General features: G+C 33.6%; 3 protein-coding genes across 11 annotated transcripts; 2 read left to right on the forward strand and 1 right to left on the reverse strand.

The window, feature by feature from the left end:
* Nucleotides 1-6,108: 6,108 nt before the first annotated feature.
* Nucleotides 6,109-13,389, forward strand: LOC107911571 (serine/threonine-protein kinase BLUS1). Of its 9 annotated transcripts, none has more exons than XM_016839420.2 (21): nucleotides 6,109-6,522; nucleotides 7,582-7,836; nucleotides 7,930-8,054; nucleotides 8,192-8,236; nucleotides 8,684-8,765; nucleotides 8,876-8,944; nucleotides 9,090-9,260; nucleotides 9,353-9,418; nucleotides 9,567-9,635; nucleotides 9,764-9,835; nucleotides 10,000-10,319; nucleotides 11,061-11,194; nucleotides 11,316-11,410; nucleotides 11,479-11,517; nucleotides 11,617-11,676; nucleotides 12,173-12,274; nucleotides 12,373-12,424; nucleotides 12,523-12,575; nucleotides 12,662-12,732; nucleotides 12,837-12,888; nucleotides 13,049-13,389. In XM_016839420.2, the coding sequence occupies exons 1-21, from the start codon at nucleotides 6,352-6,354 to the stop codon at nucleotides 13,106-13,108; spliced, it is 2,163 nt and encodes a 720-aa protein (XP_016694909.1). In that variant the 5' UTR covers nucleotides 6,109-6,351; the 3' UTR covers nucleotides 13,109-13,389. The 9 variants fall into 9 exon arrangements, 2 of the variants coding, with proteins under 2 accessions (XP_016694909.1, XP_016694944.1); XR_001687924.2 differs by having other exon boundaries at nucleotides 6,134-6,522; nucleotides 12,373-12,414; nucleotides 13,049-13,127; XR_001687926.2 differs by lacking the exon at nucleotides 12,373-12,424 and having other exon boundaries at nucleotides 6,135-6,522; nucleotides 13,049-13,127.
* Nucleotides 13,390-18,162: 4,773 nt separating this feature from the next.
* LOC107911564 (molybdate-anion transporter) lies at nucleotides 18,163-21,111 on the forward strand. Its single transcript, XM_016839408.2, has 9 exons — nucleotides 18,163-18,285; nucleotides 18,402-18,585; nucleotides 18,858-19,002; nucleotides 19,077-19,245; nucleotides 19,386-19,656; nucleotides 19,789-20,054; nucleotides 20,130-20,345; nucleotides 20,559-20,667; nucleotides 20,768-21,111. The coding sequence occupies exons 2-9, from the start codon at nucleotides 18,435-18,437 to the stop codon at nucleotides 20,827-20,829; spliced, it is 1,389 nt and encodes a 462-aa protein (XP_016694897.1). The 5' UTR covers nucleotides 18,163-18,285; nucleotides 18,402-18,434; the 3' UTR covers nucleotides 20,830-21,111.
* LOC107911554 (oligopeptide transporter 7) lies at nucleotides 21,061-24,967 on the reverse strand. Its single transcript, XM_016839396.2, has 7 exons — nucleotides 24,647-24,967; nucleotides 24,036-24,559; nucleotides 23,842-23,939; nucleotides 22,616-23,185; nucleotides 22,280-22,535; nucleotides 21,994-22,176; nucleotides 21,061-21,908 (listed from the first exon to the last, which is right to left on the reverse strand). The coding sequence occupies exons 1-7, from the start codon at nucleotides 24,681-24,683 to the stop codon at nucleotides 21,297-21,299; spliced, it is 2,280 nt and encodes a 759-aa protein (XP_016694885.1). The 5' UTR covers nucleotides 24,684-24,967; the 3' UTR covers nucleotides 21,061-21,296.
* Between the last annotated feature and the right edge of the window lie 30,542 nt (nucleotides 24,968-55,509).

A 55,509-nucleotide genomic window follows, 5' to 3' on the forward strand; every position in this document is an offset into this window, starting at 1 on the left:
TTTGTTTTATTTAATTCTTTCAAAAACCAACAAATACATTTAGATTTGTTCTGACCTAATTCGAAGGCCTGTTCGAAAAGTGAAGAGATTTGAGCAAAAATATAGGCTCGAAAAATTGACTTTAACAAAAAAAATAATGCCCGTTTTCTAAATTAGTCGGGTCTCGGGTAAGTTCTTATAAGCCCAACTCGATCCGAATTTGTAAAAAACAAAAGTGCTGCTGTTTTTTCATTGTTTTGTTATCATTTCGTTATTATATTGCTACTATTTTGTTGTTATTATTTGGATATTATATAACTCTTATTTATTATTAATTTTTCTATTCTTTTAGAAGTATTTGCTTGCTAAGTTGCTTATTTAAGTATATATATTTTTTATTTTTTTTCATTTATTGAGAATGTTTTTAGTGTATTTGATGTTTTATATTTTTAAATTTATTTTTATATAAAAAATAATATAAAAATTTAATACGGGCGGGCCGAATCAGGCTCAAATTTTAACATTTTTATCCGAACCGGTCTAGGATAAAATTTTAGGCCCATTTTTGAGCCAAACCTAGAAAATGGGCCTAATTTTTTATTTGACCCGACTCGAACCCGGTCTGACCGACCCATGGACAACTCTAGATACATTGCTTTTAAACCCATATTGAAAGTGTGTTATTATTATTATTATTATGTGAAGATACTTGAAATAAACATGATTTGTCTGTATGTTCTTTGATTTTGTGATGTTATTATTCTTTTGACTATTGGTTGAATTCTTTATTCTTTTGACTATTACTATTCGAATGTTGTCATGTTTTTTGCTTTTTTATCTCATTAATACAAAAAAAAAATTTAATAACTTAAATGGTATGCCCACTAAATTATTTATCAAAATGGTATGGAGTAAACAGTAACCACAGGTGGTGCCTGACAAGGTAGTGGCACCACCAATTTTTTATCCACCATCATCATACAATCATTATGCCATAACCGGTTTGAAAAAGAAAACTAATATTTTATTGGTCCTGCCACACTATACGATGGCACCAGTATGTATAACTTATACCGAGTAAAATACGAGGCATTATATGGGTTAGAGGAGTTTGAAAAAAATTATTTTTAATGGTTGGAAATGGAGTGTCAAGCGACACCACTATTTGTAAAAAAATAGGAACCCATTTTTAAAAAATATACCTTGAAACCCTAATTTGTGGTTGCCTTCTCTCCTTCCAACACCACAAAACCTTCTTTTTATTTTTCTCCCTAAACTCTTGTTTCCTTTTTTTTTATTACACAAACCGCTTGCCTTGGCTGAAGGGACCAACCTAGTTTTTATAATGGGTAAAAACTGGTTATAAAATTTACCCATGAATGCTTAACAGAATGAGGTATGAAGGATGAAATGCTGAAAAATTCGAGCCTGAAAAAGAAAAAAAATGGGGGACCCCGTATTTTTTTAGAAATAGTGGTTCTTATTTTTTTTTACAATCAGTGGTGCCATCTGACACTCCCCCTTTAACCATTAAAAATTAATTTTTTTCAAACCCCACATATCCCGTATACTACCCCGTATTTTACCCGATATAAGTTATCCATACCGGTACTGCCGTATAGGGTGGCGGGACCATTAAAATATTTTTTTCCCAAACCTATTATGGCCTAATGATGGTTTGATGATAGTGGAGAAAAAATATGTGGTGCCTGTAACACCCCTAACTTGTCTTCATCATCGAATTAGAGTTACGAAGCATTACTATACAACCGAAACATTTAAACATTATATCATTCAATAATTTAATCACATCATAAACCATTCATACACATGCATATTGTCCCTAAATCGAGCCCTCGGGGCCCTAAAAATAACTTAGAAACAATTCGGGACCAATTTGAAACAGTTTGGAAAGTTTAGGAAAAAGATGCAAAATTTGCAAAACATGGGTCACACGTGTGACATAGCTCTAGGCCGTGTAAATTTTGAACTAGGGACACACAGCCGTATCCTAGCTCGTGTCCTCACCCGTGTAACTTTTTGAGTAGGGTCACACGACTGTGTCATACGACCGTATGCCAGGCCGTGTAACTCTCTGAGTTGCCCCACACGCTAGTGTGTCAGGTCATGTGTTAGGCCGTGTAACTCACTAACTTGAACCTTAAGAAATTCTCAGACGACACACGGCTGAGTCACACGCCTGTGTCTCAGGACGTGTGAACCCAAAATGTACCTAAAATCAAACCATTTCAAAACCATTTCATGCATAACTATATAAGCCATTTGTGCACACAATCAAGGGGTTCAAACACCATTCAAACTTGCATAAACATACTATTTCAAGCATCCTAATTTACCTAACCAATATGCCATTCAAAGGCACCATCAACATACCAAAACATTATATGCCAACACAAGTCAACATTACCTTATTTCAAGCATCATAATCTAACTCAATTACTTACCAAAACATACCTTAAATTGACCATTCTCAACTATTACAAGCCTACCAAAAGACCATACTTTTCAATAACTAAATGTGGTTATTTAACAAGCATTACAAGTCCATCATGTAACATAAACTTTAAAAACACAAGTACACTAAATCAACCATTAATACATCCATAAGTCATCAATACAATAGACCTATACATGATAATATTGTCATTTCCATACATGATAACCTAGCTCATATATGAACTACAAGATGTCTCAAGTAATCATTTCCAAGTCATCATCAACATGCCAAGATAACCTTAAAAACAAACACTTTAAAGTAACCAAAATCACATAACTTGGTAAGCAATAAAAAATGCATCAAACCAACCTAGCTTTCCAAAGCTTATACATGCCAAAACACTATTAACACATACACCATAATACCATTACAATTCATCCTATACAAGCAATTATAAACCTTGACCAAAATACTCAAAAACTACCAAATTGCTTGTTGGATAGTGTGATAGGTCTCCTACAAGTTTCCAACCAAATTGAGCTTTCGATAATCTATAAAATAATGTAAGGAAAAAATGTAAGCAATGAATGTTTAGTAAGCTCGTATAAACTTAAAATGTAACTTACCATTTCAATAATAAAGTTTATATAATAAGTATAAACCTTACCAATCCATAAGCTTAATAAAAGCCTATATAACACCATCAAACTCACAAGTTAGTATACTTGTTCATGATATATATGAAATCAACTATGTATAAACATAACATTTAATTTATCATCGTTACTATACGATCATGATTCATTCCATTTGCTTATTTACTAATTCCAATATTACAATTCAAAGTTAAACATAAACCATTACCAATACCAAGAGTATAGTATAAGCCTGTTCAAGCATCATCGAACTCATATGTTAATAGGCTCATCAACAACACATATAAACTCATTTACATCATAAGTAGAATTTCATAAGGTAAATTACATAAGCATCAACCCTTTCATATAGTTATGAACCTTTCCATTAAGTCACTTACCGTTCCATTCCTTTTCTTACCCGTTGAACCATTTAGAATTACATCAGATACTCGGGAAAGCTCACACGAAGTGTGCTTTTACAAATAATCATAACATTTCCTTTACATTAGTGCTCACAAGATTTGTAAAATGGGTCTGCTCACACAAGCTGTGGGTCGGAATGTAAGTTACACAATGCTGCTCACACGAGCTGTGGAGAATCCGCAAAAAATGTAGCACCTCATCCATCGGTAAGACATTCAAGACCAGCACCCAAAACATGAAATCCCTAATGACATGTCATTTGTATCCTAAGAATTCCTAAGGTTCAACTAGGACTCGATATCTGTCAATTCATCATAGCTTTGATACATTTATATTATAATTCATTTACATCAAGCAACATAATAAACATTCAATTTAAACAATATTTAAGTGATTACAGTTCATACGAACTTACCAGACTAAATTGCAGTAACGACTAAGTACAGGGGCTATTTGGTAATTTTTTTCTCCTTGATTTTCTATTCGTATAAAGTAGAGATCTACTTCTAATCACTATTAGAATATAAAGTACATCAAAACTTATATTGATATTGATGGACATCCACTTAATAAGATATTCATAACAACAACAATATAAAATGACTAAAAAATAACAAAGTTGTTTTGACTTATACACTACAATAGCCGAGACAAATTTTTAACACTCCTCCTTGCTTCAGTTGATACAAATTATGAGCTTTTCTTTGAAAAATTCAAATTTGCTTCTTGGCAAAGTTTTAGTACAAATATCTACCAATTAAAAGATTAATATTGTAGTACTTTTATCCAGCTGATCATTCGTTTTGCGAATTTTTGAGAAAGAATAATTTGATATTGAAATGTTTGGTCTTCCCATGAAAATGGGATTAATTGAGATATCAATAGCTACTTGGTTATCTACAAACACCTCTGTGCATTCTTTATAAGAGGGCAACATCCATACAAATCCCAATATGATTCAAAGTTGTTTTGAAGGAGAAGACTCGATGGCTTTAGACCGGATCCTAGTGTTTTGGACAACAAGCAATATGATTTTTTTAAGCTTTGGAAGATGCTTTCATGATATTTAAGAACACGAAAACAACAAGTAATGTGAATGATAATCAAGATGAAGATTTGATTGTAGTGGTAAATTTGAGGTTTTATATATGTTGATGGCGTGGTTTAAATCTTATCATTTGCAATTTTTATTGATTTTATTTACAAAGTAAAAAAGACTAAAATATCTTCATAATAATATATCTTATTCTAAATATGGAGGTAGCTTGTAATTTTTTCAATCAAATTGGTGTCTAATTGACTTGTAACACCAACTTAATTAAAAATTTAAATAATAGTATGATGAGTGAATCATTCATTAAGTTTAAGTACTGTATTTAAGACAATAACAACATCCACTACGATGTAATTTATTCATTATTGAATATCATTAATTTAAATATATTTTTAATAAAATTAATACATACTATTTGATACATAAATTTAGCTTTAATATTAAATTTGGTACTTAAATTTTTATACATTATTATAAAAATTAAAATAAAATTACTTTATATTATTTAATTGCAGCCGAATTGACCCAATGAACTAATCCGAATCTAAAAAGCTAGTGGTAGAATAATTTAGTGGGACGGCTCTAGAGTTCTTGCCATTTTAAGTATGTCTAGAGCAAATAGTAATTTTATATTTTTTTTCATTCTTCTAATCATTTCTTATTTTTTAAAATTCTATCTAATTTTTTGTTTAATTAATCATAAGGTGATATTGTTTAAAATTGTTTGTTATACTGAAGTTTAAAGTGACAGTAACATAGAGATAAAATGAAAAATGACACAACATGTGGGGTGGCATGTATGTATTTATGCATTAATAGACTCTCATTGATGTCAAGGTTCTCGGGTAATGACGGTTGAGACTAAATGTGATGCATTTGAGAGTTTTGATAAACAATGTTGGGATGCTTTTGATTTATTAACAAAGTTGAACTTAATTAAGCATGTCGTCGACAATATCAACATCATTGTTTATTATGATTTTAATCTTATAAATTTAATTTTTTTTATATCCCAAATTTTCTGATAACTTAATATAGTTTTATGAGTTTATTAAAAAAATCATGTTATAATACTTAGTAAATTTGAGCCTAAATTTTACCGCTAAATAACTGGAGCGAGCTTTTCTTATAATAAAACAATTTTAATTAAATAATTATAATGCAATTTTATAAAAAAATTACTTATTCTAATTTTTAAAATAAGTAATAATAATTGGTAACATATTAGCTAGAATTTTTTAAAAGATTTTATACATAACATTATTTTTATAATTTTTAAAATTTTAAATATTTATCCAATGATAAAAATTAATACTATATGATATATAATATTTTTATGGTATTAAAATATAATATTTAAATAACATATATATAAAGTATTTTATAATATTTTTAGAAAATATTATTTTATAATATTATTATATTTAATAGAATAAAAACTAGTTTTATTTAAGAATACAAACAATTAATCCAATCTGATGCTAGTAAACCCCACTGTATCGCTAATTGGAGTAACCATCTAATCCACGTGTCAAAAACTCATTCATCTAAGCATCAAACAGCGACGTCAGCATCCACCGGATTTCCTCTCTTTCCTTCACACCAGACGCCTTCTCTCTATATCGCAGCTAATGGCGTCAACGGATCAAATAAACACTTGACCAAACAATCAATCAATAATTAGAGAAGAAAAGACAAGAGCGGCCGTTTTACTTCAATTCTTCTGCCGGCGACTTTGAGTGACGATTTCTAGGCGGCTATTGGTTTTATCTTCCAAGTGCGGTTTAAGGCTTCAGTGCATGCGGAGAATGGGAGGGAGTCGAGGTCTTTCGGCGAATCCTAGCGACTACAAGCTTCTAGAAGAGATTGGTTATGGCGCCAGTGCTACTGTTTATAGAGCGATCTATCTTCCTTTTAACGACGTTGTAGCTATCAAGTGTTTGGATCTCGATCGTTGCAACAGTAATCTGGTTCGGCTTTTTCCTCCTTAATTGATTTTCAGTTTTCGATTTTTTTTTCTTTATCTTTTACTGTTTCTAGTCAAATAAATGACTGTAACTTAATTTGATTTTAGTTAGTTATGATTATAGATGTTGTCTTACTAAAATTGGAAATGATTGTCGGTTTCTCTGATTGAATTTCGTTTCTTTGAATTCGGAGTATATTAGGTCTTGAATTATGATTAAATTGAAGTTCTTTCTCTTGCTATTTGTTCCTTTTCGAAAATTTCTAAATTGAAAGTTGTTCCTTCCATTGCTTATGAGGAAGCTAGAAAAACCAACTTAATTTGTTATTCGAATCATACAATTTAAATATGACCTTCCTTTTGTAGCATCCGTTCTATTTATTTAGCTGAGGCATTTCAATGCTGAATTGACATTTGCTACTGCGCGTAATAGTGTGTCCACATTCCATCATCACTTAAATCTAGGTATCTTCCATCGGGGAACACTTCACAACGCTGCCACCACTGAATATTTGGGATTTTTCTTTTTCGTTTTTTTATGAAAGTTTCTGTGAGTTTGTAATATGCACATAGAGGAATTGAATTATTGTGGAGTTGATATGTCAAGGCGATGATTATGTTCTCACAGAATTTTTGCTACACAATTTGAGAAAAAACTGAGAGATTAGAGTTTAAATTTGTCACTTGTTTGTGGTGGGATTAAAATCCTGTTCTGCTAAACTGTTTTCTAAACAAAGGAGACAGTTCTACTCTCTTTACGTTTCTTCTCCTTTCCTTAGTTTCCTCTTAATCCAAACAAAGCCTTAGTTCTGATTCATGCATATTCAACTTCTGGAATGTTTGTTGTTTTGTATATAGGTCATCAATCACTCTACTGAAAAGGTTATAAATTTGATAATAATATAATCACTCAATATGTCTGCATGCCACAATTTACTTTGGCTATTTGAATTTTATTTATCATGAGAGATACAGTTTAGGTCTGTATTCCTACTCTTCATGTTAGTGGATGCATCCTCTGTTTATGATATACTGACTCTTGATGGCTAATGCTCTTTTGTAGGATGACATACGTAGGGAAGCTCAAACAATGAGTTTGATTGATCACCCAAATGTTATACGGGCATATTGTTCATTTGTAGTTGACCGTAACCTGTGGGTAGTCATGCCATTCATGTCGGAGGGTTCTTGTTTGCACCTCATGAAGATAGCTTACCCTGATGGACTTGAAGAGCCTGCCATTGGTTCTATTCTGAAAGAAGCGCTTAAAGCTTTAGATTATCTTCATCGGCAAGGACATATTCATCGAGATGTTAAGGTCATTGCATGATTGACATTATTTTATCCAAATGATTTTATCATTCCTGTGCTTTGATTTTTTATTTTTTGTTTTTTGTTTTTGACATTATAGGCTGGGAACATACTGCTTGATAACAATGGCACAGTAAAGCTTGCTGACTTTGGTGTTTCAGCTTGCATGTTTGATGCAGGAGATAGACAACGTTCTAGAAATACCTTTGTTGGGACTCCTTGCTGGTGAGCTATCTTTGTCAAACTGGTCAAAGGATTGGCTGTATCCTCTGCTCATCTCCAGTCAGATGCTTTTGACAGAGTTCAATTTTTTTCTTTTCTTTTTTAATTATTTGATATCCCGATATATCCTTTCTTTGCAGGATGGCACCAGAGGTCTTGCAGCCAGGAAGTGGATATAATTCCAAGTGAGTTTTAATATGTGTTTATGATTTTAAAAATGATTTTAGGTCTTAGAATTTTGCCCAAATACATTAGGGGACATAGGTATTTTCCTCTTCTTGGTAGCAAGGTTTGGTTGTGATTTTAACCTAAAAGTTGTCCTGATTTGATCCGGGCAAGTTATTTGTTCCAAAACCTCAAATTTCATTTTATCAATTCATCATAGCTTTCTGTTGAAGTACCTATGTACCTCAAAGCCATCAGCTTTTCATATTCATTGCAATGCATATTAAAATATTAAAATGGTATTATGGCAATCTGGTTGCATTTCGTATAGCTATTAGGTTTGGATTGCATTTAATATGACTTTGGTGCTTATAGAGTCGATGTAACTTGGTATATTTAGAGAAATGATCCATTTTGTTTTCCACCGTAATTTTGTAATTTTATTAATTGGTTGCATTATTGCACAGGGCTGATATATGGTCATTTGGGATAACAGCATTGGAGTTGGCTCATGGTCATGCACCTTTTTCAAAATATCCACCAATGAAGGTATCTAATCCCATTTGAAAAAATATTAAATGGTGAGCAATGAGGGTTTGATATATGAGTTCTTAGTCAACATTTTATGTCTTAAAACTTTGCCTTCTAACAATAAACAGGTTCTCTTGATGACCATACAAAATGCTCCCCCGGGACTTGATTATGATCGTGATAAGAAGTTCTCTAAGGTACTGCTATTCTTTCTGGATACAGTGACATGCATTTTATTTGTCAATACGTACACATAATGTTGATTGAGGTGTTTAATTGTGTTTTGCAATTGCTTATTTGTCATAGCAAATTTCTAATTAAAGGACTTCCAGTTGTAATCAGTCTTTTAAAGAAATGGTTGCCATGTGCCTGGTGAAAGATCAAACAAAGAGGCCTACTGCAGAGAAATTATTAAAGCACTCCTTTTTCAAGCATGCAAAGCCTCCTGAGCTTTCCTTGAAGAAATTATTTTCTGATCTGCCACCACTTTGGAATCGTGTGAAAGCTCTTCAGGTTGCTGATCTCACTGCCACAGCTCACAATGCAGGTGTTTTGTACATTTTTCCACAATGTTTGTTTAATGTAATCCTTCTTCTTTTCTGCAGCTTAAAGATGCTGCACAACTAGCTCTAAAGAAAATGCCTTCAGCAGAACAAGAAGCTTTATCACAGGTTAGGAGTCATCAATCAGAAGTTATCTTTATCTTAAATTGTATTTGCCTTTGCTTCAAATAACATATCTGTGAAAGTTTTAGCTGTTGAGTTGGGTGCAGTTGTATTTTCTTACTGCTGGGGGTGTTATCTTGTCTTTGTTTGTCAGAGTGAGTATCAAAGAGGAGTAAGTGCCTGGAATTTTGATCTTGACGATTTGAAAGCACAAGCATCTTTGGTAGGACATATTTTTAGCTTTACCTTTAATAATAAATATTTTAATATAGAGACATAGTATGCAATTTAATTTCTTTGCTGGTTATATCAATTAGTGTATACTAATTTTTTTCACTTTAACATTCTAAGGTCTGTGATGATGATGACATTCATGAGTGCAAAGATGATGATGAAAGCATGAAATCAAGCCTTGGTCATAAGGTCAGCAGTTGTATTATTTTTTTGCCTCAGAAATCTGTGATACATCTTTGGACTAGGTTGAAATACTACCTTCTGTACTTATGTAACTTGAAATTGTATTTTTGCCAAGTTTTTCCTTTATAACAAACTACATAATTGGTTCTTGTTATTGGCTGACATGACAGGCTACAGCTTACTGTGAACCTAGTTTGGGAAAGTTAAGTTTAAATAGGGAAGTATCTCAGGCTGAATGTAGAGGTCCAGGGAGTATCGAGTTATTACAAATTGATTGCTTGAATGGAAAGGGAAAGAATCTGGAATGCGATATAGTTGAAGCTGGTTGCCAGGAGATTCTCGGTTTGAAGAAAAATGGATCAATCATTGATGTTATGGGATCAACTTCAGAAAAGGATGTGGTCTTAACCAGGGCTAATACAGTGAAACCTAGGGAAACCCAAACCGGGCCACTCACACCTGGTGTTGTTCTTAGTCGTTCATCTGAAAGGTGAGCTGTATTTCATGCTTAGGTTTGCTTGGGTGTTTCATATGACTTCTCTCTATGGGCTTTTAAACTGATATGAACCTGTTTTTATTCACGTGATCTTTTTTTTTTTGGCATAAGCATGAACACATTTGATTCTAATTTTAGTCTAAATTGAAGCTTATAACATGGGAACAGGACTCAATCTGCTATATGACGGCTGTAAGCCATGATTAGCATTTTAACTTCAAACATGAATGTAGGTCTTTCTTTTTGGACTGTTCTATTGCCTGTGGTTGTGAGAATAGATGCATTCTATAAATTGGGCTAGTTAATTCACTCACATGTTTTTACTCTGCTGCTGAATTATGTGTTATTAAACATGGTTTAAAAGTTGAGCTAGTAAAAATATACTGCTGTTTTGGGTTATTTTTTAGCTCTCTCCACCCCCCCCCCCAAAAAAAAAGAGAAAAAAAAAAAAAAAACCAAAACAGAAGGGAAACTCAAGTCTTGATTCCAATGTTCTTTGGGTTGATTCAACCAAACATTGATAATGATGGATCGTTTTAAAGTTACTTATATATTATAGTTTCCTGTGTTATTTGTTATTGCTTTGGCCTTGTTATGGTTTAGAAATTGAAGGATAGGAAAGTGATTTAGCTCATTTGGTTTCATATGTGATTAATATCTTGTCTATTTTAGCCTAAGAAAATAAAGTGGAAGAGAAAATTGTAGATATTAAGCCTATGGTCTGCTGATGATTAGGTTTGAGAATGAAAGTTTACTTGCAAATGAGAGAGTTCGTCAAGTTCGTAAAGCACCAAGCTTTAGTGGTCCATTGATGCTTCCTAATCGAGCATCTGGGAACAGCTTATCAGCTCCAATTAAACCATCAGGAGGTAACAAATTCATAGCATTTAGGATCATTATTGTTTTTTTATCACCTGGGTCACCACCAGTGCTACTATTATAGCTGCTAGGATATATATATATATTATAGCAAATTTTCTCCTACAACAGGGTTTAGGGATTGTCTGGATGAGAAGTCAAAGGCTAGTCTGGTGCAAATTAAAGGTCGATTTTCAGTAACATCAGAAAATTTAGATCTTGTAAAGGTAAGACTCAATTTTAATACTATATTTGTTCTCCCATGCAACTTCACTAACCAAATATTAATTTCTAGGATATTCCTTTAGGTACAGTTTCACGCCGATCTTTGCAGGTGGGCTATTGGTCTTTGGCTCTTTGCTTAAATATTATTATATTAACAATATTAATTGTCCACTTCTTATTGGTTGCTCTGTTTCTTCTTGAGTTTCAGACTTCACCTATCAGAAAGTCTGCTAGCGTAGGGGATTGGATACTTGAATCAAAACAAGTGGTTTGTGATCTATATCTTTCCTTCAACGTGGTTGATTATGAATTTTTGTACTGTTTCATTTATTGCAACATTTTGCATCTTGAAGCTTAAGGATCTCTTATTAACAGAGGAACTGGTATTAAGGTGTGTGCCCAGGTAATAAGGTGAGGCAGAAATCATGGACAGTTCCTCTCTTCCTTCTGGTGGGAGACACCTTTATTGAGGCACATGCCATTGAAAAGGCACTGAAAGACTTTCCTCACTCAACCAACTTTTTTCTGTTTGTTTATAATACAACGGGCTGATAGTAGCAAAAAGAATTAACTTGTTATTTTGCTTCAATAAAGGAAAGGTGCTAACATCCATGTATTAACAACTTGATAACCACACTTCATAGAAATCAAGTCTATATTCATCTCATCTTTTATGTAGCCCTATTTATCTGCTAATGGAAGCTTTCCAGTATGTTGCTGCACTAAATAAATAAGTTGTTTTCTTATGGACCATTTCTTTTCAGGCTATCAATCATGCCCCTAAGGATTTGACCAATGGTAGTGTGTCCACATCGATTCTTACAACTCACCTTCAAAATCTTTTCCAGCGAACCTCACTGCAGCAGGTAAAGACTTTGAGTTGAGACAGTATCTTATTTTGTTTATAGAGTGCCTGCCTTAAAGATGAATGATGTTCTCACTGGAAATTTCTTCGGCATGCTAGGATCTTATCGTGAATTTGTTGAATAGCTTGCAGCCAGCTGAGGTTGTAGATGGTCAGTGAAAGCTGATCTTCCTATTACTTTGGCATGATTAAACTAGGAAATACAGTGTTTAGCAGTGTAGTAATCATTTTTCTATTTTGTTTTTCCAGCCTCACAAAATGGAAAGTTGCCTGTTCTACCTCGTTCCGAGAGCAATGGGAATGTGAGAGCCTTGTCATTGTTTAGTGTTAAGTAATTTCAAGCGGTTTCTTCTTTTGTCCCTCTCTGATCTTCGTGTTGTTTGAATAGGTTGAACTTGAAACAGCAGCTTCTGAGAGGGAGCGTCTACTGCTCGGCAAGATCTTAGAGCTACAATCTAGGTCGGTTGTCATGAATTCTATACCAAGTAATTTTGTACCTTGGTTTCCCACTACACATCCAACTTTCTCCTGATAGTCTCTTTGTTGAACACTTATTGTGGCAGAATGATGAATTTGAGGGATGAATTGAATGCTGAAAAGTGGAGATATGAAGAGGTGAGTTTCTTACAGAGTTTTTATATAAATGAGAATAGCAGCTTCTACTTTATTCTACGATTGCGGTGTCACTGATTAGAAAAAAAGAAAAAAGAAGCACATGATATATGGAGTAATGATGGGTTAGTAGGGGGTGATGATTTGAACAATGAAAATGCAGTTGCAACAAGAACTAAGGCTCATGGCTGGTGCGGAAGAGAATGGGGATGATGCTGCGTGAAAAAGAATGGGGGCGTCGTTAACAACGTTAGAAACAGAATACGGCAGGGAGCTCTTTTAATTACTGAATAAGCAAATGTTATGCGTACATGACGAGGATGTTTTCTTCCATATTTCCATGTAAATATAATTTATATCCCAGAGTGCAGTGCAGAGGCAAAGCCCATTTATTATTTATTTATTATGGAACGTAACCTATAAGCTTTGGCTTTCTGTAAAGAACATCTTCTGTATATTATTATTGAAAATTGTATATACATACATATACGAAAGTTATTGAAATTTGCAAACAAACCATTTAAGATCTTATTATTTCAACTCCTTTGAACTTGTATTTATATTACCTTGAATTGTTTTATCCTTATAAAATCGGACTATTTTAGTATTAAAAACAATCTTCGTTTTCTTCCATGCTTTCCTCTCGCATATATCCCAAGCTCTTTCACCTGTCACTACCTTTCAAAGTCCCTCCATTAAAAGGTTACATAATTTATGCTTCTTGGGATAACGTTTTATGTTTGTCCCAAAAGTATTTAGTTTCTGCTTAATTTTTTTTATATCTAGTTAGTATTTGACTTTGTATTCTTTCATTCAAGTTGATATCTTTGCATCATGGTCTGCTTATGCAACACTGATAACCAATTTAAAGATGACATGTGGCAACTTTTTAACATGCCAAGTGGTAAACATAATTAAAAAAATAAAAAAAAACTTTAAAAATATGTACATTAATAAAAAAATATAATTTCTTTTGACATCAAGACCTAAACAAAAGTTTTTGAATGGACACCTATCTTATCTAGATTCATTCTAGATACGTTTTTTTAATGAGTTTATATTTTTAAATTTTTTTATAAAAAATTAATTTTTTAAGGTTATTATTATTTTGAAATATATATAAAGTTTAAATTTATAAAAAAAATGTAAAACATATATAATTAAAAATGTAAAAAAAACCTATAATATTTTGAAAAACATATAAATTTATAAATAAAAATAAAAAATTATTAAAATTATTAAAAAGCACGTCCAGAAGGACTGGACAATGCTCCATCTAGTTTGATTCTTGATATCAATTGTTTTATTAATTTATATATTTTAAAATTTTATATATTTTTAATTTCAAAATAATAATATAAATAGCATGATATTTATTAAAAAATTAAATATATAAACCTACTAAAAAACATTTGGAATGAATTTGGAATTGTATTTGGACAATCATTGTCCAAATTCATTGTTAATGTTAAAAAAATTATACTTTTTTATTAATTTATATATTTTTACATTTTTATTTTTATTTTTATTTATACTTAGCACATGACATGTTAAAAAGCTACTACGTGTCACCTCTGAATTGACTATCAGTACACGTTAGTGTAATAACCCAATTTGCCCGCCCATTCAGAATAAGCAGAAAAAAAAACAAGAAAAAATAATTAAATATCCAGTCCAAATACATAGGCCCAACATGGCCCAAATCGTTTTTAACCTAAACACTAGCCTAGCCCAATATCCCAACCCAATTACAGTAGCCCGATACCCCGGCCCAATTACATTGAAGCCTAAAACGAAAATTTTCAGAAGCCCCTAGGGTTTCCAGAATTTTCAGCACCGCAGCCCGCAGGCTCCCCTCCACATAGCGCCGCTCTCCCCGGCCACAGCCACCTCCGTACTGCCACGTCAGTCTCCGTACGCTGTACCTGCAAGAGGGACAAGCAAACAAAAAGAAGAAGCAGAAATCGACAGTATAAAAAAGGGAAAATAAGAAAAGAGAGCAAAATACATTTTCTTTTGTAATTTTCATTTTATTTTCGGCTATATAAAGCCATTCTTTAGCGTTTGTAAGGTTACAGACACACATATTGAAATACAAAAAGAAAAGAAATCAAAGATCGGTTTTTTATAAGGTGAATCTCAAAGTTGTTTTCGTTGGCTTTTGATTTTTATTTTCTCCGATCTGTTCTTCATTGTTGTATACATATGTGAAATAATAAAAAAGAAAAGAGAGAACCCGTGCCTGGTTAAGCCCGCAGCCGAATCCCTCGTTGGTTCCGATCGGAACCGGATGGTTGGGGGCTCCGATGTCGAAGCGGCGCGGCTGAACGAGGGGAGGCTAGGGTTTTCATTTCTTTAGTTTGTTTTCTTATCACGTTTAAAATGGCTAAACATAGGTTTTATTTCTGATTTTTTTAGTTTTAGGAAAACCATGAAACGACACCGTTTGAGGTTTATTTCAATAGCTCCAAAACGGTGTCGTATTGGCCAGGCTCAATGACCTGATCCAGACCAGGCCAGATCCGCGTGTTTTCGTCTTGGATGGGATATTTTCGCCATTAATCCCTCTACTTCAGTTGATATTTTTAATTCTGTTTTCTTTATTTTCTAAATTGGCCCAATTGTTTTGAATTCTGTTCATTTCGATCCATGTTGAAATGCCGCGTTTTGGAGGGACGGGTTTATTTCCCATTTGGTCCCCCAAGTTCTCCGCGTACTACATTTGGCCCCTTTGCTCTATTTTATTTTCATTTATTCCTTTCAATTCCATTTTTATTTTAATTTAATCCACACTTGTTTAATTTAATGTACTTGATTTTCATTTTGTTTAAAATTTATTATTCTGTTTTTATAAAAATATATATGTTTAATTTTAAATCTAGCATTTTTTTTGTTTAAACTTAATTTTTTTGTAAATTTATTATCAATATCATTTTGATTTGTAATATATTATTACTTCAGATTTTTCATTAACATTGTTCAAATTTATCATGTATTATTATTTAAACTTGTCATATTTTTTAGGTAAATTCAGTATAATTTGTGTATATTCATTAATAGTTTTATAATGTTTTTTAATTTCTCTTTTTTTACATTTTTATGTTTTAAAAGGTTTGCATGATCATATTCTTATACAATAGTATTATATATATACGTACATACTTTATATTAAATTATTTTATTTTATATATTATTGATTTCATATTATGAATCATCATCTCACATTGTACATTATTACTTAATCGTTTTTTATTCGTTCAAAAGATTACGTTCAATATCATTTAAGTATCAAAACCAATTTATTCAAAAACTTTTAAGATAAAGCAAAGTTCGGTATTTGAAATCTTCGAAAGAATTGAGCCCTAAGTATTGGGTTCTAATTTTCCTCATCGAATCTAAATAATCAAGATTATCCTTTAATTAAAGCATAAATAAAAAGCTCATTCTCGAGAATTCAATACCTTGTGTCCTAACGTATTGGATATGACATGTTTTCTCGAGACGAGGATTTTTCTAACAAATGAAAATTAAGGCAATATTCAATATTTAGGAATTTTGTGAATTCGAACCCTAACTTACTGGGTTTTGATTTTCTCATTTGACCTAAATAATCAGATATCCTTCCCAAAATACATAGGTTTTAAAAGTCAAATGATAAACTTAATTTTGAAGATTTAAAATGTTGCACTCTAACTTACTGAGTGTAGCAATTTATTTCTTTGAAATAAGTGAGTCATATCATCCAATTCATTTTATTCAAATTTTCTTTTCAAATAATCGTATTTTAAAATCTTTCCGCATTTTCGACACTAAGACTAATAACAATCGTTTTGGTACCAATTTTGGGCGTCACGAGGGTACTAACCCTTCCTCATGCGTAACTGACTCCCGAACCTATTTTCTCAAAATTCGTAGACCTAAAATCGTTTTCAAGGTGATCCGATCACACCTCATTAAAAGATCGGTGGCGACTCCCAATTTTCATTTTTAAGTCAACAGTAACTAGCTTTTTGTTTTCAAAAAAGTGGTTTCGACAGTTAGTATAGGCTAACAGTATTTGTGAAGAGATACCAACTTAAGTGACATAATACGAGTTTAAGTACCAATTAGATAAAAAAATTAGATACCTGCTACATAGTTTTGGACAAGTTCAAGAAACAATATATCTATATATATAAATAGAAATATTAAAGCTATATATGTTATATATTTTAAAGATTACAAATTACCATAAAATTAAAGTAATTTTAACATTTTTGTAATTATTTTTGTATGCTTCAAATATGATTATCTAGCTATTTATTTAATAAAAAAACTTTCGACCAATAATTATATATTAAAATTTCTTTTATTAGTATCATAGAAACATGAGATGTATTTAAAACTTCACGTCCATAAGAAGTTGAATTATATTAGATCTATTGTTAAAATATTAATTATATTAAAAATTATAAAAAAAACATTATGATAAAACAAAATTATTTTAAAAAATAAAAAAATTTAGATAAATATATATATTTCTAATTCTTAATATCAATTTTAATATATTAGTAAGAAATTACTTTCATTTCCTGATCTGGTTTGGATGAAACCTGACCTAATACTTTCTTTTTTTGCCCAAACATTCGATCTAATACTTGAAAGTTAATAATTTTAGTCTTGAAACTCAAAACATTGTAATTGAGGTTTTTAAAATATTAATATTTTTTCACTAACTTTGTTATCAACTTATGCATTAAATGTCAGCTCAAATGTAATATGAAGCATATTTAAAATACATTGATAAAATTTTATTTTTTATAAAATGTTAAGAAAAACCCATTATCCATTTTTAACCATTAAATAAAAGGATAAAACTTTCTTGGGCACACTCTAACCTATGCCTCTACACTAAGAAAAATATAGATGCTAATAAAACTAAGACTCAAACACGAATAAAATTTTAAATATGCATATATATTCTGTATGCACAACTTTTATATATATATATAAAGAAATAATACTTTTAAATTTTAGTGATAGCGAATGCTATTTAAACATATGAAATCTAAGCTATCTATCTAGTAAATACACGTGTGTATCTAAATTTTAATTGGTTTTTTTAAATATACTTCACACCAACTAAAGACCAGCATGACAAACCATTATTGATATGATATAGATAAATGTAGGAGTGATTAAAAGTTATGAAGTTAGAATACTAATTTAAAATAAAGACGATAGTTTGAGAGTTGTTTTGGAATTAATCCATAAAATAATGAAAAGAAAAGAAAGTGCAAATTCCCCGGGAAAATCACGAAACAAGGGGATCCGCCTCTGCTAGTCAGCCTTAAGATATAGGAATGAAAACAGGGGAGACACACATAGTCGCACCCCCTACCGATCTCCCTCATAGAAAATGTCAATTCCTCGCTTCATGCCAATTGGCTCTCCTTTGTTTTTTCTAGATTTTACAGTTATCCCTTGCTTTCACTAATCTCTGTCTCTCTGTTTTTCATCCGGCTCCTCATTACCAGGCCAAAAGAAGAAGAAGAAGAAGAATAGCTACAATGGAACCATTTTACTTGGTGGTATTCGGGTCTCTGGCCTCCCTGGTTGCAGTATTGGAGCTAAGCAAAACAAGCAAAGATCGCTTTAGTACCTCCTCTGCTTTCAATTCTTTCAAAAACAACTATCTTGTTGTATACTCTCTGATGATGGGTACTCTATCTTTGTGCTAGTTTACATGAAATTTGATTTTCTTATCTGGGTTTCTTCTAGAATTTCCTTATATTGTTATGTTTTGTCTAAGGAAATCCATGCTTTATGTCTTGTTTCTCCCGTTTTGGTTTTTCTAATCTTGGTGTTTATTGTACTCAAATTCAGATAATTAAGGATTTGCATTTCATTTGATGAATCTTCATTTGAATTGACAATCATCTGTTTGCTTATCGTTCCGAAACTGATTATGTTGCTCATAAAAAAAAAAACAGCTGGGGATTGGTTGCAGGGGCCATATGTTTACTACCTTTACAGTCATTACGGATTTGGGAAGGGGGAGATTGGCCACCTTTTCATTGCTGGTTTTGGATCTTCCATGTTGTTTGGTACAGTGGTTGGATCTTTAGCCGACAAAAGGTAAGATGTTGGGTTGTTTTAGACTCCTCACCCAACTTTCTATCCTTACTGGGTTCCCTGCATTCTGAATTCAGGGGTCGAAAGAGAGCTTGTGTCACTTACTGCATAACTTACATACTGAGCTGCATTACCAAACATTCTCCTCAGTACAAGGTTTTAATGCTAGGACGAGTCTTGGGTGGCATTGCAACTTCCCTTCTTTTCTCAGCCTTCGAGTCTTGGCTTGTTGCTGAACACAACAAGGTGTGTCATTGCTACCTTCGTTGGTTCAACCTGCAATTTGATGGAAATGTGTTAAGCTTCGGGTTTTATAGTTTCTGTACTTGTGTTTGTTTTGGTGATTGCCTTGATTCTGAATCTGATTACAATTTTGGATTTGACAGCGAGGTTTTGATCAACAGTGGCTTTCTATAACATTCGCAAAGGCAATATTTCTTGGAAATGGATTGATGGCAATTTTATCTGGGTTGTTTGGTAATGTACTGGTGGATAGTTTGAAATTGGGCCCTGTTGCTCCATTTGATGCTGCATCTTGCTTCCTTGCAATTGGCATGATAATTATACTGTCCACATGGACTGAAAATTATGGTGACCCTTCGGAAAACAAGGATTTGCTTACTCAATTCAAGGGTGCCGCTGCTGCCATTGCTGCTGGTAATTCTAACCATCACTTACGATGAATGCCTAGGCTACCAACTATGAACTTTTTTGTTGGGCATTTTTTTCTGTTTTAGTCTGTATGATATGCTGGGAAATATACTAAAGCAAGATCCATTTTTCTATCAGATGAGAAAATTACATTGTTGGGTGCCATACAATCGCTGTTTGAAGGTTCAATGTACACCTTTGTGTTCCTATGGACACCTGCTTTGAGCCCAAATGACGAGGACATTCCGCACGGTTTCATATTTGCGACATTCATGTTATCTTCAATGCTTGGAAGTTCCATTGCCTCACGATTGCTGGCTCACCCTACTCCAAGAGTTGAGAGCTATATGCAGACTGTATTCATGCTCTCCTCAATGGCCCTACTACTTCCTGTTGTCACAAATGTACGTATTTTTGCACATATTTTCTCCATTCTCCCAAAAGCTCCCCGGAAAACTAACTCTTTTAAGTCTCAACAGTTGTTGGTAGCACCATCAAACCTGAAAGGTGGGAGCATCTCATTTTCTGGGTGTATGCAGCTCATTGGTTTCTGCATATTTGAAGCTTGCGTTGGGATATTCTGGCCATCTATCATGAAGATGAGGTCTCAGTACATTCCTGAGGAAGCAAGAAGCACTATCATGAACTTCTTTCGCATTCCTCTCAACATATTTGTCTGCATTGCATTATACAATGTTAGTCTACCATTCAACTTTTTTTTTCTTGTTTCGATAATGCCACCGCAATAAGTAAAAAATCTTTTTGTAAATGGTTGAATAGAACTTTCTATAGTTTTAACTTTAACCAGTTGACATGCTGTGAGCTGAATGTTATTAAGTTACCTGTCAGTCACCAAGGTTCATATGGTTTTTAATTTTGTTGCAAATGCAATATTGTTTCTTTGAAAGGTAAAAGCACTTCCCATGACCGTCATGTTTGGCATGTGCTCGGCTTTCCTTTTTGTGGCATCTTTATTGCAGAGGCGTCTTATGGTGATTGCGGAGATACACAAGTCGAGTAAGTTGTGCACTTGGCTTTATCATTCTTCTATACGCTTCACCTTGGAGCTTCATAGTGTCTAAAAAGCAACTTTCTTTTGTAATAAATCTTACCGCAGGATCACAAGATTGGCTAAATATGGAAGAGGTTGATCCAGAGGGAGTTCCATTAAATGGTTAATTGATTTCAGAGGGAATAAACTTCTGACACTAAACTGTTTTAGTGCTTGCAGCAAGAGCCATTCTCTTGTTAAAACAATGACAGACATATAGCTTTTAGGTCTTTTTTGATTCAGGTAATATAGTTCAGAGCTCCTTGATATTGTCTTTTTGAGCTTTCATAATTTTTTCACCTTATGTTGTTCTGGAAACAACTTGCAACTAAAATGGCTATGAAAATTGAAAATCCAAATTGTAAGAATAAGAGAAGTTATAATTACAAGTTGCATCTAGTTCCATTTTACACCAAGCATGCAATAATATGCCTAAATCTTAGCTTGAAATTCATGTACAAAAGCACTTGACAGTTTAAATGGAATTCCTGCTCGAAAGCAATATATAAACAGATGTGTTGGCATGCAATTTCCTACTTAACCAAGTTATACTTGTTCAAGATTCACCGAGCAATAAATTTTAGGAATACTATTGCTAGGTGAAGAGTGGGCAGCCTTCCACCTTAATACCTTGGGCTGTTGGACAGCTAGCCAGTGGGCATCCATCCAGATCATTTCCCCACCAATCTAAACTAATATTTTCTAATCCCAAGCACAAATATAGCAGCACACCCATAAAAGCAAGCCCAGCATCCAGTGCCCCTGAAAGAACGTAATTGTATCGTTGCCATAAATCCGGTCGATACCTATACACCACGAAGCCAGACAGGAAGCCAACAATGATCCATGTAGTATAGTTGACTGCAGTAGCTGGTGGCATCATGCCTGTGGCACCTACCAGGACTGGCATGTTGATGAGCCTGATCCATTCTTGACTAGGGAAGGCCTTGGAGGCCAACCAGACAAGTAGAGGAGCCACTGCTCCTCCAAGGAAGAACCAATTGACTGCCTCGTAAGTTCCCAAGTCCCCGAAAATTCTGCGGGGTGCTATTAAACCCCAGATGACAGAAGCATCATAAAACACGGTATCACTTGGACATGTCCACACGCTGTTGGAGGCCGTTGTGTCGCAAATATCAGGGATGTTCTCCATCAGCCACCAGGCAGTTCCCAGGTACACAAAACAAGCAATGAGGGTTCCCACGATCTAAGACAAATGAGGAAGCAACTGTCAAATTAGTGGGAAATAAACATTCAGCAGAAGGAAAAGAAAAAACTACTTTTACTGAGACCTGTGCCATGAACATTGTTCTAGGTGGAATTTTCATATAGTGACCAAGCTTGAAGTCTTGCAGGAAGGTAATGGCCTGTGTCATGCTTATATATCCGTACACCTTGAAGCACATATTAGCTACAGGATATCCTGGATATATATACCCGATTATATATTCGGTGATGATGTTCAAACCTGGTGTCTGCAACATAAATCTATCAGTGATGTAAAGTTGCATATGAATTATTTTTAAGATGTTCAGACAACTTAATAAATTGTAACTCTGGCAGAATATGATGGATTACCTGGTTTGTAATGGCTGTAATGATGCCTATTGGAAGTGTGAATACAATGGCAATGCCACATGCTAATAGAACCCCCCACCATGGAAGCTGAAGTTGATCATTGTAGTACTGACAGGCAAATACGGTGGCTGCAATATTAACCAAAAGGATGCACACAAACCACCATTCAGGGACTTGCTTATACTTCCTCATGAGTCTGGTGTGTATGTCCATTTTTTTCTCCTGGAAACTAGCTTTGCTTTGCTCCCATATTTCTCTGCAAAACTGTAATCTTCAACATTCCATTCAAGAAAAACTCAAGCATAACTGATCTTTGCTTATTAAAATATGATTTACCTTCCATGGAAAAGCCCAACATGAACTATTGTGGCAGTTAGTGCAGCGAAACCAACACCATAAGTCATTGCAAAAAATGTGCTAAGGTATAGAGGTCCTTCTTTCTCATAAGCGGCAACATCAAGGTGAAAATTGGAATCAATGATAGCAGTGATATTGTATTCTTGGCCTGTGGAGGTGAAGAGAGTATCGGAGAAAATGGGGAAGGTTTTGGCGGAGTAGACATTAAGCCAGTAGCAGATGGGAGTCAAAACATACATGACGAAGATATATCCTGCAGCAACATTTGCAGTGGCAAACCATGGGCTTGCAAGTGGGCTACCAAGATAAGAGGAGATGGTAGACCAGTCCAAACCAATAGCACCTATTCCTAACCCGTAAAGGCCGGAACCGAGTTGTTGGGCTACCACAGATTTGGGGAATATCCAGCATATCCAAGAGAGGGAAGTTAGCATTTGGAAAAGGTAGCCAGGGAAGACATAGTAAGCAAAACTGCAAATGAAGGCAATTAGGAAGAATTGGGTTCTGGTCACCCCACCCTTGGCCCTCTCTTCCTTCTCGTGGAGAGCCCTGTCATGATCCCATGTTTGAACAACTGTTATAAATAATGGGCCAAAATATTTTAAGAACCTAGTTTAGGGCCCTAAGCCCTAGTAAGCAGACGATAATGTTCTTTTAGTTATTTTTAGGTTACTTGAATTTGATATATATTTTTTTAATTTGATATTTAAGTATTTTTTATTTGATATATACTTTTTCTTGATATATATATTTTTTCTAATTTTCATAATTTTTTCTTAATTTAATACTTAAACTTTTTTTTCTCAATTTAATATCTAAATTTGTCAAATGTTTCTCTAATATATTAATAATGTTATTATTTTATGAGGTAGAAAAAATAATTAATTTAAGATCAACATGGGCAGATTATATGAAATTTGTATAATATTTTGACAAATTTAGATATCAAACTGAAAAAAAGGGTAAGTACAGAATTAAAAAAAAAAGTGTGAAGTTAAAATATCAAATATTAAATTAACTGAACTTGGTGTATTGATTCTCATCAGTTAGGTCCAGCTAAGATTTCCCAGCGGAACACTCAAACTGAGCATCGCTATCAGCGTCAGAAAATGAAATCCGAGTTAATAGGCAACTATAGAAAACTACAAAATCGCCGGAATCTGGGAATATCCGTCCGGCAATAATACAAAGCATAATCGGATTACCTGAAGAGAGAAACTTGAACAAGATTTGCAGGCCACCACATAGCTGCTGGTTCCACTAGGTACCTCCTGAATATACCAGCCCATCCGAACCCCAACACCTACCATTCAAAACCCACCAAACTATTTAATTACAACCAAACCAAACCAACACACACACATCAATGCAGCAAGGAATCGACAAAACAGGAACAGACCTGAGTAGTTAGGATGACAATCAAGGAGACAAAGAAAGTAATGTGCTGCTTGTAAAACACCTTCACAACAGTCACAACATGGATGGCATAAACGCTGCCAGCTCCAGAGTTGGCAAAGATTGTAATAAGAACATGTTCTTTGACATTGAAGGGCCCTGGATTCAAGGTGAATTCCCAGCGGCTTCCTTTGAAGAAAACACGTTTTGTTATCTTGGCTGCCATCAATTGGCCAAGAGGAACCACTGCAATCTGGGCTGAGATGGCCGTGATTGTCAAGGGTTCTGTGCGGTACCAAAAGAACTGATTAAGAAACGATAACAGGACACATGAAATGGTGCCTAACACCCACATTCGAAACGTCAGCACTGGTAGCGAAGGGTCATCTGTGGTTGGTACGGTTAAGGCCACTTGTCTCACCGGTGAATTTTCTTCTTCTTCCACTTCTTTGATCTCTGCTTCAGATTTTGATGCCAAGGCCTCTGACCTGGATGATGATAGATTGCTATCATCTTCATCCTTAGATACTGCAAATAAACGACAACAAAAACATCAAGATTCATTGGGTTTTACACATTGAAACACACACACACAAAACAAAGAAGAAAACTCACTGAGAGGAGCTCTTATCTCATCTTCGGATTCTTCCATGGCTTGCTTCTGTTCCTTGGCCACTCAAGCAAAAGACAAAAAAGAATCAATGGGTTCTAACTTAATAATTATAGCATGTTTTAGCAGAAAATGCCCTGCCGTGAGTTCAACAACTATTGGGAATAATAGATAAGCTGTAAAAATTGATTCATGGCTTGGGTTCAAAAATTTAACTCATACATTAACTATATAAATTAATGTTGGGGTCGACCAACCAGCCTTTCTGCTGGTCCACCTCCAGCGGTGAGACACCTTTTTTGCCTTTGTTCATTTCTGTCGACTTTGTGTTAAATTTAGTATATTGAAAAGGATCTCAAATTTATCATTTCTATTAAAGCAATGTTTGTTCTGAATTTATATAATTAAGAGATTTAAATCCAAAATTTGGAAAATTTAACCCAACAAAGAAGGGAAGGTACAGAGTTTCTCCAACCTAACCCTTCTAACAGCTATCAAAACAGGTATACCTGAATGTCTTAAAAGAGTATATAATGAGATTCAAGAATCTTGTGTCGTCCTGACAATTACATATGTACCAAAATACACCTTTTTTTTTTACCATTTTATTGTTTTTTTAAAGAAATTAAAATTAAAAATTTATCATTTAGCAGGTCAAAGCCTGTTTATTTTGATTCCGGTTTTCATAGTTTTACTACTCCAGGCCTTTAATATTATTTTAAACTTCAATTCCACCTAATTTAATTTACTTTCCTATTTAAATTTTATTATTTTAAATCTTTTAATATCTTAGTTTAGCTATCACGGTTGTTATTGCAACAAATTGACATGCTTAAAGTGCATAATGTTTTTCACCAAAAAAAAAAACTATAAAGATTATGAGATCACGGGTAGTTTAGAAATTATATAAAAAGATAACATTTTAATATTATTAAATGAAAAGTTTAATAATATATTGAATGATTATGCATGTGTCACAAAAATGGATTTATTTGGACAAATTGTATGGTCTTAGGTTAAATGGTTATGTCGAATTCAACTTTAAAAATAATATTAATGCTATCATCACATCCTCGAAAAGGAACTGATGTAGCTTACCTTTGGAACTAGCACAATACCTTAGTTCCCAACTAACTTCACTATCAAATACTGCCTTAGGCTCCTTTTGGATGCAAAATCAGCCATGGTGAGATAGAATTTTAGGGAATATTCTTTTTCACTGTAAACATTTGATGTTTGGATAAACAATGGTGAGGTGCAGTTGAAAATTTCAACCTCATTGCCAACCTCATTTTGGATCGAGTTAAAAGCTCCAGTCTATACACAATGGACAGTCAACTTTTTTAGCAGACAAAAATGCCCACATTTTTATTTATTATTTTACCATTTTATCCTTGAAAGTTAAAGTAATTTCTTTCCCAACCTTATTTGTTTTCAAATTTGGAAACTTCACAGACGTTTTGTTTTTCATTGAAGTTAGGTTCCCTCATTTCTATGCCAGAAATTTACTTCTCCTGACTTCCTCACCAAGAACAGAGATAAATCCTTTGAATCTAAGGTAACCCATCTAAATATTCTCCCAAGATTCAAACTTTTTCTATCTTTGCTTCTACCGTTCATTGATTTTAACTCAATGCTTCCACCAGTTGTTTGAATTATTGTTTTCTGTTTACATGATTATCATGCCTGGATCTGATTTAAAAGTTTTATTTTTTTTATCCCAACTGAAGAGCTGGAGTTGTTCAGTTATCTATTGTATTGATTGGGTTATTGTGATTTGCGGTGTTCTACTTGATTTTATTTCATCGTTTTTAGCTTGAAAGCTAGGATCTTTGGGTGAATAAAGACTTGAATTTGAGCATTGAGCTTGGTTTTTAGATATGAAACAACATTGGGTTGCTTTGCTTTTCATGAATGAATAGCTATGGGTGGACTTGACTGTGAAGTAATTGGCTGCTCGGTACTTGAATACATTGTTTAAGCTTGAAAGTTAGGATTTTGGTGTAGGTGTTAATCGCTTTTTTCTTTTTAACTATTTAGTTATTTATTTTAAATAAAAGCAACAAAATTGGTTTGCTTAGGAATTTAGGAATTTTGCTACTGAAATTGACCAGGAGTTTAGGAATTTTGGAAGAAAATAGTGTGAAACAAAATAGGTTTGATACTTGCGAAGTTCTCAATAACTCTGAACAGAAACTGATGTTTCGTCTAATTCATGTAAAAACATGGTGTCATTCACTAAGCTTGTTTCCACAACTGGAAACCATGTATTATAATTTCACCCGTGAAGCTTACGTGTAAAATAAAAGATTCATGGTCTTTCTTGTCAAAATGATGAAAATGGGAATTGGCTCCATTGAATTTAATAAAACTATCAAACTTGTATATTGTTAGGGTTGCATTTCCTGAAAGCAATGGAATTTGTTGTTGACATGAATTCGGTAAAATTTCCAAAATTTAGGTTAAGAAGCTGGAATTACAGAGATGTGAGTAGAATTGGAGAGATGACATGTATTAATCGGGTCCATTTCTGAGAAAGGTGTATATCTTGGAAATAATGTAGCATCAACAGATTCTCAAATGAACTCCTCAGCTTTCATATTAAATAAACAATTTTTGTATATATCTTCAGTTTATTAAGGAGAAAATAGCTAAAGAATAATGGGACTATACACACTAAAAATTGTATTCTAATGTGTCATTGTTTCTTTACTGTTAACTTTTTATTTGTGCCGATGCTTGCTGTTTGTTGCCAAGTGTTATTTTCCTGATTTGGATGAGTTTTCTGCTGGTTATCGATATAGTGCTCTTCAATGTTTGCATGTACTCTCCAATTTAAAACTAGAGCTAAGCAGCTGATTGCTTATTTATCCTAATGTTTCCCCCTTTTTGATTTCGCTTCAAGCAGCACAACGATGGTTGTTCCTTGAATCTGTTAGTGCTTCTTGTCTCTTCTTTATTTATCCTAATGTTTCCCTTTTTTTTTAATGTCTGCAGCGGCAAGAGCACCTATCTAAATCCATCCAAAAGTAAGAGGTAGTTTAATGTCTCAAAAAATGCCTTTATTCATTTAGTGTTCATCTTATGGCTTTCATCCATTCATGATGTATTATTCTTATTTTTTATGAAACTATATTATTATATCTAATTATATATTTATGGTTTTATGTCGGTTGAATTTAAAATCAAAATAATAATAGATGGTAAAAACACGAAATTTTGTGGAGGGAGATAGTACCTTAGCAACAAAAGTTGTTTGGGATGATGAGCTGCATTGATATTTTGTGAACTTTGTGTGAATGAAGTCAATGCTGGTAATAGACCGACGACTCATCTAAACTCAAAAGGTTGGGAAAATGTCATTGCTCTTTTTCAAGCAAAAACACAAAAAAATTATGGAAAACCTCAATTGAAAAATAAGTGGGATACATTAAAAAAGGAATGGAGGTTATGGAGGGAGTTGCTTAAGGAATCTACGGGTATTGGATGGTGTCCATCTAACAAGATGGTCGATGCTACCGAAGAATGATGGGCTAAAAAAATACAGGTTAGTATTAACTTTATCACTATTTTAATGCATAAAGTTTATTGAAATTAATAATTTACAATTATAAAAATCTTAGTATAACATTTAACATTTAACATGTTATGTAGGAAAATCCCGATTTTAAAGGATTTAAGAAGAAAGGAATTGAACCACAATTGAATGAGTTAATATGGCAAATGTTTGGTGGCATTGTAGCGACTGGAGAGAATGCATGGGCACCTTCATCTAGTGTTCTTCCAAGTGGGGTTCCTATAGGAGATGATACACTTAATGAGGGATTTGGTGATTCAGATGAACATAGTAATGAGAATGGAGGTATTCCTCCTAATGAGATACCATCAAACCCTTCTCATGAAACTCCTAATCGAAGAAAGCAAACACTTGGGGTTATACACGGTAAAGGAAAAAAATCAAGTTAAAGTAGAAAATCATCAAGAAATACATTAACTACTTATATTGAGAAATTGTGTGAGAGTATGGCTAGTCCAAAGAAGTTAGTGAATGAAATTATTTTTCCTCACTCTCAATATACTATTTCAAATGCAATGAATGCTTTGCGTGCTTTGGGAGATGAAATTCCAAAAAAAAAGATGAATTGTACTATTTTGCCATCAAAATGTTCCAAATACCGGTGAAACGAGAAGTGTTTTTGAACTTAGATCCAGATGATAGGGTTTGGTGGCTTCGACATGAGTATGCTGAACAAAATCCAATTGCATCATTTTCATCCTTTGTAGCAACATCCTCGTTTCCCTTCCAACCATACCATCAACCACCTCCTCCATAAGCTCCTTAGAATTATTATTATAATATAACTATACTACTTTTTTATATGTAAAACTAATGTATGATATTTTTTATGTTTGGTATTTTTATGCTATGCTTTTAATCAAGTTTTTGTATTGTATAGAATGTCACGAAATATTAATTTATTTTCATTTGATTATTTTTTCAAGTTATGGATGAAATTAACAATATGTATAATAGTTTTGATATGAATTATGATATCCCTGAATTAAGTGAAGAAGCTCAACGAAGAATAGCCACAATTGTTACCCAAGTTGAGCACAACAATTATCATGAAGAGGAAGAATATGTGTTAAGCAGTGTATTGGTACACCATAAAACTTATTTCACTATGCAACCACGTATGGATTCAAATTATACAGGTCAAATATGGATTGACGAAGTATTAAATGAGCATGATGATCATTGCATGAATAGTTTTAGGATGCTAAAAAATATATTTCACAGCCTGTTGCATGATTTGCAAACAAATTATGGCTTAAAGCATGGGAAAGTATCGGCGATGGAGAAGTTAGCATTATCATTGTACATTCTTGGAAATAGAGAATCAAATTCAAATGCAACAGAGCAATTTCAACGATCAGGGGAAACTATTAGTCGAATTTTTACTGATATGTTGCATATATTTGCTCGAATGGGAATAGGCACAATTAAACCCACTGAAGGTCAATTCGAGGAAGTACCGAACCATATTCGACATGATACAAGATATTGGCCTCACTTTAAGGTAAAATTTACACAATTTTTATTTTTTTTAAAATATAAATGATTTCTAACTTTTATCTCATTATTTATTTTAAAGGATTGTATTGGGGCCATAGATGGAACACACATAAAAGCATGCATTTCGCCTTCTTGTCAAATACCTTATATCGGACGGAAAGGTGAACCAACTCAAAATATTATGGCAGTTTGTGACTTCAACATGTGCTTTATTTTTGCATTTCCTGGTTGGGAAGGAACAGCACATGATAGTAGAATTTTTTTGCGAGCACTTAGAAAACAAGAGTTAAAGTTTCCACACCCTCCACCAGGTTGAAATTTAATTTTTTAATTAATTTTTACATAAAAAATATTAAAATATTAAAATTTTTAATTTATTTTTAAACTTGATATTATGTTTTACTTTTTTGTAGGAAAATATTATCTTGTGGATTCAGGATATCCACAAATAGCAGGTTTTCTAGGTCCATATAGGGGGGAACGATATCATTTACCTGATTTTCGTCGAGGTAATCATCAAGTATCTGGAAAAAAAGAAATATTTAATCATGCCCATTCTTCGTTATGCTCTGTGATTGAACGAACATTTGGAGTGTGGAAAGAAAAATGGCCAATATTAAGAGATATTCCAAGTTATTCATTCAACAAGCAAGTTTTAATAGTTATTGCAACAATGGTTTTGCATAATTTCATTCGAAGATATGCTTGGTCAAATGATGATGATTTTTGAGAATTTGAGAATATACCCGACATGCCAGTCTCTTCAAGCCAGTTTGACAGAGGTGAATCGAGTTCTTCTAACAGAGAAAGTGACCTTGAAATCACGATGTTAAGAGAAACCATTGCAACTAGTTTAATGAATCCATATTTGTAAAAACATTTTGTATCATAACGTAATTTCTAGTAATAACGAAACTTGTTATGTCTTATGTTACTATATTATTTTTATTAAAAATCACCCGTTTAGATACTTCAAAATTTGATCCAAGTATAATGTTACTATTTGTGAAAATAATATTTATCATTTTTATAAAAAAATATTTAACTATAAAAAATTAAAAATAATTATCATTTTATCTAATAAATAATTTAAATTAATTATATAATTCATTAAAATATTGGAAGATACATTTTAATATTTTATTAAATTAATTTATAAATTCACATATTTTAATAATTTTAAAAAAGTAAAATAATTTAAAAAACTTCTATTATATATGAATTCTAATCTGATGTCCTTAATAGTCAGGTTTTTTCTCACCTCACCGCTACAGCTGCGTTTGAATCCAAACACACACTCCACCATTGTTTCTAATCTCACCACTAAAGTATCCAATCTCACCGCTACAGTAACTAATCTCACCGCCACTGCTGTTTTTAACCTCACCGGAGGTAAACACACCGCCTATCCAAACTAAGCCTTAACCAATAATTCTACTATCGTACAATTTGATCTGCCAAGGTACATCACTAGCACTTCTTGTCAATTGCCTCGGTCTCCATGGAAAGACTTAAAGCATATTTACATGTAACACCAAGTTAACCTCTAAGTTTTGTTGGTAACTCAAGTCTATAAGTCAACTTATTTACTGCACTTCAAAACTCAACATTTATGCATTTTTTATTGTAGACAATACCTTAGCTTTAACACCTATCTTACAACTCACTGATACAACCATTGATGGAAAAGATCCATCGTACATATGTGCTTAACACAAGGAATAGTAAGTGTATTAATCTGATCAAGGAAATTTAGTCTAACTACAAAGTCATAGTCATTGAGTGATATTACCTCAAAATTTCCTTTTCATGATAGTGTCCTCCAAGTTGCAATTCCATTTCTTTTTTATGCCCATGGGTAGAAGATTTTTTGAGTTTAATGTCTTCATCCACCTAATTGCTTTCTCAACTTTGAAACCAAACCTCTTATTAGTCTTTACAAAATTAACAAATTTGTTGTACTTGTTTTATAAAAAAACTTGGTTATTGGGTGTGATAAACGTCCCGTAGGGTGTGTAGTATATATATATGTGGCACTTGTCACGCCCTCAATTCTCTTGTGGAGTTTAAAAAATTCTGCAAGCAATGTATCAAATAATTATCCTTAGTAAAATATCCTAAAAATTCTTGTTAATTATTTCACAAATTTCAAAAGACGGGTGAAAAAAATTACATAGGTTTATTAAAAGTTTATATAAAAATAAATGAAATTTTAGTTAAAATGGTAAAATCAGAGTGCCTTAGGTTTAAACATCACAATGTGTGAGATTTTGTTTTGTTTTATATAAAAATATTTAAAAAGACCAAAATGCCTTCACAAGAATATAATTTTGTAATAATAATTTTTTAGTCATTTCCCAATTGAATTGGTATTTAGTTGACGTGTGACACCATGTACCAGCCTGCCCGACAAAGTCTTTGTATCTGGTTATGATTTGGCGTATAGTTGGTAAAATAAGGATAGATATGAGTAAGTAAATTTTTTTGTCTTGGCTAAGTATAGAATTATGTGTATTATGCCATTTGGCGAACTCTTAGTTTTGGCGAGTTTTGTGGTTTGACGGAATCTTTTGTTAAATATCCGTCGAACTTAGGTGCTTTAAGCGAACTTGTTAAGTTCGCAATTGTTTAGATTTATTTATTATTTAAGTATGGCAATTTGGTTAGTTAAGTTGAGATTTAGTTAGAACAGAACTAGACTACTGTAGATGATAAGACTTAAATTAAGTGTACTTAATCACGAGAATTAAGAGAGTGTGGAATTATCTAATTTTTCCACTAATCCTTGTCTCCGAGCTTAAGTATAAAAGGACAGCGGTGGTCTTTTTGAACACTTTTATGTTTTTTTCTTCTTCATTAATTTCCTCTGAAAACTCTTTAAAAACCTAAGTTAAAAAAAACCCCTATTCGGAGTAAGTTTTGCATTATTCAACTAACTTCTACATTAGTACAAGCTCACTGGTAATTACTAATAACCCTAGGTTACCCTCTAAGTCATTTACGTGTTTCTCGTTCTATATACATATATGTTAGAATAATCTGTGAGGAAGGAAACTTCTTAGTTATAGATTAAATGTTGTTGACTCTTGCATGCATGATCAGATTTGATCGGTTGATGATGTGATATGTTTAAATATCTTTATTTTAGCTCAAGAAGTTAATGAAGGTCCAAGGGATAAAGACAAATGACCTACTTTATAGACTTGTGTTAGAGTTTCTGGTGAGTTCCTTCTTACTTCCGTGTGTTGTAATTTTCTTTACTTTATAATTCGTGTAAGGTAAGGAATCCTCCTTTGTAATGGATGAAATATGTTGTGTTGGTAATGGTTATCCAAAGTCTTTAGTCTGAGTGCAGTCTATTTGTGATATAAAGTAAGCGCCATTCTTTATACTTAAGTCACTACCATTTGCTTTTGATATGTATGATATGATATGAACTGATATGAGGTGATAGAGACGAAAAGATATGTTTGTATAGCCTCCAGTAAGATAACTATATTGGAAAATAGATTGGCAAGTGACGATAAAACATGTTGTTCTAAATGAAAATGATATTGGGTATGTGGCTGGTATGAGAATGGTTTTTTCTAAGTTGGGTTGAGCTGGCGTATAGTATACGTTTAACATCCCGCCTAGCGTAGTACCTGAAAACACATATCATTCGTATAAGGGAGCCTTATAGCGTGTAGTTTAGTAGAATTAAGTGTCGAAAGATTTTCTAAAGTAAGTAGGACGTCAACCACGCCCTTAGGCAAAGTCTAAGAAAAGATGAGTTTTAGAGGTTGGCAAACTTTCCCAGAGAGGGCATGCCACCTTTGCCTTAGAAGATTTTGTTTTGATCTTTTCTTTTTCTTCTTATTTTCTTAAGTTTTTGATCTAGGAGGATCGTTAGCTTACTATTTTACTAACTGGATAGAATTGCTAGCTAGTTACAGGAATTTTGTTAGGATAGAACAAAACGTTTGAAATTGATAAGATGTGCATTAAAGAAGGGAGAGAAGGTCATTAGTCACATATACCAAGGGAAGGGTAGTGAGAAAACCAAACTTGCCCATTAAGTTTCTCCTTCCCTTAGTGCTAATATAGAGGGATAAGACTTTTTGGTTAAGCTTTGAGTTTTCTATAGGATTTAGCCTCTCACTTCTCAAGATCTTTTATGCACTTTTCTATGAAACTTTAGAACCAGCTAAGGGTTGAATTTGTTGCTACCAGCAATCTCCATTAACTATTGTGCTTCTAGTAAGTGTCTTTGAACCCAAGCTATGTAACAAGGTAATGTTTCTTAAGAATTTAGGAGTTTATCACCTTAGAACTTGGTGGATAAAGAATAATAGAAATTTTAGATCATTAAGTTTTCTACTGATAAACTTGTTACTAATATTGAATATGGTAAGATGGTTTGATAGAATGACTTTTGTCATTATAGCTCAAGAGAATCCTGAAAGTTCCTGAGATAAGGGTAAGAGTTTTACTGTTTGTTTCTGCATTTCCTGGTGAGTTCCTTCGTACCTCTTGAATATCACCTTACGAATGTCTGTGTGAGGTAAGTATAAGTTTTGTGACAAGGGTAAAAGTTTGTTCTAGAATGTCTGCACGGGAGTTTATAACATATGTTACATGTTTAGCCAATGCCCTTCTTACTTCGGAAAGGAACCGTATGGTCGTAAATGAGTGGGAATGTTGATTCTTAGGTGATGCCTTCAACCGGAGTTGCCATTGAATTTGAAGATCACGTTATATGAAGTATGCTTGTACAACCACTGATAGCGCAATTGACCTTGCAAACCAGGAAGGCGGGGCATAGCAAATGTTTGGAAAAAGAGACTTTCTATAATGGATAAGGTTGGCTAACATGAAGAAGAGTTGAGTACATGATGCATTGGTAAAAGTGGGACATTGAGTTCGATGAGTAGTTCGAGTCTGCCATTATGGCGAACTATATGTTCCAATCAGTCTTACAAGTTGTATTTACTTTCTTAATTATTGTCGTCCAAGTCCGCCATTATGGCGAACTATGTGTTCCAATCAGTTTTACAAGTTGTATTCAGCTTCCAAATTGTTGTTGTCCAGTCTGGGAACTCACTAAGTTCTATGAACTTACCCCAATTATTTTCCCTCTTTAGGACCTTCGAGGAATAGGACTTGAGTAGGACTTCCCTAGAGAAACATTTTGTTGTGAGGCCCTTATATGTTTGGTATTAAGCATGACAATTAGTAGGCCACTTTTTATTGTAACCAATATTTCTCTATTACTAGTTTTACTTTACTTATTAAACTTGAGTGTATAAAGTGTATCTGAGTTTGAACATTTATTTCATAATTGTTTTGTTTAAGATTTGAAAGAACTTTATTTTATAATCGTGGAAGGTCGAGATGATTCTTCCGCAAATTACTTTCCCATTAAACAATTAAGTTTAAATGATAGAAAAGAAAGAAGTTTTTCAGTTAGATTGAGGGCTTAAAACCCGTGTGAAGCACCAACCTTGGGTCCCTTTTCGGGAGCTAAGGCTGGGGCGCCATATGATTTTTGGTATTAGAGCCAAGGTTTAGTCAATTCTCAAAAAAATTGAAGGCCAAATGTACCCCTATCATGCTTAGAGGTGCTAAGTCTTGATATTTAGTATTAAAAGAATGTGATTTTTTATTGTAGTAAAGAAGAATTTTAGCTAATCCGAGAGAAGTTGTCAGCGAGGATATAAATAGTCATGTGACCGTTTCCAGATGTACTAATGTCCAGAGTGTGAATACTGTAGTATAATATATATCAATGAGGTGGTATCCGCAAGTATACAGGTCCAGTTGTAATATAGTTACAACGGAGTAGGTAAGTACTCCGAGGATCGTACCCAAGCGAGGCTAGTGCTAGATCGAATTTAACCTGAACACTGAAAGATCTAATTAGTACTTTAATTCAATTATAGTATGAAAATAAAATGAATGGAGTTTTTAAGATTTGTTTATAATAATAAAATAAATTAACATAAAGAAATAAAAATTTGATTGGCTTCGAAACCACCAAATAAAAATAATTCCTATAATAAAATAACTCTAAACAGTAGTAAAAAGTAGTAGGCCGATTCTATAAGGACTGGTGATTATGATCAAATTTCGTGTTTTTCTCATGAATAGAATTTTTGTCGTGCCGATAATCGTGGCAATAGACGTGCCCACGACTCCAAATGACCTGTTGAAAAATAAATAAATTAGGGGAGTTTCGAAATGACTAGAAATTAAATAAATGAAATAGCAGAAATAAAAAATAAGCTGTTTATAGCGGCTAATAACGTCCTAACCACCAATTCTTCCTCTCGTAGTTGATCCCAGTACGCCCTATAAACCAACCCTTACCGATTGTCTAACCGCGATACACGCATTCGCAATTCAATACCCTAGTAGCCTTGTGTTCTAAAGAACCCAACTCGGATTAATGGCTTCAACCGCGTGGGACATTTAAATCTGATCACAATCTCCCTTAACTTGTTCGCAGAAATCCGAATACAGCACGACCTAATCGTCTTCTCAACTGTACGTCAAAATGACTCCAACCCAACACGCTTTTTGAATTGAAATCGAGTTAAATTTAAGGGTTGAATTTGTCAATCCCGATATTCCGGAGAGATGGTGAATATCGATTTGAAGGATTTTTAGTGCAGATACAATTTCTCATGATTCTTGACCAGAAAAAATACCGACCTAAAGCTAATTAGAATTTAGTGAAGCATGAACTTTATCATGCTTTGTTGGTTATGAAGTGAATTTAATGGTAATGGAGAAATATGGAAAGGGGAAAGGACTTCGGAAATAATTAAACAAATTTTCTAAGAAACAGGAAATGAAATGAAAGTGGCAGTATGCCTACTGACGTAGGAAATGGAAAGAATAAAAAACAATTTCAATTCAATTCCAGCTAATTAAGGTGTGATTTTTTAAGTGTACCATACCACCTATTTATATATAAATCATATATTAAAAGTAGGGTAGTTCCAAATTTACGATTCAGCCCCTCTAAATTTGGCCTTTACAAGGTCAAAAATCTGGCTAGCCCCTCAAATGTCCCAAATTTACAATTCGGTCCCTTTTCTATTTCTCATGCTTCAATTTAATCCTCTTTTTGCTTGTCTTTGATTTACAGCATCCGAATTTCATTCTTGACAATATTTAAACATAAAATTCACCAATTAACAGGAATTAATTCAAGAACAAGTCGAGTTGAGCACGTAAAATATGCAAAATAAACAAGCTATCAAATCCCCCTACTTAGCTTATGCTTGTCCTCAAGCATTCTGTACGTTCCTACATTAGAAATTATTCAATAACTTATCAGAAATCAAGTCTCTTTTCTACAGCCATGATCAATGCAAACAATTAGGAGAAAAATGAATAAGTGCTCAAATACTTAGTTTAATCAATAGGTATCCATAAATTTCAAATATGTAAATTAGATCATTTCACTAAATTGAGTTTGAACCAAAATTTGCAAAGTATTAATCTTAATTAGTTATGCAGTAAATTTGGGACGTAGTCAAACATTTTTACGTGAACTAGGATGAGAACCCAAGCACTCTACCCCGGTTACTCAATTTGACATGTCTCTAAACGGACTATTTTACCCTACTTATGGTAGCTCAGTTAGAGAAATGTTTACAAGTCTTCGGTTTATTACTCGAACCTTTTTACGCTAGATGAGATGATAACCCAAACAACTTATCCCGGTTACTAAATTCATTAACTTTTCTGAAATCTTCACTCATAATTTAAGCCCCTTTTTTTGCTTTTTTACATTTATTTATTTACAAGAAAATACAGTATTCATACCAAGCAATTATAAACAGTCAATTTTCATGAAACAATCTAATTACATATATCAACTTTAAAACACAAATGTCAATTAAATTAGATATTTGAACACTTTAATTCAAGAATCACCCAACTATCTAAATTGACTAAGCAATGGAATTAGAGGCTCAATGTCAAACAAATTAGCGAATAATCCAACATAAGAGTTAATAGATGCGAGAGAAAAACATACAGCAAAAGAAATTCAACCATGCATACTGACTAGTTGAAGCCCCTTACTTAACCGATGCTTGTCCTCAAGCACATTTTATATGAATTAAAGTATAGTAACTCAAACAGTAAACATAGATAAAGGTTAAGTATACTCCCCATGTGTTTCTAAATTGTGAGCGTTGGGAGTAATGACTTTGCAAGATGTCGAGGATCATGGAGACTTGGGTTTCCATTGTTTCAACTCGACCTTCGATCCGACTTAAATGTGCCTGTACAGATGAAGGAGGCTACTCCTCTTGCTCCCTAGTAGTAAAATTTGGACGTTGGCCAAAGACCCGATTACTGCAAGCAGTTCGTGTACCTAGAGGAATAAAATAATACGTAGTAGGGGTGCCGACAAGCAAACCCAATCCAAACAATACTCATCTAGATTATCCATAGTATATGCACATGTTAAGGACAATAAATCGACTTTATAGGGAAAAAGTTGAGAGGTTAAATTTGTAATATATGGGCCAAGTATTAGTGGTCAATTAGAGCATAAAACAACATAAAAATTTTGCGTAAACCAATATCCTAAATTAACTTTAAAGCCAGAATGCATACACCACAAAAAGAATAATTTGTTTTAGTTAAAATAGATGACGTATCATTTCGACCTGAATAGTTAAAAGCTAAAAACTGATGAATGTATTTCAAAGTGGGTTCATGCACTAACAAGTCCTTAGAGGTCTTGGGATTATAAAGTTTATTTCCAGAATGAGTTAAAGTAGAGTAAATATCATTTGCATCAAAATCACTTAGTATATCCAATAAAGCAGTATGGTAAGAATCACTTTGAACATTGTCAGGGTCAACGAAACCTAGGGAGACATTAAAATCTAAAATCAAAATTCTAAAGTTTTTACCAAGTAACCAAAAACAGGCAACATCTTGAGTTTAAATAGTTTGCAATGCATTAATATTGAAGCTAAATGTTGTGTAGAATTCATAAACTAGTTCATAATATGCGATACACAAAATATTTGCAAATGAATTCCAACCATTAGCATCAAAATAGTTAAACACATCATCACGTATATTTAACATGTCAAGAGTGTAAAGATCAATTTGCTTACAAACTGGGAGTGGGCGTTGTCGAATGTTGCTGTATTTTGTGTGATGCTCTAGGGATTGTAAAGTTTAAAGACTCTCGTAATAGTCTTTCAGTGGGATTAGTGTAAGTACGACCTAACTTATTACGTTGAACATCTCGGGATGGTCGATCATTTTCATTAGGCGAGCTGGGTGGTAGGCTTGAATTTTCAGCAGCATCAGTATTGCTATATGGAGGCATCTCTAGCACATCAATTGGTGGTCGATGTGGTCGCGTGGTGGACAACCGTGTTTGACACTGAGAAACATGCTCGTTTCTAGTCGAAGGACCTTCGCCATAGTCGTTAGAAGTCCTAGCCTCATCTGAACAACTTGCATAGTATGTTAGTAAAGGTAAAACAAGTTGTAAGTTAGGAATTGACCTTTCGGAAGTAGTGGGGCTGTTGTGTGAATGTTCTGTCTTGATCAAAGTTGGGTTTCATCGGTGACGATTCCTAGTAGGTACGACTATCTGTCTTATAGGGGGTGGAGACGGTTTCAAGTCATTATCATTTAAATCGACACCTAGAGGCGTTGAAAATCAGTTTCATCCATGATTGAGCTAAGCCAGAAACCTGTCGGTTGCTTGGTTCCTAGTTTGAACCATGGTCTACGAATGGGCTTGAAGAACAAACAACGTTTATTTACTGTTGATCACGATGACAGTTCATGGTGGTAGTGGACGGCGGAAACACTAGACAACCTTTGGGTAGTCGTGTGGAAGGGTGTGACAATTTTTTTAAAGAGGAGATTTTTAGGGTGTAGAGGAGGTGACGTTAATGGTGGGAAGGTGAGGGTTTGGTGTTATGAAAGGTTGGTGGTGCTTGGGTAAGAGGAAGGGCTTTCGAATGGTGGTTTATGGAGGAGAAAATGATAGGTGAACAACAATGAGAAGGGAAGAAAGGGAGTCAGTTGATGAGGAAAAACACGATGAGACCATGGTGATGCTGTGGGTTCCAAGATCAACGACGATAATGGAGGAAAGAAATGAGTGACGGTGCTTGCGAAACGACGTTCTTTGGTGTCGACTCGATGCAGTGTTGCGAGGGTATGAAGAGGAACCGTCGACCAAAGGACGTGGTGGCGATATGTAGTGATGGCGGCGACGTTATGGTGTGAAAGGGGTTGGGGTTTTTTGTGTAGAATATGGAGAAGAAATGGAAGTAGAGAGGAAGGTTGGGGGTTTGGGGGTTTACTTTTTTTTTGGCCAGTTTGGGCCTTTTTTCCTTTTTTTTTCTTTTTTTCTTTGGGCCAATTTGGCCGTTCAGCCCTCTTTGTTTTCTCTAATTTTTTTTGGGTTTCGTTAGGCCTGTTTGGGTTTTAGGGAATTAGGTTTGTTTTGGTTTTTGTGTAATTGGTGTTTGTTTGGGTGTTGGGTTAGTATTCGGTTTGGGGTAGGTAGATTAAGTGGACTTGGGTTTTGGGGTTTTTATTTGGGTTAGGGGTGCTGGGTTTTGTTTGTAGGAAAATAAATGTTAGCACTTAGCACGACGTGCCCACACCACCATCAGTAACCGATTTTCGAAAAATTGACAACCTCCATTATGTCTTTAGAAAATAACAGATTAACTGGATTAAATAATAATCTGGTTATTATTCATTTTATTTTCAATCTAAATAAAATTTAAAAATTTAATAAAATAAAGTTGGGTTGCCTCCTAAGAAGCGCTTTTGTTTAATGTCATTAGCTCGATGACCTGGAAATTTATTCAATCGGCTCTTTGAGGATTAAATTCCTCAACCATGTGGACTTGAAAATTTTCGTAGAATGGCTTCAATCGCTTTCCATTGACTTTGAAGATTTTTCCAGATTCTTCACTTTTGACTTCAACTGCACCATATGGAAATATGTGAGTAATAATAAAAGGCCCTAACCACTTAGTTCAGAGCTTACCCTCAAAGATTCTTACTGTAGGGTCATAAAGTAATACTTTTTGCCCTACCACAAATTGTTTACTGGTTATCTTTTGACCATAGTATGCCTTTATTTTATCCTTATGCATTTAGGCACTTTTATACGCTTCTCGTCGAATTTCCTCAAGTTCCTGGATATGTAATTTACGATACTTGCCTATAGCTTTCAACTTCATGTTGCATTGCTTAACCTCCCAATATGCACTATGTTCTAATTCCATAGGAAGATGACATGGTTTACCAAAAAGAAGTCAATAAGGAGACATACCTATGGGCCCCTTATAAGCTGTGTGGTATTGCCACAGTGTATCATTTAGTCGTAAACTCCAATCTTTCCTATCTAGCTTAACGGTCTTCTCCAAAATCAACAAGATTTCTTGATTTGAGATTATCGCTTAACCGTTTGATTGAGGGTGATAAGTCGTAGCAAATTGTTGCATTACACCATATTTTTTCAAAAGTGTCGATTACCTTATTGAAAAAATGCGTTCCCCAATCGCTTATCAAAGCTCGTAGTGTGCCAAACCTAGAAAAAATATAACTCTTTAGAAAATCCACTACAGTTTTGGCATTAGCACGTTGGGTTTTAGAGACATTTCATTTTTTCAGCTCAAATTTCCTACCTTTTAACATTTTTGGAAAATATTTCAGAATAAATATGCATAAAAAAATATGTGGCCAATATAGTCCACATTCAAGTACTTTATGCACAGTTCATTTAGAGCCAAAATCTACATACGTAAGAATGACAAAAAGATGGAATCAATTTTACCTCAGTTTCTACAACGCAACATCGAATTACTTGATTGGAATAGTATTTCCAAAGGTAGGGGTCGTCCTAAATATAGTTTCATGATTCTTGTTTAACCTTATCATTTTCAGATCGTGATAAATTAGGTGAAATTATACCTGTAGCAATCTGATTCACCATGTCTGCGTACCAAGGAAAAATCGTCTAAGTAGAAAATAGACTTTCATTCAGGAAATCGGCTCAAATGGTCGGTTACCAGATTCTCGCATCCATTATTATCCTTAATCTCGGGATCAAACTCTTGCAAAAGTAATCCCTATCTAATAAGCCTTGGCTTTGCTTCGTTTTCCCGATCAGATATTTAAGAGTTGCATGGTCAAAGAAAATAATAATTTTAGTTCCTGATAAATACGATCGAAACTTTTCCAAAGAAAAGACTATAACTAGAAATTCTTTTTTAGTGGTTGAGTAATTGCTTTGTGTGACATCCAAAGCCTTAGATGTATAAGAGATAACATGGGGTTCTGTCTCGATTCTCTACCCAAGGACCACTTCTACGTTATGCTCACCTGTGTCGTACATGATTTCGAAAGGATAGTTTTAATTTAGTGGCAGAACTATAGGTGCTGAGATAAGTTTATGTTTGAGTGTGTCAAACGCATCCCTGTATGATTGGTGAAACTCAAACTCCTTATCTTTCTGTAAGAGATTACAAAGCGATTGTGCAATTTTTGAAAAGTCTTTAATGAATCGCCTATAGAAACTTGCATAACCAAGAAAAGAACGGATCTTCTTCATAGTTTGGGGTATAGAAGTAAGTTAATAATATCATTTTTTTGCTTTATCAACAGAAATTCCTTCAACAGAAATGATATGACCTAGAACTAATCATTTTTCAACCATAAAATGAAATTTCTCATAATTTAGAACAAGGTTAAATTCTAGGCACATTTCTAAAATTTTTGCAAGATTTGACAAACACATATCAAAAGATTCACCATACATAGTAAAGTCATCCATAAATATCTCAATTAATTTTACGACATAGTCGGAAAATATACTTACCATACACCTTTAGAACGTGGCTAGTGCGTTGCAAAGTCTAAATAGCATCCGTCTATAGCAAATGTGTAACGACCTAAAAAGTACAGGCATTGGAAAGTGAATTATCAGGTCTCCGTTTTGGTAAAACGGACTCGTAAAATAATTATTTAAAATATTTATAGAATTAGTTATATGACCAATTGGATTTTAGTTAAGTGAATTTAGTTGAATTAAAGTTAATTGATTATTAGGCCTAAATTGAATTAAGTGTGAAAGTGAATTATAGAATAGAGAAAGGTGAAAGGACTAAACTAATAATTAAACCATAAAAAAGTGACAAGTGTGTGGTAATTATAAATACATGTGTAATAAATATATGTATACATTTGTAATTAATATATATACATATTAATTAAGTAAAAGATATTTATATATTATATTATTACATTTTAAATAAACAAAAAAGTTGACAAATGTATGATGCATATGATGACATGTGGAAAAATGAAATACATATATTAGTAATTATTACATATTTACTTATTATTTAATTAAATAATATTATATTATTATATTATTGTTCTTATATTAAACTAATTAAATAAAAGAAATAAAAGATAAAAAAAAGAGAAATTGAAATAGAATAGGCAAACGAAACATAGAAGGAAAGAAGGAAAGAAAGAAAAGGGAAAATTGAGGTTTTGAGGTTCCAAGCATAAATTGGTAAGTCAATTTAGTCCATTTTCTCTTAGTTTTGATGTTTTTGGAATCCTAGAACAAAGTATTATTAGATTTATGTTGAAATTTTTTAAGAGATTAGATTTTTTTTTGACATGGTTCATGTTGGGAAAGACAATGAATTAGGGGTTAAATTGATTTACTTTCAAGTTAGAAGTTAGTAAAGGATTTAATTGTGAAATAAAGTGAAAGTTTTGAATAGTAGGGACTAAATTGAAAGAATCTCAAAATTAGGGATTTATGGTGAAATTGAAGAGTTAAAATGAGTTTATAGTAAGAATTGAGAAAGAATATGGAGTTAGATTGGGAAAATAAAATTAGTATTGATAAGGGATTAAATTAGAATTTAGGTAAAGTTTAGGTATAAATGGAAATATTTAGATGAAATTGTGTATTAATGATTTTTAATTGTTTAATTACGTAGCTAATGTCATGCAAGAGACATTAACCAAGAAAGGAAAGGAGAAGGTGGACAAGGAGTGACTCGAGAGAAATTTCGGTTAGTATTACCATAATTCGAATTGAATTATTAATTGTTAAAATTTAAATTAATATACATGATAAGCAAATTGAGGTAAGTATCACGATTGAATTGAATGATAAATACGTATTGGTATTAAATTTATTAATAGCAATTGTTGAATTTTGAATAATATGTTTAGTAACTAAAAATAAGGTGAATATCGATATTGAATTAAATGATATTAAATTGTATGTGAATTGAATGGAAATTACTAGTGATATGATTTGAATTAAAAGAATTAATGTTGTATCGAAATGCATATTGGATTGAAAAATTGATTTGAATTAAGAACATGAGAAATTGTGAATTGAATGAATTGAAATGAAGTATGAATATGTATGAACATTTGATGGTATATTGATTGGAAAGTGGAAAATGTATTGAATTGAATTGTGATTAAAAATGATTTGAATTGAAAGTATGAGAAAGTGATTGAATTGAAATGTAATTCGGAAACCCTATTAACTAGTCGGGCTAAGTCGGATATAGTTGGCATACCATAGGATTTGAAAGAGTACGGGATTTATCAACTCTACCGATCCGACACTTTATGTATCGTATATCAAGCACTTTATGTGTCATATTTCAGGCACCTCGTGTGTCGTTTCAGGCACTTATGTGTTGTATATTGATCAGGTACTGAGTGCCATTTTAGGCACAATGTGTTGTATTGGTGTGTTTGGTTGGATCCGTGTATCCGCCAAGGTCCGAGTCTTGTTAATATGGGTAAATAATTGAATGAGAAAATTTGAATAAGTGTGATTGATTGAGCTATGGAAAGAAATGAGAAAGTGAAATTGTGAATTGATATGTGAATTGAAAATTGAGATATGGGATTTGAAGACATGAACCCAAAGTTCATGATTTAATTAAGAGTAAATTTTTGTTATATGATATTAATGAGTACAAATTGCAATAGAATTGATATTGAATATAATGATAAAGTGAATGAATTGTATATGAATTGAAATGAACTATTGGAATGAGATTTGGAAAATCTAATGCAATTGAGATAGTGACATATTGCTTATTGATATTAATGATCAAGTTGATTTAAAGTATGAGATAATTAATGAATAATTGTAGGCATAAATTGAATGTATATAATTTATCGATTAATGTTATAAATTTGAATTATGGCAATACCACTGAGTATACCCATACTCAGTGTACGGTTGTTTCCATGCGCAGGTTAGTAGAAAGCCAGTGTCTGGTCCAGCATCCAGAGTAATCCCGACCTCAGATAAATTTTAGTGATGTATCTTTGTTTTGATAATGTGACATGTATCTAGGTGATGTAAAGGTTAAGTATAAGAGTTTTGTGATTATGGTTGTAGAATGATGTTTAAATTGGTTGTAAATATGAAATGGAACTAATATGACATATTTGATACAAGTATGAAATGATAATAACCTGATCCACTTTTGAAACGAAATTTGGGCCTTGAGAGTCCAATAAAGGGACTTAATGATTAAAGTATGCTATGTCTGTTACTTATTTGTGAATTAGTTATAAGTTATCCGATATGTTCGGTAATGTTCTGTAACCCTGTTCCGGTGATAGTTTAGGATTAGGGGGTGTTACAGAATGTGCCAAAAGGACAAGTAAACGTCATCTTCTCTTGATCCTCCGGTGCCACTGGAATCTGGAAAAAACCTGAGTAACCATCAATAGAACAATAATGAGATTTTCTAGCTAAACATTCTAACATCTGCTCAATAAAAGGAAGTGAAGAGTGATCTTTCAAAGTTAAAGAATTCAACTCCTGTAATATATGTAGACTCTCCACCCATCTTCGACCCGAGTGGGAACCATCTCACCTGCCAAATTTTCAATTACGGTCACACCAATTTTTTCAGCACTACATGAACTGGGCTAACCCAATTGCTGTAAAAAATGGGATAAATCATCCCAACATCAAGTAACTTTTGAACTTCTTTCCTTACTACTTCCATCATCGGCGAATTGGGACGGATTTGAGTCTCTCTCTACAACTAGAATTTTGTGGATACAAGTCGAAAGACTCAAACCCTTTATGTCGACAATCGTCCACCCGATCACCCCTTTATAATTTCTAGGAACTCGCACCAAAATTTCCTCTTCTAACTTCGAGAGTTTACTCGAGATTATTACTGGCAAGGTATTTCCTTCGCCCAGAAAATTGTACTTCAAATGGTCCGGAAGTGGTTTGAGTTCCAATTCTGGGGCCTGCAAAATGGATTGTAAAAGCTTAGTTTGTGAAGGAGATAATTCAAGAGTTTTACCTGAATTTTTCTGTAATTGCGATGCCTCCGTATAAGCCATTGTTTCGCGAACAGACTCTTAGATAGTTATCTACTCCTCTAGTTTTTCCATGGCACCAAACTCTAGACTTCTGCAAAGAACAATTCGTAATTCATCTTCGTCATGATATTCCAAATGCAATTCAGTTAAAGGCTCAATTATATCAAAATTAGAAACATTAGTAATCGTGCTAGGACGGTTCATGGCCTCATAAACGTTAAATTTCATTACTTCTCCATTGAACTCCATAGTGAGTATCCCACTTTGTACATCAATCTTAATTTGTGTAGTACTGAAAAATGGTCTCCCAAGTAGTATATCAAAAGAATTGGCCGAGTAATCATCCTCTATGTCGATAATGTAGAAATTTGCATGAAAAATTAGTTTGTTTACCTTGACAAGAACATTCTCTAGCACTCCCTCCAGATGCACTACCGACCTATCTGTAAGTTGAATGATTACACCTGTTTCCTTTAAAAGACCCACATTTAGTAGTTTATAAATAGATAAAGGAATAATATTAATTGATGCACTTAAGTCGCACATGACTTTTTTAGTACCGACACTACCTATTTTGCAAGATATGAAAAACATACCATGGTCCTTACATTTAGGTGGTATTTTCCTTTGTAAAACTACAGAGACATTTTCTCCAAGACTTACCTTTCCATTGCCTAGGAGTTTCTTATTACTCGTGCATAATTTCTTTACGAATTTGACATATCGTGGAATTTTCTTAATCACATCTAGGAGAGGAATGTTGATTTCCACCCTTCGAAAGGTGTCAATGATCTCCTTCTCTTCTTCCTCCTTCTTGTCTTAGACAAGTCTTCTAGGAAATGGAGGTGGTATTGCAAATGGTTTTTGTGGTGCTGACTCTATTGGAGCCTCTAAGTCAAGTTTCTTCTCGTCTTGACCAGCAATGTGGGCACAAATCACGCTAGGTACGGGCTCCAAAACCTTTCCACATCTCAACATCATAGCACTTGCTTTATGCTAAGGATTAGATTTAGTTTGAGACGACAACTTTCCTTGTGACTGCAATCGACTTACTGTAAGCGCAAGCTTACTCAACTGTTTATCTAGCTCTTGAAGATGTGTTTCCGTCTTCTGCTGGAATTTTTTGGTACTATTGGCTAACCTTTCCACTATTGCTTCCAAGGATGATTTTTGAGGTGGTAACTATTGATTTGGAAATGGCCTTTGTTGGTATGGTTGACTAAATCGAGGATTCAACCCATAGCTCAGATTTGGATGATCTTTCCACATTGCATTATAGGTGTTCGAATAGGGATTATCGCCTTTGAGGTGGCCCTAGAAAGTTTCTGACAATATTTGCTTATTCTGTCAGACCCTCGTGTAAAATGGAACATGAGTTCGTCAGGTGGTCTGGCATGGCAGAAATTCCACATAACCATGCTGGGTTTGTTTTATCTATAAATTTTAAACAACATTAATAAGCTTATAAATTTTATCACTTAGAGATAGAGAACTTAACCCATAAACCCATCACGTGGGTTCTATAGCCGGTCAGAATTATTGAGGGTTTGCAATCATCGTCGAAATTAACTCTCTTATTCTTTGAGGTGTCATTTTAACAAGTGTCCCTCCACTAGCAACATCTATCATTTTCATTTCCATTTCCATTTGGAGTAACCCCTCATAAAAATACTGCAAGAGTGACTGTTCATTCAGGCCATGTTGTGGCAACTTGCACACAACTTTTTGTACCTCTCCTAGTAACCAAAGAGCGATTCAGTCTCCTTTTGCCAAATTCCTACAATGTCCCTCCTTAATTCCGCTGTTCGAGCTGTTGGAAAGAACCTAACAAGAAATAAATGAGACATGCCAGACCATGTATTGACAGATCTTAGAGGTAAATAAAATAGTCATTCTCTAGTAGAGTCTGTTAACGAGAAAGGAAAAGCACGAAGTTTAATTTGATCATCGGTTACTCCCTGAGGTTTCATGCTCTTGCAAACCATATGAATCTCTTTAAGATGGGTATGCAGATTTTCATTTTGTAATCTACGAAAGGTGGGCAATAGATGAATCAAGCCCGATTTCAACTTGAACGGCGTTCCTCCCACCGAATAAGTTATGCATAATGGCTGTTGTTCAATTTGTGCTACTGCAAGCTGGCGTATAGTTTCTCTGTCATCTCGTTTGGTTAGTCAAATAAGAAAATATCCTCAGTGTAAGATCCTACTTCGAACTCGAATGTGGTTGATGGTAAATATCCTCAGTGTAAGATCCTACTTCGAACTCGAATGTGGTTGTTTACCATGTCGAATGGCTTCTCTTTGCAGTTTTCGTACCAACTTCTCTATTTCTGATTCAAACTCTAGAGTTCCCATTTCTGATATGTTCATAAGGAAAACAAATAAAAATTAGAAAAATATCTACAATCCCCGGCAACGGCGCCAAAATTTGATAAGCGTCGAAACTAGTAAATAAAAATAATTCCTATAATAAAATAACTCTAAACAATAGTAAAGAGTTGTAAGGTTGATTCCACAGGGATTGGTGATTATGACCAACTTTTGTGTTTTTCTCGTGAACAGAATTTTTGTCATGCCGATAATCGTGGTAGTAAATGTGCCCACGACTCCAAACGACTTGTTGAAAAATAAATAAATTAAGGGGGTTTCAAAATGACTAGAAATTAAATAAATGAAATAGCAGAAATAAACAATTAAATAAATAAAAAATAAAATTAATTGGGAAATAAATTTGAATTTTGTAAAAAGAGTTATAAAGCCTTAGCCCTAGACTCTATGGATTTCGATTTTGAATCTACCCTCGAAAATTGGTTTTCTCCTCCAAACAATAAATTAGTTATAATTGCTAAGAATGTCTTAACTGTCAATTCTTTCTCTCGTAGTTGAACTCGGTACACCCTACAACCAACCCTTACCGATTGTCTAACCGCAATACACGCGTTCGTAATTCAAGACCTAGATAGCCTTGCGTTTTGAAGAACCAAACTCAGATTAACGAACTCAACCGCGTGGGACGTTTAAATTTGATCACAATCTCCCTTAAATTTTTTACGAAAATCCGAATACAACATGGCCGTCTCGTCTTCCCAACTGTACGCCAAAACGACTCCAACCCAACACGTTTTTTGAATTGAAATCGAGTTAACTTTAAGGGATAAATTTGTCAATCCTAATATTCTAGAGAGATGGTGAATACCAATTTAAAGGATTTTTAGCACAAATACAATTTCTCACATTTATTGACTGGAAAGAATACTAGCTTAAAGCTAATTTAAATTTAGTGAGGCACGAAATTTGTCATGCTTTGTTGGTTATGGAAGTAGATTTAATGGTAATGGAGAAAGATGGAAAAAGGAAGGGACATGGGAAATAATTAAACAAATTTGCTAAGAACAAGGAAATGAAATGAAAGTGGTAGTATGCCTACTGATGTAGGAAATGGAAAGAATAAAAAACAATTTCAATTCAATTCTAGCTAATTAAGGTGTGATTTTTCAAGTGTACCATACCACCTATTTATACATACACCATATAATAAAAGTAGGCTAGTTTCAGCTACCCACTAATTACATGAAATAATATCAAATTTTATTTTCTAAATTTGGCTTTTACAAAGTCAAAAATCTGGCCAGCCCCTCAAATGTCCCAAATTTACGATTCGGCCCCTCTTCTATTTCCTATGCTTCAATTTAATCCCACTTTTGCTTGTCTTTGATTTACAACATCTGAATTTCGTTCCTGACAATGTTTAAACATAAAATTGACCAATTAGAAGGAACTAATTCAAAAGCAAGTCAAGTTGAGCAAGTAAAGTATGCAAAATAAACAAGCTATCATAATTCAAGAGATCTACGAATGGAATAAATCAAATCTGATTATAGGTGATTAGCTCATTTCGGTAATCTCCATCAACTGTCGCTTTGGTTTCCTCTTCAATCAACTAGTTGCTATCCCATAGTATTTTTTGATCTTCCACTCAAAAACGAGTCAGCGAGAACTACTTATCTTCCGACCTCACAGTTTAGACCAATTTGGGATGAAGGTGTTCACGAATAGGCGATACCAATTTTAGGTTAATTCCCACCTTGATGACTTCCTAGGGTTGTCAAGCATATGGTTTTAAGTTCTTCTTTTCCCAAACAGTTGATCCATTGAGTAGCCCTATAAAACAATTAATGGATTATACCTCCACTCGCTAATCTGTCATAGAGGTTAAGAAAATACCTGATTTGTATTAAAGATGAAAACTAATCCATAGAGGTTAATTGTCTTCACAAATCAAATCTCTCGATACCAAACAAAGAAAAAATTGAATATAAACCTAAAACCTAAAAATAAAGAAAGTTAAACTAAATTTAAAAGCAGAATTCTAAACTAAGTAATTGGTGTCCTTAACATGTGAGAAAGGAGTATATTTATAAATTTCAGGTGGTCGTTGTTCTTAACCTTTGGTTAGCTAATGTTCCAGAGCTTTAAGTTTGATTGTGCAGACCAAAACACCCCCTAGTTTGTGTTTAATTCTTGTCTAGAGTCGATGTCACGACATAGGAGTCAATATATGTCTCTTGTGATGTCTTCAAGGGTATGTCGCGACACTTTTAGCCTGTGTCGCAACACCGAAGGCAGTTTTTTGATTTCTCCATTCTGCTCCCTATGTTGCGACATTGATCATTCCATGTTGTGACATAGAGACCAGTATCTATTTTATTACACCTTCTAATGGTCTCCTACACACTTACAAAGTTTATTAGCTCACCCTTAGGCCTCATTTGGCCCCTAAGGTCAATAAAAGACTCAATTTGTATATTTTATTAACTTAACAAAAACTTATATAAACATAATTAAAACCTACTAAAAATGCTTGCTTTCAAGTCTTAAAGTACAAAAAATAGTTTAATCCATTACACTGAATTACGACAGATCATCATGTCCCTACCTAGACCAAGCTACAATAGCTAACAATAATAATAACATAGGGAACACTAAGAATGTGCTGAGGAACATGCTTTACGCCAAGCTGACTCATATGTTTGAGTAGTTTATGGGAGCCAAGCCAGAACAACAACCTCAGCAACCTCAAGATCACCCTCAGCCACACCCTGAAGTACGGCAGTGTCGCCTACTCCAACAGTGCCAGCACCTCTGGTAATTCCCTAGAAAAATGACGTGATACGAGAAATCTAAAAATGGAGAGCTAGGGGATTTTTGGTAGACAAAGGAGATGATCCCACGACGGTGGAACAATGGTTGTGTTGGCTAAGGAGAGCAATAAATTAGTTAAAATGTGACCAAGAAGGCAGTCTCTGATGTGCCATGTAACGCCCCTTACCCTGTCCAGTTGTTGAACCCAAGTATTAAGATATTACAAACAATTATCAGACAAATTCATATAATTTATTTATAATAATTTGTAATAATATTAATTAATTACATAAAAACATGTATATAAACACATTAATCAAACAATTTCAGGTAGATATTAATAATACAAAAGCCTAAAAACAATTTGGTAATGAACAAGGATTAAATTAGAGCAAAAACAAAAGGAAAAAAAAAGAAAAATCTGCCTACACGGCTGTGTGCCAGGCCATGTGAACCTAGAAAATGACTTCCAAAATAAGTTTATCATCCATGAAACACTTATTCCACAAGCTACCAATTAAACCAAAATTTAACCCATTTAAAAACATTTAATTTAATCCCAAATCATCATAGAAAACAATCATCCTAAGATTCTAACCAATATACCACAATTGGCACCTATCACAATTCAAAACTAGCAAAATGTCCACATTCATTTGTGTCAATATACCTTCAATGGTTTCTCAAGTATTCAATCTACACATGCATACATTCAACCATCATATATTTAAGTATCAAACTTACCAATTCATTTACTAATATAACTTAAGCATCTAACTAAGGCAACCTATCAAAATATTACTCACAACTATTGCCATCAAACATATGCATGATTACATGATTTCAAAAAGGCTAACTAAATAAAAAATGACCATTTAAAACCTTCAACATCCTAGGTACATGCCATGACAAAAAAAACAATTCACCACTGTTTGAGTTCGAGATTATCATTAGATGCTGAGTTGACAATCGAATCAATGAGTACCTAACCTATACACACAGTAGAAGAGTAAATCATACGCTGAGTAAAACCCGATGGTATTTTTATAACTTGAATATTTAAACATATTACGAAGTAGCCAAGTACACAACTTAAATATAATAAGAGATATGTAGAGAAACATGTGACTTTCATATTTTCAGAACTACATTCATCAATCTCTCAAAAGTTTTTAATGTGAATAATCATTTTACTTATTAACGTGACTCAAACTCAAACGTATACGCGAGTTCAACCAACACACCAAATTTGGCACCCAATGCTTGACAGATAAATCCGTAATAATGAATTGTGCTCTGTGTTGGCCGATAATACCGACAATAAATGTGCCCAGCATTGGTCGGTAAAACCGACAATAATGAGCCCAGCACTGGTCGGTAAAACTGTCAAATGGGGTGCCTAGCACACCCAGACACGTAGTTGTAAAACCTTCGTTATTCTATGGCATGCCAATTTATACAAAACCAACGTCTCAATTCCATTTCAAAACTAATTTCGCATACAATACACACTATTTTCACAACTACTCAATTTAATTATTTGTTATCGAAAATCATTCAATCTCATTGTTTCGATTCAAATTTTAGTATTTCACCATGTTATTTAAAAAGATTATCTCACCTTATATACTTGCCAAAATAATGTAATATGTATATAAAAGAAACAAATAAAATAGTTTGGTTATAGAAACACAAACCGTAAATTCTGAGCTATTCATCGTCGACCTTGTCTTTTCCTTTCTTTCTTGAGGACTCCGGGTTGATGTTAGCTACGGATTAAAATAAATAAATAAAATTAACAATACACATTATACCAAATTTCACTCCAAGCCTAATTTAACTCCCTGTTTCACATTTCTACCCCAATATATTTCAAAATTTTTGAGATTTAGTCTCTATTGCACAAAATTAACAACTAACATTACAATTTAGCCCTATTTCGCTTCTAACCAAAAAATCCATCAAATTGGTCCCCAAAACTTTAACTATTCAACAATGATAGCATCTTAAATCTTTAACAATACCAAAAAATAGGACATGGGTTAGCTAGCTTATAGTATCGGGATTCCAAAAACATAAAAATTACAAGAAAGAAAACTAAATTGCATTAACCAATTTAAGCTCAAAACTTTTTAAGTCCTAAGGTAATGCGCTTCTCCCTTTTCTCCCCTATTTCGAACGTTTGCATATGGAAAGAAAACAAATGTTTTTTTTACCAAGCACAACCTTTTAACTTTCTTTTCTTTTATTATATTATATATATTTTTACTTTTAATTAACTACGTTATATATATAATAACATATCTATATATGCTAACCGACCACACATAATGAAGTTTAGTGGTTAATTGTCATTTTAGCCCTTTTTTTTAAATTTCAAACTATAATCCTTTTGTAAATTGCACTTTTACTACTTATGAAATTTAGTCCGTGTACTTAAATTAAGCACTAAATATATGAAATTACCTAACCAAACTTTTTGACCCCATCAGCTTCCGGGTCGTTACATACCATATCCTTACTAAAAGGAAAAACATATCAGTGGTGGGAAACTATGATTAGTATTACTCCTGAGCACCTGGTTTACTGGGAATTTTTCTTGGAGAAATTTCGTGAGAAGGATATTAACCCCACGTTTGTCAAATAGATGAAGAAAGACTTCTTTTACCTGAAGCGAGGTAGGATGTCCATATTAGAATATGAACGAGAATTCTTATGGCTTAGTATATTAACCCCATCGTTCAAGCTGGTTGTGTCTATGGCCAGTAATGGAGTTTTTCAGATGGGGACAGGTGATTGTAAATTTTGTGAGAGAAATCGTACAGGAGATTGTAGCAGGAAACTAGGAGCTTGTTTTGTATGTGGGTCTAGAAATCATAAGGTTGGGGACTGCTTAACTAAGTCTGTATTTACCACGGAACAATCTGCCCAAAGCTTACCAGAGCACCAGCGTGAAAGTAGATCAGAAGGGTTGGTTAGAAATAACTTGGTGCAAGGATCACATAGGAAAGATTTTGGAAGGACCACTTCCGGCGCCTCAAAAAGAGCTTACGTAATGAAAGCTAAGGAAGATGCAGATCTACTAGAGGTCATCATTGGTAATTTTTCTTTTTCTTTTTTGGTAATGTTATATACATGCATTAATTAACTCTGGATCTACACAGTATTACATACGTACTAAAGTTGTAGAAGGCCTAAACCTTAAAATAGAATATTTTGAAACCAATATATTTATCACGAACTCTTTAGGCCAAAGCATAGTTGTAAATATGTTCATTATCAATATTGGGGGAAATTATGTAAAAAAATGTAAAAAAGTACTAAATTGCATAAACTGAATTATTTTTGCTGTCTAAATTAATAAATTTAATGAAATTATTAATTTTGATCAAGAACGAGTGGAAAATCGAGAAGAAAGGAAAATTACCAAATAGCCCTTGTACTCTGACACTTCTGCAATTTAACCAAGTAAGTTCGTATGAACTGTAATCATTATAATGTTAATTAAATTGAATGTTTAATGTGTTGTTCTAATATAAATAAATTAATATATATATGTTATTATATAATTTATCATGTCATGAAACGATGTAAATCCAACAATGTCACGACGATTACCAAGCCCCGTTTGAACCTTAGGAATCCATAGATACAAATGACATGTCATTAGGGTTTTCATGTTTTGGGTGCTGGTTTTGAATGCCCTACTGATGGCTGAGGTCCTATATTTGTTACGAATACTCCACAGCTCGTGTGAGTAACATCGTGCGGCGTACATTCTGGCCCACAACTCGTGTGAGTAGGCCCATTTCACAGCTCGTGTGAGCAATGATGTAAAGGAAAGGAGAGGTTACGGTTATATGTTTAACACACTTCGTGTGAGCTATCTCGCGTATCCAATGGTATTCTAAACGAATTATATTCATGTGAAATGGCTTATCTATGTTAAATTCATTTGGATTGTGTTTGAATATGCTAACATGTGTTGTTGATGATGCTTAGGCTTGTGCCAAGCTATTGGTTGGATTGTATTATGTTGGATTTTAAAAGTTATGCATTGCAATGGTAAGTGTCCAAACAGAAATATGCTTATGTTCATGAAAGGGTGGTAAGAATCAAGGTATGTATTTCTAACGAAATGGTTTATCATGTGGTTGATGTTTATGCTTACGTATTATGTTATGCAAATGAAACAAGTAAGAAAAGGTAATGAAATTGTAAGTTCAGAATTGAGATGTAATATGATGAA

Source organism: Gossypium hirsutum, chromosome D08 (genome assembly GCF_007990345.1).
Source record: "Gossypium hirsutum isolate 1008001.06 chromosome D08, Gossypium_hirsutum_v2.1, whole genome shotgun sequence".
Classification (NCBI taxonomy): Eukaryota; Viridiplantae; Streptophyta; class Magnoliopsida; order Malvales; family Malvaceae; genus Gossypium; species Gossypium hirsutum.

Excerpts from the sequence above, each read along its gene's own strand:
- LOC107911571 (XM_016839420.2), top strand. The coding sequence starts at position 6,352 with ATGCGGAGAATGGGAGGGAGTCGAGGTCTTTCGGCGAATCCTAGCGAC. Across the intron at positions 12,425-12,522 it reads GCCAGCTGAGGTTGTAGATG|CCTCACAAAATGGAAAGTTG; the intron begins GTCAGTGAAAGC and ends TTGTTTTTCCAG. Across the intron at positions 12,889-13,048 it reads AAAAGTGGAGATATGAAGAG|TTGCAACAAGAACTAAGGCT; the intron begins GTGAGTTTCTTA and ends ATGAAAATGCAG.
- LOC107911564 (XM_016839408.2), top strand. The coding sequence starts at position 18,435 with ATGGAACCATTTTACTTGGTGGTATTCGGGTCTCTGGCCTCCCTGGTT. Across the intron at positions 19,003-19,076 it reads GGATCTTTAGCCGACAAAAG|GGGTCGAAAGAGAGCTTGTG; the intron begins GTAAGATGTTGG and ends TTCTGAATTCAG. Across the intron at positions 20,668-20,767 it reads TGCGGAGATACACAAGTCGA|GATCACAAGATTGGCTAAAT; the intron begins GTAAGTTGTGCA and ends ATCTTACCGCAG.
- LOC107911554 (XM_016839396.2), bottom strand. The coding sequence starts at position 24,683 with ATGGAAGAATCCGAAGATGAGATAAGAGCTCCTCTCA. Across the intron at positions 22,536-22,615 it reads GTTGGGCTTTTCCATGGAAG|AGAAATATGGGAGCAAAGCA; the intron begins GTAAATCATATT and ends ACAGTTTTGCAG. Across the intron at positions 22,177-22,279 it reads TTACAGCCATTACAAACCAG|ACACCAGGTTTGAACATCAT; the intron begins GTAATCCATCAT and ends TTTATGTTGCAG.